The sequence below is a fragment of the Cygnus olor genome, chromosome 1, assembly GCF_009769625.2.
Source record: "Cygnus olor isolate bCygOlo1 chromosome 1, bCygOlo1.pri.v2, whole genome shotgun sequence".
Taxonomy (NCBI): domain Eukaryota; kingdom Metazoa; phylum Chordata; class Aves; order Anseriformes; family Anatidae; genus Cygnus; species Cygnus olor.
In genome coordinates, this window is record NC_049169.1 from 118,489,723 (window position 1) to 118,546,346 (window position 56,624).

The 56,624-nt window shown below is 44.8% G+C and overlaps 2 protein-coding genes and 2 long non-coding RNA genes across 8 annotated transcripts; 2 read left to right on the top strand and 2 right to left on the bottom strand.

The window, feature by feature from the left end:
- Positions 1-200: 200 nt before the first annotated feature.
- DDX3X (DEAD-box helicase 3 X-linked) lies at positions 201-19,789 on the bottom strand. Of its 3 annotated transcripts, none has more exons than XM_040545547.1 (17): positions 19,751-19,789; positions 15,378-15,435; positions 14,256-14,306; positions 9,536-9,659; positions 8,197-8,337; positions 8,012-8,111; positions 7,330-7,465; positions 6,825-6,910; positions 6,107-6,205; positions 5,871-6,031; positions 5,541-5,685; positions 5,305-5,449; positions 4,804-4,985; positions 4,595-4,712; positions 3,829-3,985; positions 3,079-3,206; positions 201-2,721 (listed from the first exon to the last, which is right to left on the bottom strand). In XM_040545547.1, the coding sequence occupies exons 1-17, from the start codon at positions 19,772-19,774 to the stop codon at positions 2,639-2,641; spliced, it is 1,938 nt and encodes a 645-aa protein (XP_040401481.1). In that variant the 5' UTR covers positions 19,775-19,789; the 3' UTR covers positions 201-2,638. The 3 variants fall into 3 exon arrangements, with proteins under 3 accessions (XP_040401481.1, XP_040401480.1, XP_040401479.1); XM_040545546.1 differs by lacking the exon at positions 19,751-19,789 and adding an exon at positions 17,858-18,341; XM_040545545.1 differs by lacking the exon at positions 19,751-19,789 and adding an exon at positions 17,360-17,494.
- A 107-nt stretch (positions 19,790-19,896) lies between these two features.
- LOC121064193 lies at positions 19,897-30,742 on the top strand. Of its 3 annotated transcripts, XR_005816399.1 has the most exons (4): positions 19,897-22,049; positions 25,367-25,490; positions 28,990-29,074; positions 29,738-30,742. It is a non-coding gene; the product is annotated as an uncharacterized LOC121064193 (long non-coding RNA). The 3 variants fall into 3 exon arrangements; XR_005816398.1 differs by lacking the exon at positions 19,897-22,049 and having other exon boundaries at positions 25,292-25,490; XR_005816397.1 differs by lacking the exons at positions 19,897-22,049; positions 25,367-25,490 and adding an exon at positions 25,899-26,564.
- Positions 30,743-30,863: 121 nt separating this feature from the next.
- LOC121064194 lies at positions 30,864-31,716 on the bottom strand. The gene is made up of 2 exons (XR_005816400.1): positions 31,551-31,716; positions 30,864-31,070 (listed from the first exon to the last, which is right to left on the bottom strand). It is a non-coding gene; the product is annotated as an uncharacterized LOC121064194 (long non-coding RNA).
- Positions 31,717-45,175: 13,459 nt separating this feature from the next.
- On the top strand, positions 45,176-49,014 carry RPL8 (ribosomal protein L8). Its single transcript, XM_040530512.1, has 6 exons — positions 45,176-45,223; positions 45,495-45,638; positions 46,536-46,677; positions 47,103-47,321; positions 48,434-48,549; positions 48,815-49,014. Exons 2-6 carry the CDS (start codon positions 45,501-45,503, stop codon positions 48,971-48,973), a joined length of 774 nt encoding a protein of 257 aa, XP_040386446.1. The 5' UTR covers positions 45,176-45,223; positions 45,495-45,500; the 3' UTR covers positions 48,974-49,014.
- The last annotated feature ends 7,610 nt before the right edge of the window (positions 49,015-56,624 follow it).

A 56,624-nucleotide genomic window follows, 5' to 3' on the forward strand; every position in this document is an offset into this window, starting at 1 on the left:
TGTGCAAGTGTCCTACATGGTGGGTGGAAGCTGATCTCTGCTTGCTACAGCTGTAACCTAGGTTTAGCTGCCATTTTCTAAGCACACACTGATGTGTACCACACTATGTTCACCTGCTTCCAGAGTTGCCTGCAAATGAGATTACTCAGGCTACAGATCTCATAAACCAGAAGAGTGACGCTTCACAAATGAGTAGACTGTGCAGTTCAACTTTTTTATTTTAATAAAATCAAGAATATGCACAGCACATGCAGTGCTAGCATCTAAACTAATACAATAAGCAATTCTAAACCTACAGTGACTTGAAATTCAATTTTCACATTCAGCAAGTTTAAATCCATTCTTGCATATTGTTTTGAATCCTTGTATCTGAACTGAAAATATTGCTGGCTGATAAAACTTGCTAAAATGCACAAGTCACTGATTATGCCAATACAACAAAGATAACCACATGTTTGAGGATTGCAATGTGCCAGACATTCACTGAAAAAAACACACAACTAAACAAAACTCACGCAACAAACATCTGAGAATCTGGACACTTCACATCAGTGTTTAGAAGTGTTTCATTAATATCTTAAGACAAGTGTATCAAAACCTTGGCATGTTTAATTTTAAGTTGCCAATTTTTGTTTTACTATCAGAAAGTTATGGCTACACTGCCAATGCCGGGTCTGCTTAATTTGACTTAAGAGTTTAATATGACTTAAACATTAAAAGCTCACACTACCCCGAAATATATAATTTCACGCATACGGTGACATTCAACATTCAAGTGCCAGTGTTTTTGTACTGTCTTTTGGTCAAGTTTCTTTAAACTTTCAAAGAATCACTTTTAGGCTTACAAAAATAAATATTTGTCAAAAATGTTCAATAAATATTACACAAAACTAGCAGCAAAAAGTATCTAGAAATCTGTCGTGTGCAAATAGTTTTCTTCCCAGCTATCATTCCCATGGTCCCAAATAAGTTTTAGAATCTATTTCCTTCTCCTTAAACAAGCTGCGTTCAATCTCCAAGAGACAAAATAAGATTGGAAGTTAAGGACACGCACACAAGACATATATAAAATTCTCTGAATGTGCAATAAAAGAAGTATTTTGTAAAAAGTTATGGGCAAAATGTACAAGGGCCTAAACCTAGACTTGAAATAGCACCATAACAAATGACCTCAATACTGTCAAGTGCACCTACTTAATAAAAGTTTTAGAACAAGGCACAATACACTTGAAAAAATCTATTGCACTTTAGGAGATTTTTGCCATTTTCCTATGCCACTGTAGATTAGAGTTGTTAACTGCTCTGGCCACAAAGTCAGCACAGAAATTCCAAGTGGCAGAGGCATTTTTCTGGTGGACAATACTTATCTTTGGCCAGATTTAGCATAAACAGACTATAAATACAATGGAAACCTATGCAACTAAAACTGACTAAAACTGCACTTTAATAGCAGAATTGAAACCTTGTGCAGTTTATGTACATTTCCAACCTCTGTGATCTCAGGTTTGTTTGTTACTCTTCTGGAGCCATTTTACAAAGTCTACAGTAAGCCAGTTTAACATCTCCACGCAGCTTGAACAGAGTAATGTGAATCTGCATTAAAATAAAGCCTGCTGCATAATTCTTCCTGTTCATACCCTCTTGACCAAAAAACATCAACACTAGCATGCGTTATTAGACCAAAAATTCAGTCAGGCCCTTAAGGAGGACCAATCACTGCCATGGTCAGCCATTCTACCATTTCAATTTCATATGGCAGGCATTTTAAAAAGTCTAAGTAGATGAATTCTCCTAAAAACTATTTCAAGTTATCAGACCTTTAAACGTTCCCTGTAATATTCTGCCCACATTTGGCTAGCTCACATTAATGATCTGCCTAAATATTGAAAAAGGAATTGCTGTATTTACTTGCATTAACTTCAAAAACAGTGCTTTTAATGTATGCATGTATCCATACATCATCTCATCATGACTGGAATGGCTTTATTAAAGGCTATCAGGTTCTAAGTACCTATCCAGGATAGAGTGAGCAAATCAGAACTTTAACTTAGTACAGTTTTGCCACATTAGAAACTAATTGCATTGATATGCTTCAAGATGTTTTATTTTTCAAATCTGCAGATACCAAAAGCCCTAATGCAGGCTACCGCATAAGTTTTTCTTTGTAATATTATGGATGAATCAGTGATTCCTGTTTAAGTTGTATCACACCTGTGTGCCAAGGTTTGATTTTAGCCCAAGTTCAGTAATTTTTATTTTGTCAAAACAATTGATATCTTGAGCATTACTGAGCCAACAGGACATCAAAATAAAAGTTGTCTAAAGTTAAAGGCACAGTACATTAACAAACAAATGATCCTCAGTCACAAAATTATAAATGCAGTTTCTGGGTGGGGATGGGTGGGAGGGGAGTTAATCCTGACTACAGCAATAGAGTCTTCAAAACCACCTTCAAGATAGGGCTACTTGTTCCTTTGTTTCCATCTTGTGACCTTGAGCTCCCTTAAAAAAAATTTCAGTGGAGAATCACAGCTGGTAATGTACTGCGAGTTCTTGAAGCTACACAAGGTATAGTCTGGCTAAGTTACATGTGGTTTCCATATTAGCTTGTTTGGTAGGTTATCTGCTGCAAGCAGATTCAGTTGCCCCACCAGTCAACCCCCTGGGAGTTATAGTTGCCTCCATATCCATCACTGTTGTAGAAGCCTCCATAACCACCACCTATGAAAGGCAAGAGAAAGTGATGCTTAATTAACCTGCTGAAGACAACTTGAGCCTTCACAAAAGAAAAAGCCTGGGGCACAAATTAGACATCTATGACCTATAGAAGAAAGCCCACCCAAAAGCGCTGTCAAATGCAAACCAAACCACAGGAAAAAGAGGTCCTATCAAACTAATCAAATACAGGTAAGTTGTGCTAACGGACCCAATAGATACTGAAGCTTTGCATAGCAAGCACCAAGTGACCTAGTATTTACTGCAATTTTTGCTTTATTACACCTCCAGAAGTTTTACTATCAAGCATTTTACATCTGTTTCTATAGCTGCCAGCCATGACTACCCTGTTCTTTTTCTTACCTCCAAATCCTCTGCTGCCACTTCCTCCACTGCGGCTGCTGGTTGATCGACTGCTGCTAAAGCTACTGCTACCAGAACCACTACTTGTTCGATAGTCTCTGGCACCAAATCCTCCGCTGAATCTACTGCTGTATAGTGGAAAAGAAAAAGACACTTGAGTAAAAGTTTGTCATGTTTTAAGCACTGCAGACATTGAGATCAAAGTACAAACATTTCTCCACTTCACATTAAAGCTGGCCAACCACTGCTGAGTTCAGTGCGCTTCTTAGCGAGCATCCCAACACTATCTGGGAAACGGCATTCTGTATAGCTAAGGGAAATTTACTGTTCAAACAAGGTCACGTTGAACTTGACATGTTACACAACATGAGTTACTTTCTCAGGTCCTCATGAGGTTTGATGCAACCTCATCTGTTCCACAGAATTCCTGAGCCTATAATTAGGTCATCTATAATTAGTTCAAGGGATGCACTTATGACCACCTTCTAATAATGTAGAAGAGAAAAACCATCCTAAAAGCATGCTTCTGAAGAAAATACAGCAAAAAAATCCACGAGGTCAAATCACACTAGCTAAATTAAGACAGATATTAAACTGTCACCTTCTGATGATGCACCTGACTTCTATTTATACAGCACTGGCTTGTCTTTCCTCAGACATTAACTGTATTTTTACACTGAAAACAACTCACAGAACTGCCTCTCACAACAGGGGAAGAATATATTTAGCCAGATCAGTTCTGATCATTACCTCTTAGATCGCCCGCGGCTGCCACCCCCTTTGTGATGCTGTTCATAAGCCATGTTTTCCAGCCAAGATGGTACTTCCTGCTTAGCCTCAACGAGAAGATCAAGTAAGTCCTTGGTGATGTTTATATTTCTCTCATTGAAGAATGAGGTGGCAAGACCTATAAGTAAATATTCAGTTTTAACCCCACACAAAGCAGATACACTATAGCACTTAATCCCATTCCATATCCCACTTGTGGCTGTGGCAAGTACATCATGCTCACCATAGTCAAGCTTGAGAACACGAGAATTATCTGAAGAGAAAGCTGTTTACTACCATTACTCCACCCTAGACGCTCGCACAAGCCCTTGCTACCTACTGATGGACGCAGAAGATACCAAGCTTACATGTGGCATCAAAACTTTACTGAACAGCGGAGTCCCTAGCTGAAAGAACCGGATACTTTCCACACTGTATGGACAATGGTTGAAGTCCATCCACATAACGTAGAAGTGTTGCTTGATTTAATAGATACAAGTGACACCAAGATACTACTTACTGACATCACCACTTCGCAAACATTAGATTTCAGTAGCACTTTAATAGCTAAACACCTCCAGACTTCCTATGAAGGAAAGCTGTACCCAGTACTGTACAGTTTACTAGCAATATTGCCAGGTCACAGAAGGCACACAGGCTTTTCTCAAGCACTCTGTAGTTTCAGTGTGCCACTTGGCCAGTAGTACTGCACCTAGCAAGTTAGGTATGAAACCTTGTCTGTACTTACCAAGATTTCCTACGCGGCCTGTACGACCAATACGATGTACATATTCTTCAATGTCACTTGGCAAGTCAAAGTTTATGACATGCTTTACATTTGATATATCTAGTCCTCTTGCTGCTACCTAGTGGTTAAAAAGATCAAATCAAATTGATTAAAAATTCCAGAAGTGGCATAACATGCCTACTGGCTCAAGCTTCAGAGTTTTCACTTACAGCTGTGGCGACAAGAATTGGGCTCTTGCCCGAACGGAACTGATGCAGTGCTTCCTCTCGGTCTCTTTGAGAGCGATCTCCGTGTATACTTGTACAGGCATATCCTTCATGGTAGAGGAAGTCCTCAAGAGCATCTGCTCCCTTTTTAGTTTCCACGAACACCAGAGTCAAGGAATCCTTGCCTAACAATAAAACAACCACAAGTTAGCAAAAGAAAGGCAGTACAAATACTTAGCTTCACTACCTAGAAAAAGGCAATTTCAGTTGTCTGCTCTCATTTGTTCTTTGTTCTAAACCAGTAATATAAAATGAGATCTTCCAGAGAGTTTGCATCTACTTAACTGCCACTCAGTCATCATACAATGAGTGCCTTGCACAAAACAAATGCAAAAAAAGGTAATCTTTTCCTTCCCCTACTCAATGGAAGTTCTCATTACCTGCACTGTCAGATTTGCCTCATCTTAATATTCCAGTATTTGCTTATTTGAAGCCAGTCTTTACCTGTGGCATTTAGCAGGTCAAGCAGAAATGATCGTTTGTCTGACTCTTCCACCCACACTACTTTCTGTGTGATATTCTCAGATGTAGAACCTACTCTGCCAACAGCCAGAAAGATATATTCATCAAGGAAGTCACGAGCAAGCATCTAAAGAAAGGGAAGGAAAAAAATATCAGTATTTTTTCCCCCCTTACAGAGGTGAAATTACAGTCTTAAGATATTTGAACTTGTGAAGTACCTGGATTTCCTTGGGGAAAGTCGCACTGAACATCATGGTATGACGCACCCCTTTCGGCGGCATAGTATCTTGTTCAACGATTCGACGAATTTGAGGTTCGAAACCCATATCAAGCATTCTGTCAGCTTCATCAAGCACTAGGTATCTAAAAAATAAGAGGGTTTTTAAGGTGATTTTTAAGCTGTAACCAAATACGGACATTGGACTACATGTCTCAACTAGGTATTTACAGTTTGAAAGCTAGATATTAAGTGTTATCTTCTCCAGATCTCACTCGGAGAGTTTCCTGTCGGCAACTCATGAGGATATGGACAAAATCTCTTCACTTACTTGCAGAAATCCAGTCCAATCTTTCCCCTCTCCATCATATCAACCAGTCGTCCTGGAGTTGCCACAAGCAAGTGACATCCACGTTCTAAGTCACGTATCTGCTGACCGATGTCTGCACCACCATACACAACACAGGGACGAACTCTGGAACGGTATGCAAACTATAAAAACAGTTAAGTTAGCTCTAGAAAAACTAGATTTTACACTATACTTTAATGATGAGCTCCTAGACATACCTTTCTGGCTTCCTCATAAATCTGTACAGCCAGTTCTCTAGTTGGGGCCAAGACCAGCGAGATTGGATATTGCTTACGGCGTCCATACCTTCCATTCTCCTGAAACAAATTGCAATTAGTACCCCAGCTACAAGTGGAATTACAACACTGCTTTTGTAATAGCTATCTAAGGTTACTGAGCTTCCCTTAACAGGGAATTATGCGTGTCTGAGAGTCAACAGTTTTAGAGCACTGCCTCTCAAGACTCTGCCCTGCTGCAGGGCCCAAGATTAAACTGTTGGTTAATATGTTAACAGCAACACAGCTGCAAAAGCTTGTCCTCTACAACCTGCAGTCATCCATAACTTATGTAAGAGAAATCCTAGCCACAGAACACCAAAAAGCCTGCTTCTTCCTGTCCTGAAGTCACTACAACGTAGACATGTGATGCATGACCAAATAGTTTTCTGCAGCAAGGAAGTGCTCCTAAAGCTTAAGCAACAAAGCATCTTGATGCACATAATTATATGTAGGCAAAAACGTTTACAACTCCTTAGATAGGGAAAAAAGCAACAGGTTGCTCCACAACCCATACTTTGCAAAGGAGAACACTGAAAGTGAGAAACTTGCTTTATGTAACCAAAATGATTATAGCCCAGCTGCTGTATTCAATAGCAGACAACAGCGTATGACAAAAATATACTGGTCTTAGCTTCTCCAGGATTACTAAAATACTTGCCTTCATAGCTCTCAAAGCATCACCAGGTCCATCTGCATAGATCTGGCTCAATATTGGTAGAAGAAACGCAGCCGTTTTCCCAGACCCTATTAGATACAATTTAGTATTATTAGGGAGTTATTTTCAAAACTACTGCCATATACTGCGCCTAATCCTGCATCATTAACATTCCCAGCAACATCTGCATTAGACGTAGGGATACTGCCCATGCTACTGGAACACACTATTCACCCAGAGGAAGCCATTTACGAGAAGACTCGTTCAACATTGCAACACCCTGAAGTGAATGGGATTTAAGCTATTAACATCTCTCCAAGGATAAAATGTAAAACCAGTCAAGCCACATCTAATGCATTAGCAAGACTAAGCTAATAGTTTCCAATACAACAGGTACATTTTGGACAAGAAGTTTACTACCTTACAGACCAGATCTCTCACCAACAGCTCAAGGAATACAAAAGCTATTGAACCTATTGAGACTGAACATAAGAATTTACAAACTTACCTGTCTGAGCACAGGCCATCAAGTCTCTCTTTTCTTTAATAATAGGTATTGCATGTTTCTGGACTGGAGTAGGACGGGTGTAACGTGTAAGCTCAATGTTTCCCATAATAATTTCTCCCATGTCAACATCGCTGAACTGTAAGATATTTTCAAAGATTTAAGGAGGGGATCCTTCCCTGAATGAAGAGGTCATTCCATCCACAGTCTTTCATAAAGTAGCTTCTGTTTGTATTTCTTACTACAGAACTTAAGGTCACAAATACTCAGGAGTTAGTTACAAGACATAAGATATCTACTTAGTGCCGTTATCATGTAAGTAACTCTTAAAAAGCCAGCCAAACCTTGAGTACAGGCAACACAAGCCTATATGCTTAAGACATGACAGTGTCCATGCTTTAGCAATTGCTGCAACACCCTATCACCTCCAAGCACTTCTACTTCTTTACACAGTTGCTGTTTAAAGGCACATCACAGTTAAATGAACTACAAGCGTTAACCAAACAAGCTTATACAACTTCTCCTTTGTCTTGTTCATTATACCTAATCTGAATTTCTGAAAAGAGACCTTAGCTGTAGAGAGTCAAGACAAGGTTTCTCTTGCTTCCTGAACTTAAGGCAGTATGACATGTTTCATGTTCAGAACAGTGCAGATTAAGTACATCAAATTAAACAAAGCACTTACACTTTCAATATGTGGAGGACAGTTGCTGCCTGTTGCTTCAACAGGAATGTCATCATACTTCTCAAAGTTAATGCCAGTATTGCTTCCTGAAAAGAGCTCCCTAAAAGCAGAAGAGATGGTGTTTTACTTATTAGATAAATCAACCAGCCCCCCATCATATGGATTTACACCATTCCAGTACTTACTGTTCCAAGCGTTCACTTGGGGGAAGAGGCTTTGACCAGTCATCTTCATCGGATTTGTCAGACCAGCGGCTATTTCCACCACGGTCAAATCTACCAAAGCCACTCCTATCATAGTCGCTGCCTCTTCCACGCTCTTCATATCTAAGTATAGCAAGAGTATTATTAGACCACTGTTCCTGGACACCAGGATTTTTATCACATGCAATGAAAGTCAGAGCTACTGTAATCTAGTGGAGTATGGTCTGTATATTAGATACATGACCATAGAACAATTTGAGTGATCAGGTGATCTGTACTCATACATTGACCTGGGAACTGAAATGAGGACTATGTATCAATATCTGACTAGGTCACATCCATTCTGTTTTGGACAGGGAAGTTTGCTCCTATTATAGTTTAGGAGTTGGGTTTTAGCTTAACACACTGAAACATGTATCAAAATAAACCAGGGCTTGAGGGTTGTTTTGTTGTTTTTCTTTTTTTAAGTTTAAAATTAAAGTAGTCATCTGCCTATAAAGCTACAATTGAAGTTTCTCAGTCTTTTTTTTGCAGGGAGCCTCTTGTAAGATATTGTTTGGTACCACCCACCTTCTCTGTGCCTCACATTACATTTGCCTCCCAAGTCCAGACAAAACCCTGAAGTGCTTGAATTTGTTCTTCTACTCCCCCACCACAATACATGATCAAACTAAATCCCTCAATTACAAGTCACATTACCGATTTTATGAAGAGGGAGCTCACCTGTATTACTAGCTTGGAAAGAAGGTGAAAAACATCCTTACCTCAACTGTTTAGTTTTTGGTCTGGTAAATCATGTTTGAGAAAAGTCTGGATACTAGCATCAGCCTTACTAGTCGATAAAGGTCACTCTCACCACACTTGTGCATACAACGCATGATGTGTGTAAGACTGATCAAATAAGGCAGAGAACCTGCAAGAGTCTCACCCAGTTTTATTAACTACACTTTCAACATGGAAAAAAAATATTGAAATAAAAATCAGTTCTGATGTATCTTGTGCTCCCAACATCTCTTAAATTGTTTCCTGATAGTATCCACCCATGTAGCCCTTTTTGGTGAAATGGAAAGTCAGCAAGTCATTACAGCTGCAGTAAGTAGCTGGTGGTAAGCTATAGGGCACATCTTCCGACACATGCAAGCTCACCCTCCTTGAATTCCTGTAGCTTTAAACACGGTTCTCGCATCTCTCTCCCCCTCCCAGGTTCCTTGTACCTTATCCTAGAACCACACTTAAAACTGCTTTTTCCAGCAAGATCACAGGTGTACTACTAGAACAGAGACAGACTTAGAATGCAAAGCCCATACAAATAGGCACTTGCCTTCCTCCTCTTGATCCATTTCCACGGTCAAAGAAGCTTGATTTTGCTCCACGATCAGACCGTACGCCAAAGCTGCTGTATGCATCCTTGTCTCTGCTGGAACTCCAGCCACCACTATCAAAACCTAGTGGGGAAAAACATATTTTAACTATACATTACACAGTCCAGGCTTTTACAAGAACTAAGTCCAGCCAGTAAGTCTTCACTGAACTTTTTATCTTATATGATTAAAAAAGGAAGACATACAAGTAGAAGACTCAGGCACTAAACATTACTCATTGCCAATACTGATTTAGCCAAATTGCTAATATGGCTGGGGGATTGATTCTGAATTGTGTAAGGCCTCACACACTTTCTTGTTCTAATTATTTCATGTTTCTATTTACATTAAATAGGTGCAAACTGAACCCATTATATTCATGGCTGCATTCTGATAGCAATAACTGAAGTAACACAGAACCAGGACCTCAAGTGTATCAGAAAAAAATAAGATAATTCCAAGCATTCAGAACCCTAGCTCTACATGTTCTCTGCAACTTCAATACAAATGAAGAGACTAATGGAACTGTAGAACATTGAGAAGTGTTTTGGCACTAGACCAAGGACCTCACTTACAAAATTTGATCCCCAGTTCAACCCTCACAAATTTAAAAGTAAGACCTAAAGTCTCAACTGTGGGATGCAGAGAGAATAAGTGAAGTTTAATGTAGTTATCACTCTTATCAGTGAGCATGCTTTTTCGCAAGCTCTGCAAAAACAAAGCCAATGAAGATTTTTGTGCCAGACAAAACGAAAGCAACTAACATAAAATTATTCCAAAGAGAGTCCACCCTTAAGGACTAGAAAAACTTCATATTTAGAGGCAGAAGATAAGGAATAAAATAATCATTCATTAATGCAAGCTTTAGCATGAGTTACTTCCAAAACATACTAAAAATCTGGGAGTGTACCTTCCTGCTGAGCAACCTTAACAGTAGTGCTACTGACAGAGTGATCTTAAGAAAGATCTAGATGTTTTTTGTTAGTGCCTGGATCCAGAAAATTGGGCTGACTCCGCACTACACTATACAAAGACCTTCCAAGTCTGAAGTTTCAGAAAGGAGTCCATTTTATACTCCCAATAGCATACCAAGTAGGTTTATTTATTTACCTTCCCAGTGTTCTGAATCTGCAGCAGTGTAAGCTGGTAACTCACCGTAGTTTTCCTTAAGCTCGCACAGCAATGTCTAGACCCAAGTTGTGAACACACACATGTACCATTCTTAACAGTTAGGGACACGTATTTCACTTCCAGACTGTTGTGCATAGTTTGATTTTTATCAAAGATGTGCACAGATTCCATTCAGTACGTATTTCTCCCCAAGAGGTAATTTTGGAGTTCAGTAAGTTAATGAACTCCTAATCAATTCTTGTAGTTCTTGCACCTATGAGAAGTGGTAGTTGCCACGCTATTCAATCAGCATTTTAGGTCACATTTATAATGCTCTAACGCCAATCACTGTCAGCTTACTTGAAAAGCTGCCACACGCAGAAGCAATAGATTGTTTTAATAAAGAAAAAGTAACTCTTAACATTTACTCCTTGATCTTTATAGATCAGGTCAGACTAAATATCCAAGAGCAGCTTCCAGAAGTGCAATGAGAAAGCAGTACGACAAGGCACTTTAGTATTACCAAGTGAAGCTCAGGGAAGTAAAAACACTTCAGAGCAGGCAGCCTTGCATACTGAGCTCCATCTACTGTAGCTTGGACTACTTAACGGCTATTTTGCTTTTCACCAGTTTAAATGAATTTTTTTAATGCATTCTTATTTCCTGCGGTTGTGTTGTCCTGCTCCCAGGTACAAAACTGACGTTATTAGTATTATGATAGAGGCAGATATCTAGGTGTATGGAAAAAGCTTAAGCTTACCTAACAGATCATGAAAGCACTGTAAGGTTTTTTAAACAGAAATATTCAGGATGTTTTAAGTAAGTATTCTAGACCCTTTAGCCTGCTTCCTCAGCCAACACCTATGTAATCATGAGGATACTAACTTTTCAGGTAGAACAGAGAACAAACAGATATTTTTAAATAATTAAGTCCACTGCCTTAAGTAATTTCTTACTTAGCCACAAGTCCATTGTGCAACTTTAATAGTGTCTCTGCATTACTAAGCCATCATCAGCTACAGAGGAAATTGAGAACCCCAAGCTAGAAACTACACACTAGTTGTTTCCAGAGTATGTCTAAGGAAACAACACACAGCAGAAACTAACTATTTATTTTCAAGTCTCCTTTACCATTTGAATGCAGCAATGCTTAACTAACACTTTCATGGAAGTCAAGGAGGACCTTGTTTGTGAGAAACCTGCTGGATTACTGAAATACAATTCTGTCATGTAGTTTCATTTTTAGATCCATAAATTGTATCAGGTGACTAGGCTTGTAACACTGCTTCAAGAGCTCCATTACAGAACCACTACTATCCAAAGTCTATTTTGCTGGTTGCTTTCTAACATATACACCTTGAACAATCTGTTCTCAAGGGTTTCAAGGTACAGCCACTATACAGAACAGCCAGCAAAAAGGTACTGACTATTTAGTTGTAAACAACGTATACAACTGTTACATACTTTACATCATCCTAGAAAATAGCTCCATTTCACATCGCCATGCTGATACACACTTTGCTGCAAGTTGAATCCTTGAATCCAGGGTGCATCCCTGAACTGGATGGCTTTCTCCACATAGCTATCATGAACTTTTATCACAGGGAGTCAGGAGGAATCCAGTGATAAAGTCTTCAAAAAGGTTTCAAGCAAGTTGAAACACCAAGTGTGCCAACCAACAGAAGCTGACAGCCTACAACCAACTAAATTTGGCACACGGCCTGTTCAAACAAATTACGTAACTTGTTTGCCTTTTTGCATGGTGATATTTAAGCACCTAACATCAGTTATTGAAAGAATGTCGTGAATGAAGAATCTGGAGTGACATCATGAATAGATCCTAGTATTATCTCCAAGTTGATCAAGTACAAAAGGCAACATTCACCCCTCTTGTTTCAAAGGAACACCTCAAACACCTACCTAACTTCCACTTTAAAGGTAAACCACACCACCCACTGAGCAGAATTCAAGTATCAAGTGAGGCAAGATGGCCTCCAGTACAGAAGTAGGCTTTCTGGAGGGCAGCCTCTAATATGGACATTTAAACCATCTCTCAGAAAACTTTTCAGCTGGAAGCTGTTCAACACTTCCAAGTCCCCAGAAAAAAAAACAAGGACATTTTAATGTTTCTTCTGTTCTATGCAAAGCTAAATTTGAGTGACATTCCCATATATACAGGGCACAAAACTCAATGTAAGGTTAAAATACCATTGTATCCAATGTGGCCAAATGTTGGCTTGTAACTTGTACCAAACTCCAATTTTTGATTCTTATTTCCTGCACTGCTTTAAGAAACCAGCATGTTCCTTCTGGGTTTATCTAGCAGATTTCCTGTTAGACTTTTCACTTTTGATGTTAAAATTACTGGGAACTTCAGGAGCACACAGCTGCCAAACAGTTCTTGCACTTTCCCCAGTAGATTCAGCTCTCAGGTTGCTCGGCATCATTTGTGGCTTTAGGCCACATCTTTGTTAAATATAAAGAAAACAGCTCAGAAGCATGTGAAGACAAAAGGCTGAGCTGTTTCTTCAAGTAGCATAAAACTGGAGTGGAACATTTGTTTTAGTCATTAAGTAGCTCCAGAAGAAAAACAAAACTTTAGGTGTACGTAGGAGGAGAGTATTGAAATACATGCTAATGGAAATAAGAGTCCTCTTGCACTATCTGAAACAGAATCCTTCAAAGTCCAGAGCATTGCTTTAGAAGCATGAGATAAAAGTCATGCCATACTATGAAGTTTTAATTCCTTACCACTACGCTACAGCTTGAAGCTTTAGTTTCTCCATGCTAGCAGTTCAGTAATTGTTAGATGAAACATTTCCCTTTTATCTACACAACGCATTGTCATCATGTCTAGTAACTATTTCTGAAAGGTTGCAGATGTTGCAGTAAAATTCATCATTTACTTCACTGAAGCGTTCCACAGAACATTTTTTAATCTTTTGTTCTAGAGAAAGTGCACGTTATATATAGGTTATTTTTCTCAGTACAACCCCTCTGTGCAAGTGTACAACCATGCGTTTGTGTTTCAGGCTACAGCATCAAATCTTGCCTTCTGCAATTACTCTTTTAGATTGTCTAGCTTCTGATAGCTTGTATGGAGAAGGCAACATCTGTAACTGTTCTGGTTGAGGTGCTCCCCAGCTGAGGATCAAGTCTGCATAAAACATCCATTTATAAAGTGAAACTCTGCTAGTTCCTACACTTTCCACATTGCAGTCACTCTCAGAAAAACAGATACTCCCAAAATCTGTTCAAACTGATACACAAGATCACATAGCTAGACAAATTAAGGAGACTTCATCGTGCTTTACTCAGTTAATTGCTTAGTGAGATATGGAAGACGCTTCGCCAATCAGATACTGAATTCAAGCTTAAAACGTAACCTGGAAAAGAAACCAACAACGGCATGCTAAAACAGATGAGTTTGCAATGCTTTGTGTAGAACAGTTAAGCAGTCTGCATAGTCACTTTTAACAGTAGTGTCCAAGCCTTCAACAGACTGCTCATGGCAGTTCAGAAGCAGGCAAAGAACCAGTTAAACGCATTGCCACCGTTTCTGATACATACCCTGTTTTGAAGCTTCCCTGTTCCGTAAGTGAGGAGGAATGTATCTGCCTTCTAGAGGACAAAAGAAAGACAGCATTACAAAATTGTGGCGCTGGCACCTTATAGACATCAGCCTCTGCAACAACAATGCCTTTTGCATAGAACAGTAATGTCTGCCCCACAAATTTTAAGGCCTTTAACATCATCTTTGAACAAGAATCCATTAACACTTAACACATCTCACAGAGGACCGGAGCAGTGAACACAAAGTTCTTGCATTCATTTGCTTAGCTGCCCTCTAAAAAAAGACATTCGTGTGTGCTATTTCTTTGACCAAGTCACACACGCCTTTTATGGATGTTACAGTATCTGTGATGAAAGCCTGTCTTCCTGGAACTGATTAAGACTTAATCTGGTGCCAGGTTATTTGAGCAGCTTAAGATTTTCACTATGTCATTCCAATACTGGCACTCACAGTATTACTACCAGTATTTTTCCTTCCCTTTGAACGTAATCATCCCGATCAGTTCAGCTTAGATCTAACCAGAAGCCACATGTAATTGCCTCTGAATAGCATTCTTCAGTTACAATCCAGAAGCATCTGTCTGCTAAGCAGCACACAAAGCAGAATGTACCAGGCACAAGCTGAACGGGAGCTCCTGGAAGATCCCCTCTTCTAACATACCTCAGCCTGGCATGTCAGAACACAGTTGATACTCAGTGAATCAAGATTAATACAGTTAGATACTAGGACTACTACAGTTAACTATTAAAATTTTCCCTTCAAACATTCCCACTTCAGCTGGATGTTATAAGAGAGGTCATCACATTACTACTACAAACACTGGCCTCAGTTGTTTGACCAGAGGCCACAGAAAGCCTGAGAAACCAGATTCTCTCAAGTTGGCACAATAATTAAGTAAAAGCACTACCAGAACATTCAATTTACACAATCACTGCAAATTAAGTGTGCCTACCTCAAGTATGTAATTTTAAAGCAGACGCGTCTCTAGCAATTGCCTTATATTTTCCTGTAAGCCTGTGAATGTTGGCTTCAGAAATTACTTTCGCTGCTACAAAAGCCTGACTTGTTTTTAGAAACTGCCTAGGTGATTGCGAACTTGAGAACTTGTATGTACTTACTGCTTGTAGAGCTTCCTTCGCTCTGAGAGTCTGAGGAATTCAAGTCTAGACCAGAAAACTGGAAAGAATAAGATAGCTAAGTAAGTATCAACATGTTGCATCATGCATTTATACTCAGATAAAAAAAAGCTCTGCTGATCAAGGGCAAGCAAAACTCTGACAAGTTACTGCTGCAGAGGAATTGCTTTATGTCTACTGCATCTCCTGTAAAGACAAAGAACCAAGACTGTAGTCTTTTGATACCACATTAGCAGTAAAACCAAAGGCTACACCTTCAGCTGTCTTCATAGCAAGGCCAAAAGACTCCTGCATCTGCCAAATCAAGGACTGCTGACTTTTGCTTAATGCACTGTATTTAGGCTAAGCACCAACCTAAAATGGTCTTTCATCCCATTAAAATGCATCCTGAGATCAATTAAACAGTTTTTTGAAACATACAGACTGCAGCTCAGGTGCTCCACCTAATTGGTATTACTTCATTGGCATAGACTCAACCATCTTTTTTAGACTGCATTAACACCTGGAGATCAGCACCTTCATTTTAGAGGCAGCTACCGTTCCCAAAACATCAGATGACCACTTCCCACAACCACCCTGGCAAATACTGTTTTTGGTTTGCTTTTCTTAAGTTTTGTGTGCAACCTTCAGTTTACTGAAAGGTATCTCAAGTCATGGCCTGGTATGTAACCCAAACGTTTTCAATCAAGCATAATACAGGCTCATTTAAGCAGAAGGCTGTAGGCAACTCACAAAACTTGGGTATGGACTAGTGCAGTTGTTTACCAACATGGCACGATGAGAAACCGACTTGGATAAAAACATGTTTATATGCAACTAAATTTTATGCAAGGCCAATTGCAGGCAGCATCTCCCAACATGACCTGAATGAATCCAAACCAAAGATCCCAATGCATTATTCCTTCAAGATGTCTGAAAAATCCTGATAGGTAGGGGACTTGCATCACCCTCTTTAAAGATAGGAGTTAAAACCCAGCCTGTTCAGTTCATCCGAGCATCAAAAAAGAGATTTAAAAAAAAAAAACGCGTTTGGACAGTAAACAGAAGCAGACGTTAGGCACCGTGGACAAGCGTCTCTCCCCGGGCAGAGAACAGAAATGCCGCCCGGGTCTCCCCCTCCCCCCCGCAGGCCTACAGCGGCCGCCCAGCGCTCCTCTCGGAGATGGCGCCTCGGCTCAGCCCGGCGCGGCCGCCATCTCAGTGCGGCGGTGCAGCCGGCACTGCGGGCTGGGATTTGGGCGCAGCAGGGAGCAGCCGCAGCCGCCCAGCTAATCCTGCGGCCGGCACCCGTCACGTGCCGCCGGGGGAGGGGGGTGATATACACGGGGGGGGGGGGGGGGGGGGGGATACACGGCACCGGCTCCCTGACCTACTTCGCCCAAGGCTGCGGGGCAGCGGCTGCACGAAGCCTGCGGGCCGCCGCTCCCCCACGAATTAATAAAAAAACAAAATAAGATTAGATAACAGCCCCCCCACATTGGAGCTCTTAGCTCCGCCCCGCGATGGGGGGGGGGGGGGGGGGAGAAGAGAAGGGGGATTAAAAAAAAAGGGGGGGGGGGGGGGGGGGGGGGGACGAGGGAACAACAACACCGAGGGGCCGGGACCTGCTCCGAGCCCAGCTGCGTCACCGGGTCCCGCCGGCCCGGCCGGGGGGGGGGGATCGGATCGGGCACGGCGAGGCGGCCGCCGAGCCCCGCTGACGCAGCGCGAACAAAGGCGGCCGCCAGCGCCCCCGCCCCTCGGCCGGGGGAGGGGGGCTGCCGACACAAAGCGGCGGCGCCCGCCCCCCGCCCCGCTCGTCAGGCGCACAATGGCCGCCATTTATCGGGCCTTTCTCCCTGCCCCCCTCCCCCGGCCTCCCTCCTCCTCCTCCTCCTCCTCCTCCTCCTCCTCCCCCCCCCACCCCTTAAACTCCCGGCCGCTCCCCGCCGCCGCCGCCAGGGGTCCCGGCGCCCAGCGTTTACCATCGTCGCTTCCCCCGCCACACAAAAGCCGGGCCCGGAGCGTGGCCAGGAGGAAGAGGCCGCAGGGGGCAACGCGTGGAGCCCGGCGGGGCCGCACCGAGGTGCCCCTTTTTCACCCATCCTCCTCCCCCCCCCCCCCCCTCAAGCCCCCAGCTCCCCGGGGCGGCCCCCCCGGCAGGACGGAGGGGAGGCGCGGCACGCCGGTAACTGCGCAACAACCGAATGCGCCACAAACCCGCCCCGGTGCGGGGGGGGAGAGGCGACGAGGCTGGGCCTACCGGGAACTAAACCAACAAAAATAAAAAGTAATTTAAAAAAAATAAAAAGGGAAGGGGATGGGAAAAAAATCACGACGCAAGCACCGCGGATCGAGAAGCGAGGCGAGCCCCGGGCCTCACACACGCACCCAGCACCCCCCCCCCCCCCAATAGGCCGCGGTCCGGTTAACGGAGCGCCCTGCCCCCCCGCCCGTCACGTTCCGGGCCCCGTGTCCCCCACCTGCTGGTCTAGACTGAGGGCATTTTCGACCGCCACATGACTCATAACGAGAGATCGTCTCGGGGTGCCCCGCTCCGCCTCGAGAAACACAGATCCGCCGGGCCGGGAGCTTGCTGCCGCTCGCGCACACGCCCGCCACGAAACGCTTTCCTGACTGAACCCCCCCCGCCGCGGGCCCGGCCCTTATATAGTCCCCGCCCGCCCGCCGCCGCGCGCTGACGTCAACGCGCACGCTGCGCTTCTCCCCCCCTCCGCCTGGCTTTCGCGAGTGAAACCGACCGCGGTGCGCCGGCGGGCGGTGGGGGAAAGGGGAGGGGGGGGAAGTATCGCGAGATTTGCGTCCCACCCTCCCCACACACACCACCACCGCTCAGGCTTCGATGGAGGGCGCTCCGGAAGTATCGCGAGACTTAAGGTGCCGGGCCCGCGCGGCCTCCCCAGGCGAGCACCGCGAGGTTTCCTGCCGGCGGCCCGCTCTCTCTCCTCCCCAGCCTGGCGACCCCGAGTGCTCGCGAGATTACAGCGCGCCCCCCCCACACACACTCCCCAGCCCCCTGGCTTTGTTCGGCGCTCTCGCGAGAGCAGCCCGCCGGCCCCACGCCGCGATGCCTCTAGAAGGAGCAGGAGGCCAGGTCACGTGGGCGGCCCGGCGGGTGCCCGCCGCCATCTTGTGCGCCTCAGCCGGCGCTGTGGCGCAGCTCCTAATGGAGGCGCAGCGGGCGCGTAGCGCGCGCCCCGACCGCTGTGTGGGGAGGAGAAAGGCCCCAGTAGTGGCACGCTGAGGGCTTTTTTCGGTTATAGCGTTACCTAGACCCGGAGCCGGGGCATCAGTCGGCGGGGGAAGGGCTTCTTCACCCAGCCTCGTGTCCCTCTGGTATTAAGCTTCCACACGGTGCTCTTGCAGCCCGTGCGGGGCACGGCAGGAAGCTGAGCGCCTTTGTAGGCCCCATTGTGCATGCTTCGTGGGGGGTCCTGTCACAGCTCAGCTGCCCTCAACACAAGTCAGGAACACATTCACTTGTGCCTCCAGGGCTACATACAGCTCTGGTACGTATCTGTCCACTGGCACATAACTGAGCCACTTGCCCCAGTATGCTGGGGTTGGCAGTCAACAATAGTTAACTACAAATCTCATCTTTTTTCCCCCCCAAAGCCTTGTTTAGCCATCAAATCCACTGAGATGCCAAAGGTCCCCTGTGACCAGGTAGTGACTGTTTTATCAAGCTATTCCATTGCAGATGCAAAAGGCCCCACCTTGAACTCATCAAGACTCATGTCTACTGAGAGTCTGTAAAACTAGAAATAAGCATCAAGATACTTTTCACTCTTGAAAAAAAAAAAATACCCCTATTCCCATTCCACTGCATCACAGCCTAGTGACACAGAAAATACTAGAGCTGTTGCCTTGCGTTTGGGTCAGTAAAAGTACCAACAAACACATTGACAGGATCAAGATACTTAGAGGCTATTAGGTCATCAGGAAAAGGAAATGAGCTTTGTTTGTTCTTGATGCACACATAGTAATTATTCCTCCATTTCTTTCCTCCTTGGGTTTCTACCTCTTTCAACAAGAGCTTATAAGGAAGACACATACTCCAGAAGCATGGCTAAATTCACTATGAAATTTAAAAGCAAGACAAAACGTTTCCACAACACTTACACATAATATATGTTCATATTTCTTTACTTAGTTTTTCCTGAATACACAGTTCTTCTAAATAGCTGCCCTTAAGATTGGAGCTCTAGAATCAAAGGCCTTCCATTCCAAAAATTAAATCCTACAAAATTTAAACACCAACAAACAACTCCTTAAAGAAGCATGCACACACATTATGGAAAAGGGGAAGACAAATACTGTACAAGACAAGTTCCATCTTTAAACAAATCATTTACCATTCTTCTGCTTAGGTCTTCCATAATGCTTCCTTAGCTAGCTACAACTCTTGAGTTAAAGGGTTATAGCTGCACTTCCTCCCCAGGTGCACCTATTTATATCATTTAAATGCTTGCAGGTGTGGTCACCAAGGTTACCTGAGATCAGTTAGAAGGAAAAAAAAAATCTATATTGTAAACAAAGCTGCTGTTGGACTTAGGCCCAAATTTGTTTGTTGGTTTGTTTGGTTGTTTAAAAGCAAATTTCAAATAAAACTTTTAATTCCTTTTGTTCTTATAGCTTTATGGACAATTCTAAAGTCTCAACAATCCTGCAATGTCTACATCCCTACAATGTTTGCAAAGCTTTTGTAAACAATAGCACTGTTTGATATAATTCATATACCCTAGAAAACGGCATTAATCCTGTGTCACTGTGCAAGTTTTAGAAGTATCATGGTAATTCAATTCCCGGGCCTGAGGTCAGGAAAGCAGGTGCGCCCACGTGCTTCTGTCATCCACAAAAAGTGATAGAGCAATGGGTTTGTAGAGGGGCCCGTGTGCATGGGTCACGCTGTGTCGTGCTGAAGGTGTGCCTCAATGTAGTCCACCCAAGGCAGAGCAAATTACAAAGTTGGAGTCCTGTTCTGCAGGCACACAAGTGCTCCTATTGCTTAGGAAAGTCAGTTTTCCCTTTATTTGTCAGTAAATTTTACCATCCCCTTTAGACGGAACTATGTATTCTCAGTTTCACTTTTTATTCTCCTGTAGCTGACTCAGAGACAATTTGTTAGAGGAAGTTGAGCAGCTAACGAGTACCTGAGCCAAGCACTTAGCTAACACTGGAGTCCTCATGAATAGTGTTCTGTGTCTGTTAAACTCAGCAAGTTTTTGATGGTACGTGCAAACAAAAATGCTTAAAACATGACACTACCGGGTGCTTGGACACTCAGTTCTTAAATCCTAGCAGGATTTCCAGATTTTCTGTTCCCCCACCTGCAGACCCTCATCTGGTATCTGCTCTCAAAGGCTGTGCTGTTAGCCTCGGAACAGCTAGAGATGCCACTTTCTGAGGACTGAGGAGATAGTTGCTGTGCACTACAGGAGTATCCCTGGTATCCCTGGTCACCACCAATCAGTTGGGGTTGTAAAGTCAGTACCACTTACGAAACTGTAGCTGCCTTTTAGAATATTCTTCCCCTAAGCTAATGGACACTGACCTTGCACATGAGTTTCTGTATCTGTTTTGAAACTATCAACACGTAGACATTCTCTGCCCTACACCCCCCTTCAGCTTCTCCTACTTCTCAGTCAACCAGAATTATCTGTTGTGCATTGTGTATCATCATGAATGTCTCGTTTTGGTTGTTGTCAGCTAGTCTGGCAGGATGCACAAGGTATTTCACCCATCCTTTTCCTAGTCAAAGACACGTGACGCTCCAGATAGGTGCTATTGATCTGTGTTGACTTCTCTACCACAGCTGTCATCTCCGTGAACGTCCATCCCTCTCCTCACTGGACAGTATAAACATGTTTATCTGTTCCACTGGCCACATTGACATCTGGCCATGCTTCAAGCTTGTTTTGGCTTGCTCTGCTCATGCTATAGCTGTTACATTCATCTTGCCAAGTCTCATCTGATCTCTGTAGGCTCCTCCCTCCCACCCACATGCGTTAAGTGCATGTCCACCATCCCATCCACAGTAGACCACCCCCATTGCCGTTCTCTTATACCATATTTCTTCCCAGTCTTCAGGACTAGCCTTGGCCAGAGACATCCCCAGCCTGAAGCACACAGACACAGACATTCTCAGCAGTGCTCAAGACAAGGGAGAGGGGCTAGCAATGAGAACCCTTAAATAGAGAATAGGCAGAATACTCTGTTTGACTTTGGCTACCTGATCTAGCATCAATTCTGCCGAATTTTTTTTTGCTTCAAAAGGTGTTGAACAACTTTGGCCAGCTAGGGTGACTTTCAAAAGCACGTAGGGCAATAAAAAATGCAAAGCTAATGTTGTCCAGCTACAAATTAATGGAACAACTGAGAAACAGTCCTTAGTCAATGCTGTATCCCTCTCAGTAATATCAGAGATCTGTCTTTAACAGCATAATTTTTGAATGTTGCATCTGATCAGTTCCCAGCTTTCTAGGGACATTTTTAGGCATCAAAGAGCAGAGCCTTACCGATTTGGAGGAGGACCAGGAAAAGAAGAAGCACATGCAACTGTTGATGTGCTGTTAGTGAAGCCTTCGCTACAACGTCTGCATTTCCCTACAGCAGCATGCACAACTTTGGATGAATGGAAAAGTTTTAAATAATGTATGTAAAGGCAATTTTCATGGCAGAATAAAGATTAAAAGCATTTTTAAAACTGGCACCACTCCTCTAACTTCAAAACAAGCCCAGGCCTATTGGATTAGGTGGCCTTCCCTAGTTCCTTTCATTTTGGAGGCTGTTGTTCTTCAGACATTTCTCGCAGCAGCAGTACTGGTGAAGGCGGTTCCCAGCGCTTGCCATTTGTTCCTGCCCTCGAGGTGTCCCTGTGGCTGTCCCACTGTAGCTCTTAGTGATGCTAGGCATTGCAGTGAATGAAGGAGCCGATCTGAACTTAAAATAACTGTCTGTTTGGAGAGCTAGAGGAAAAAAAACTGTCAGCTCTGCTGCCCAGAGAAATGCCTGTGGGACGCTATTTTGCAGTCAATGGCTTTCCTCAGATTAGTGCATATTTCCTGCCATACATGTCTTAACCCAGTGCACAGGGCAAAGCTTGTATGCCTAATCCAAGCGTTTCTTTCACTGGCATTACCCATTTTGTCCCTACCTCACTCTGCACCCCCAGCTCATTTCAGCCTCTCAAATAGACCATCAGGAAGGGGGTTTTACTTTCCACCGGGAGCAGTCCTTCCACTTGGCTGGGGAGGCTACACAGACACCCATGCCAATCCAACATGAGCAGGGGTTACTAGCCCCAGGCAAGTAGCACAGGGACCTGGAGCTCCTGCAGCCAGCGCTGGGGCTAAAGAAGCCTGTGCGGAGCCACAGCCCCGTTCTCCGGGTAGGCAGGGACAGACAGGAGAGTGAAGGATGCTCATCCACATTTTCTCAGGGAAGGAATGCACTGGAGTGCACATTACACAAACCTAGGGGAGTCAGCAGGGAATTTCAGGAACATCTGGGCAGAGTTTTCTGTTGCCTGTAGAACTGCATCTTGTGTTTTAGCCAAAATATGCACAGTTGGTTTTCTGGTTTGAGTCTTTCCTCTCTGTTTTGATACAAAATCTTACTCTAAGGAATAAAAGAAGTTGCTAGAAATAAAAATGGGATCATTAAACTGGACAGGATTTGACAGCATATATACAAAATCCTCCACGTTGTGCTTTGTTTGTTGCTGCCTATGCTGAGTACACCTCAACCCTACTTCTTAGGATGAACATTATGTATTTAATTTACAACCTGATTAAGAGCTCCTCTGTTCTTTTGTTAGCGTATTGCCACCCAAGTCTTGCTGTCTCCCCTTACCTTGTCTCCCTACGCTCCCAGACCAGTAGAGGCTGATAGAATGTACGTAATGGCCTGGGGAAGCCTTGATGAAGAGCAGATTCAGGGTGATCCTCTGAAAAGATGCCTGCAGCATGTTTGAAAACTTCAAAGAGTTTCGCATCTTGTCCTGAAAAACCACAAAAGACTGTTTACAGAAAGCAGAAACTTTATAGAAAGAAGACACAGAATCAGAAAAGTTCTATAAACTATGACCCTACAAAGAGTATTTCACCAGTTCAGGCATGTGCTAGTCCTCATCTGAAGCAGCACTTGATGCTTTCTTTGTTGGAGTACTCTTTTTCTTTTCTTCAATAGTTTAAAGACAAGATCAAGTAGTCACCAGCCCCTGTGGGAACTGGGGAAGTACAAGCGCAGTTTTGTCCTTATTTCCTCCGTTACACTCAGATCAGACATGGGGAAGAATAATCCATGAGTTTCACACAGCTTTTACTCCCATCCCCATGCTGAGTGCTTCCCTAGGGCATTGCTCTGAGAAGAGCTCCTTGCAGCTCAGGCCGACAGCAGATACTTCTTGAGCTGGGGTCAGGGCCCAGGAACTGGTGACCTGAGTGCTACACAAGGCTGCCACTGAAATGGTAGAAGAGGAGAAAAAGAGTATGGGCAAACGGAGTGGAAAGAAGAAAATAAATCGTTAGTTTTAGCTCAGCAGGCTCCTGATGTGTCTGCTGGGTGGTCTGAAGAAGGCTGTGCTCAGCCCAGCCTAGCAGGGATTGCTGCTGCTGGCTAGTAACCAGACCAGAGCCTGATGAAATGTCCAGTGCCTTGCTCGCAGCCTCAGGCCCACGTCCCAGCTAAATGTCCCTGCTGCACCCGTGAATCTCTTACTCTGCCATGCACATCTCATGGCTGTGGAGGATGTGCCCTGGCTATGCTGCACACATGGGCTGAGGCAGATATTTCCTGGCATTTTGAGGAGGCGCCTCGCCACTGCTCTCCCCTCTGGTGTGAACAGGTTTGACTCCTGCTGCCAGGTGTGAACACCTGACAGGCTTTGACCTTTGCAGGTAGTGGTTGTGCAACATGGTGCGGCTGCCAGAAGTGTTCAGGTTAAGCAGTCATGGCCTCAACTATCTCAGGAATGCTCAGGGTTGCTAGTACTCCTTATTAAGTGAGAGCTGCATTTGGAAGTAGTGAATATTTTTGCTGAAAGGCAGCACTAACTATATGCTGTAGATTTAGCCCTGTCGAAACCATCTTGGGGTTTGTTTTTTTGGTGGTGGTGGTGGGTTTTTTGTTGTTTGTTTTTCTGTTGTTTGGGGTCATAGGGATAGAAGGGAGGGTGGTTTCTGACTTAAATGTCAAGGGTTGTTGTCCTGAGTGGAAGAACAAAAGGAAGAAAGATGGAAGTTCTCTGAACATTGAAAAGTTCTGACTTGGGGTCTGTTTTTCACATCCCTGGAATCCTTGCTAGCTTGGATTTTAAAAACCTTAATCACTTCTAGCTTTCTGCATTCAGATCTCTGCATCACCCCCAATGGACTCTACATTATATTACTGCCCTCTCTTATTCCCCAAGTCTGCACGCTGCTTTGCCTTCCCAAATAATGCTTTCCATGTTCCAATTAGATTAAGGGCTTGCCTGCACAGGAAAGCTGCACTACTATTAATTTGCAGTATGCTTTAGAGGAATTATATTAAACCTGGGCAAAAGGCCATGTGGATAACCTGGTATTCCTTTGCAGGAATACAAATACCTTACTTCAGGTTAGATCAGGTCAATCAGGAACAGGAAGAACTTGCAAAGCAATACATTTTGCTACACCAAAACGAAGAGAGTCCAGCAGCTTTTTTCTGTGGATTCTGTCCTCCAAATGGAAAGAAAGGGTAGGGCATGGTCTTGTAATCAGCAGGAGACACAATCTGCTGAACAGAGGTAGAATACTTAAAAACGTAGCTCTATATTTGTATATATGTTTATGTATATATATAATAGTATGGGCTCGCTCAATATATATATAAAAAAAAAAGTCATGAGTATCTGTCTACTGCCCCTCTTTGAATACTCCATGTCCTGGACTTAACTGTAGTGGTCTGCAAGCAGATTGCAAGTTTACAAGTGTGTCTTTCTCATGTAGGCAAGCTCAATGTAACAGAAGATGAAGATAAAAGAATAGAGACTTACAGCAGGAGAAAAAATAATGGAGGAGCATCAGTAAAACTTGGATGCTGTGCATTCTAATTTTGAACTGGTTTGAACTGGTAAGCTAGCAATTATCTAAATCCAAATAGACACCTAGTCAGGATGGCTCCTATATTCAGCAGCATTAATATTATAATTGAAGAAGGCACTAATGCTTCTCTGTATGTTTTCTGTAAACTTCTTTCTCTTCCAATTACAATTTCTAAATACCAAATGCAACTTTCATGTCACGTTAAGTGTCTTCTTTGAAAAACACAGCCCCTCTAGAGGGTCATGACCAAATATTAGGGTGATGGCAGCTCAAAAACGCCGATGGGATGATCGGTGCCCTGAGGGCACCCCAGCCCTGACTGCTTCGGCATCCCCTTGAGGCTCCCCCACCTGCCCAGGCCCAGGCCCCCACATCAGCCCAGGGATGCCAGCCCCTTCCCCAGCGAGGCCACAGCAGGGCCAGGCTCCAGCTCCCCACAGCCCTGCCCCACCATGGGCCCAGCCTCGAGGGCACAGGAGCCAAACCCAATCCTGGTTCGCAAGAGAAGGGGTGAAGAAAGCCCGTCTTCCTAGTTCCTCACTGCTACTGTTGTATACGAGGCCTATCCCTTGGCCAGTGAAGGATTCCCAGCAACTGCAAGGGAATAAAAGTGGTGCAGAGGTTCATAATAGTAATTCAAAAGGTTCAGATCGGTGTGAAGGGAGGAGTGGGAAAGCCCGGGGGTGGAGGCAGCAGGAGGAGCACTCAGGAGGGGAAGGCTGTGTCAATGACACCAGATTAGCAGGTCATCAAGACCCCAGGGCATCTGCTTGGTGTTTCACAAGACGCAGATCTGGAGACAAAGAAAAGCGATTAGTCCTGATGACTCCTGGCGTTGAGGCAGGATGGAATCACTGTCAGCTCTAAAAGGATACAAAAGGACATCCAAACCCTGTGCACGGCCACCGACCTAAGAATTAACCCAGGAGACATGAGGACAACTTGACAGATGGCATCCTTTGTCCTCCATCACAACAGATCCTGGACCTATCATCTGGACACAACTGGATGGATTTTGGGTTGAGTACGCTGGCCTAGTGGCTGGTGGCTGGATGGAGTTCTTGGAGATCACACACTTATGAGCATTAAGCTGTGAATGCGGGTGAGCAAAACCTGTTTTGTTTCAGTTTTTGTTTTAAATAAGATCGCTTTCTCTTCCTTAAGCTCCCTTCCACCCTGGATATTTTCTACATTGTAGGTACAGTGTTGCAACAGTATTTAGAGGAAAATATACAGAGGAAAAAAGAGCATTAAATAGGAGCATTCAGCTGCATAATCTTTATTTCAGTCATCTCTCTAGTGATGGCAGCAGAGAAAAAAATCATATATTTTTTTTTATGTCAGGACAAAACATTTTTTTTTCTAGATGGGTTCTTCAAAGACCACCATATCCCCTTTGCTCACTTTGTCCAGCTGTGCAGCTCACGTAACTAGACTTCTGGCCCCCTCCCTTGTTAGAGGGTTAGCTCAGGCTTCAGTTTGCACGTTGCACCCTTTGCAGTTAACAAATCGTATCAGGCAAAGGCATTTTAAGACACCTAGTCCATCACACTGCTTTAGATATATCCATCTACTCTGGGGGAGAGCTGCAGAAACCAGGAACCCCTGCTTCATGCCAGGACTGCAAAGCTGCATTGCAAGCCGAGGGCTCCCAGCTGGAGCAGTAACCCTCCCACCCCTTCCAGAGGCAGCAGGCTCAGTGCCTGCAGGGGAGCAGGAGCTGCTGCCTCTCTTGTTGGACAACAGCACCTGTTGACTTCCCATCTACACAGCCCTTTGTCTAAAAGATGGCATGGTGGTGCTGTTCAACTCAAAGAAGTGGCTGCATGGGTTGTTGCTGTGTGGCACTTTGCTTTAGACTAACTTAATTCTCCTTCTACTATAAACTCATCACTTTTTAGACTACTCACAGTAAACAGAAAGAGTAGGTTTTTTCCTTCCTCTTTGCAGCTTCTTTTTATATATTTGCACACTGCTATCTTTCCTCTCCTCAGATTTCTTTTCTCGAGATTAAATTGTTCTTCATAGGTCCTCACAGTTCACGTTTTCTGAACTTCTGGCAGAGCAGAAATGACCTGGACCTAGCAGGCATGGAAACTGAGACTTCTGTCTTCACAGATTAGATGCTACAGTGTGGGTGTAGTGAGAGCTCCATACCTAACTCCTGATGTGGAACATCTCTAGAGGCAAGAAGATAAAGTATTGCTGAAACTTACCTAAGTGGTTCAGATTTCCTCTTTAATCAATAGCCTCTAGGCTGTTTCAGCCTACCAGGATTTGTTTGTGCAGATGTGGTAGTGTTTCTGTGATACAGACAAAACATCCCAATAGCAACAAGCAGTGCTAACCAACTCATTTCACACAAATTGCCAGCGTTGTGGGGACAGAGCACTCAGGTAGGGCTCATCTAATCAGCTGTAGATGCCTATAGGGAAGACGGTCCAGCCAAGCTAGTCACCTCACGCCACTCTTAAAGCCCCTTGGGAGAAAAAGGCACTCTGAGGTGATGAATCATCTCATCCTCAGGTAGATATCTAAACCAGATCAGATAAGACATACCTTTAAAGTGCCTATGGGGCAACAGATGTAGAGATAGACACTGTAGACATCTAAAATTAGGTGAGCCGAATCTCACCTATTAAACTGGTGACGCACAGGTCAAAAGCAGCGCTTCCTGTGGGGAATTTTCAGAGCACACCTTTTGCCTTTTTGAATTTACAGCCACCTCAAAAAAGTGAGATGCAGCGACTGTTGAGAGACATAGCAGAGTCTTCCACCAAATGGCTGAATCTTCTTGCTGATTTTCAAAATAATAATAATAAACCCCTTCATTTTTAATAATAATCATTTTTCAGAACAGAAGTAGTTGCTTTTTCACTTATGTTCATGCCAGCATGTGGAGTTGGTAAAGCAATGTTTAGATTAGGAAGCACTGATGTTCACCATGGCTAAAATAATGATATTCTGCGGAGAGGGATTTTTAGGTTGGATTCATCTGATACAGTTGAATTCCAGAGATTTATCTTGCAGAATCTTTTGAAAATGTGTGCTTCAAAATAATCTTTTTTTACTACCATAGAATTGTCTTCATTTTCTTCCCTTCATTTTTATTACTTAGTTATTGGTTTGTAATTAAGAAAAAAAGGTTCTTGTGATACCACAGCACATCTCCTGACCCACTTCAGTGCAAATACATACATAACCACTTGTTTGTTTGTACTTTTACAGGTGTTGGTCCTGTGCAGATACGGAACGTGGTTAAAGTTTCATAATGGAAAATCTGACAGGCAGTTAACTAATCCATGAGTCACATTTCGTAATAGCCTAAAGGTCTCTGATGTTCGACCTTCATTTGATACCCTTGCCATCAGGGAGTTATACATAACCCATCTGAAGAACATTCTGTATATAGATGACTGCATGCTGCCCTTTTATACCTGCAAGAATGAATAGGCATTGCATTTACTGAACCAGGGAAGTCTTCTGCCTGCTTTTCCACCCCTCCCTCTCCCTCTGACTCTTTGCAGGACTGCAGAGGAGCATTGCGGGAAACTCAAATGAGAACAGTGGAAGAGTGCTTAGTTTAAGTCCCCTTCAGGGCCTAGCTGAAAGGTAAGGAGAAGGGTGGGGATTTTGTTTTTGGATTCCATTTATGTTTGTTTTGAAGGAATTCCTTATCAGTACAGCTCCAATAATGAAAGTAGCAGTGCAGCTACCAACACTAAGAGAGCTCGGGTGTTCTTACCTGCGTACGGTTCACTTCTGCTTAAGGCAGGCCAAACAGATACAGAATGAGACATCCTATTGTCAGATCATCCCAAATAGGAATCCAGCCTTTGCTGTCAACTGTGGAGCTGTGCCAGCATTAGCAATGTCAAGGTGTTTATAGGATGACGTAATGTGTAGAGGATCCTTCTGGAGAACCTACCACTTTATTCCCCAGCCAAAGGGTGGAAAAGCAACACATCGCTTTGTAGGGTACCATAAGGTTGTTGCCTTTCAGACCTTCTTAAGTTGCCCAGTAAGGCAGCAAAGGATACTGACATTACTGCTACTTCCAAAGCTAAAATAAGGCAGACACATGACTTCAGTAACCACATGTGAAGTTTACATACTATAAATCATTGTAATAAAGAAACCAAAACAAAATCCTAGTGTGCCATTAAAGCTGGAATATGTTTTCCACAATAAGTGCTTTTAGGTTTGATTTGGCTTCTTTTTCATGGCTGTGGAACAGTAGAGCATCTCAGGAATATTAACTCATTGCCATTGCAGGACAGAAAGTTCTGGTCTTCGTGAATGGACCCAGTAAAAAACACACCAGAAGGTTATCTTATTTTTTCAAACACTCTGGCAACTTCAACTTTTACTGCACTGCCAAATACTAGACAACAAGAGAAGCTGGGAAGACAAATGGAAAAAAGAAGGCAGAGGAAAAGAGCTGCGTCCCAAGCTTTTACTTCGTCTGTCATTTTAAGAAACGGTGCCATTTCCAAACAACTATTTTGTAATTGTGTCTTAAGATCTCAGCAGACACTATGTGTGATGTACACGTAGCTTGTGAGTTGCCTGCTGTGCATGGAGAACTGCACAGTGAGGGTCTGGCACAGTGGGAGGGGGAACACGCCCAGCCTGCCTGTAGGCACCAGCGTGGAGGTTAGTCATCCTGCTGAGTCAACAGGAGACACAAGCACCTCCAAAGGGTGCCTCTGCCTACTTGTCGTCTAAAGTTAGACAGCTAAAGTTATAATGATAGGCTCATAAGCAATGCTCATTTATGCACGAAATTCATCTTGCATGGGTGATCTGGATTACCAGATCAAAATCTTTTCGTCTGGAGTAAACTCTGTGAGGGGCTGGGCAGGGGTCTGCAGCGGCTGTTTTAGGGCTCTCCTTGCTGCCCTTCTCAAACAAATGCAGAAGGTGGGAAAAGGTCAAACGAAAGTCCCAGCAGGATTTGTGTTCACGCAAATCTAGTGGTAGAAACGAGACAGTAGAGTCTGAATTCTGTCAAGGAAGTTGCTAAAAAGAGGCTGGGACAAGGGAAAGGATTGCACAGCGGATGTATTCACCCCTCTGTCAGCAATTCTACCTCTTTGCCCACCTCTGCCTTTCACTTGCATAGAGACTGATTCCTGGCTGGTATTTTAATGGAGTGAATTCCCACTTACCAGAACATAGTAATTGTTCAGGCTTCTTGTTTACACAGGTCTAGATGTACAAGTTTTGTCCTGTCAGTCACAAATTTCTAAGCATCTAGACTCTACTTCAATAAACAGGAAGAGTTAGGTTTTTTTCCATCTTTGCAAATTTGCAAATACCTTTACAAGAAAGTCATCAGCAACAGTTGGATGAACACACAGTTATCCTTGTCAAACTCCAGGCAAAGTGACAGCACAGCTAGAATCAGTAAGAGCCTTTTTTTTTTTTTTTTTCCTGATGTGATACTGACTATGTGACTAGTGTTGAGATAAACCTGGCAGAAGCAATGTAGTCTAAACTCTAGGAGACTGAGGTTTGGAGGGCTTTCCATCCTGTTCCATCATCTCAGGTCACAGCCTTGTAGCATCACTTTTACTGGAAGATTTGAGATTATCATTTAGGGTCCCTGCAAAAAGAAGGGCACAGCTACCCAAAATCTACTGGCAAGATAGGCTTGCTGAAATAAATGTAACATAATAAAATGCACGACAAAGTTGTATGACTCTTGTCTGGTGGCCTGAGGGAATCCATTCCCTGTTTGGCCTGCAGTACCCACTGAACTCAGCGTAACTATCTCCAACAACTTATCCTGGCATAGGATCACAATAGTCATAACAAACTTAGGTTTCTAAGTGCCAAGAAGACAGAGAAACCACAGTGTATAACTGTTCCACAACATGCTGCGCTCTTGTTTTGGCTGAATTTTCATCTTTTTAATTAAAAAAAAAAATCTTTGGAAGAGAATTTTTATTCTGTCTGTCTTTCCTCTTTTTATTAGAGTATTTGCTATAATTAAATGTGAAATGACAGGGACATCATTACCTGACATCGTTCTCTCTTTTTTTGAGCAGTTCTTTGCACTGAGAATTAATAAAATAAAATATACCTTTTCAGCTCTTTGTGTACTTCCCTAGGTTTGTTTTCAGCTTTTGACAGTGCTTTTCAGGATGTCAGCTTCCCTGTTTCTTCCCCATTTCCTGGTCCCCTGAGCTTGTATGGAGCCTCTGATGCTGCAACAAGGCAAGGTAAATCACTGAAAAAAAAAAAAAAAAAGTAAAGTATTGTGACAAAAGGACAGGCATTGCCCCAGGGATTCATAAACCGAAAGATCTTTAAAATTCTTCTGAAAAACAGACTGCTTGTGAGTTGACAGTGTCCTTTTAAGAATAGTTTATATTGAGAGATCCCATGACCAAGTTTTGGCTGAGCACAAGTGCTAATGACTTTTTTGAAATGAAAAACATTTCTAAAGACAAAAATAGCTAGTACTGAAATATCTCACAGTCATTATTTACAATTTCTATGTGATCCCTTGTCTAGATTTATAATGATTACTTGCCGTGCCAGCAGAACTTAAAACTTTGTGGCTTTGTCTTTAATGCTATAATTAAAAACAGGATAATTTTCATGGGTCTAGAATGATTTGTAATTCTTGGGAGAGCTCTGTCTTTTAAGTGGCCTTACCTAAGATACAATCTTCACTGACCTAAGCATGTAGGCACATTTTTTACACTCACTGGGGACCCTGCAGTGACTCCACAGCATTTCCAGAGCTGGGCAGACTACAGACCAAAAACTTATTGTTCCTCTTAAATATGGGATCATTCTGTAGTGTAACCCCTAAAATCTGTTATCTTGCTTGTTCTCTGTATTTTGTTGGAAGGATGGATGTTCCTCATCATGCAACAAAAAGACCAGACTGCTATCACTCATACATTCATCAGGGCAGACCATGCATTTTAGCAATAGTCATTGAGGAGTAATTATAGGGGATAAGTAGAAAGTTAGCTCCTCAAACGGGAATTTCTTCGTACTGGAACACTTTTGATGTATAACGATTTTTGGCATGATTCTTCTAGGGATAGATTTCTGCCATGCAGAAACTTTTAACTTGTCCTTAAAGGTTTTGTTTTGGGAACAGTTCATGTAAGATATTTGACTCTTGAACCTGTTTGTGTCTAGTAGTATTAATAACCTGGGGCAGACAATGTTTATATAGTACTGAGCACCATGACGGCACTTAGTAAATAATGAAATAAATCACAGGTTTTGTTTCTGTTAAATACTATGTTTGCCTTCTGAGCATAGAAATCTTCTGGATCCTGCTCAACAACATCAGTTGGGTGAAACTGGATATTGCGCCAATTTTATCCTAGCTCCTTTAATGTATGGCACCAGTACAGACAGTGCATTGGCTGACAAAGAACTCATAGTCTCCCACTGGGTTTCCATGGCAAGGTTTTGGCAGCTGGGGGCTGCAGGGGTGGCCTCTGCGAGAAGAATCCAAGAGCTGCCCCCATGTCAGACACAGTCGGTTCCAGTCAACTCTGAAAGGGATTTGCAGGAGGCCAGAGCTGATCACACCAGCCAAGGTAGGTGTCTGTGAAAACATATTTAAGAAAGGCTACAAAATACTGTACAGCAGCTGTGAGAGAGAGGAGCGAGAACATATGAGGGAAGCAGCCCTGCAGCCCCCAAGGTGAGTGCAGCAGGAGGGCAGGAGGTGCTCCAGGCAGGCAGCAGCAGTTCCCCTGCGGCCTGTGCAGGGAGAGGCCCCTGGTGGAGCAGGCTGTCCCCCTGCAGCCCATGGGTCCCACACGGAGCAGATCTCCACGCCGCAGCCCCCCTGTGGAGGAGCCCACGTGGAGCAGGTGGATGTGGCCTGGAGGAGGCTGCGGCCCATGGAGAGCCCCCGCAGGAGCAGGCCCCGGGCCGGAGCTGCAGCCCGTGGAGAGGAGCCCCCGCAGGAGCAGGGGGTCTGGGGGGAGCTGCCGCCCACCCGTGGGGGACCCGTGCTGGAGCGGTTTGCTCCTGGGGGATGGATGGACCCCGTGGTACGGAGCCGTGTGGGAGCAGTTCTTGGAGAGCTGCTGCCTGTGGGCAGCCCCCGCAGGCTCAGTTCGGGAAGGACGGCATCCCGTGGGAGGGACCCCGCGTGGAGCAGGGGCAGGGAGTGACCGTGAGGGAGCAGCGGAGACAAAGCGTCAGGGACTGACCGCAGCCCCTGTTGCCCATTCCCCTGTGCCACTTGGGGGGAGGATACAGAAAAGTCAGGAGGGAAGCTAAGCCTGAAAAAAAGGGAGTGGAGGGGAGGTGTTTTTAGTTTTTTAGTTTCTCACTGCCCTACTCTGTTGTTAACTTGAAATAAATTAAATTAACCTTCCCCAAGTTTTCTGTTTTGCCCATGACGGTAATTGGTGAGAAGTCTCCCTGTCCTTATCTCAACCCATGAGCTATTCCATCGCATTTTCTCCCCCATCTTGTTGAGAAGGGGGAGTGAGAGAGCCGCTTGGTGAGAACCTAGCGAGCAGCCAAGATTAACCCACCACAAACACTTTAATAAAAATCCTAAGTCTCTGGAGCCCTCATTAAAAATATCCACAAGAATTCTTAATTTTTATACAAGTACACAGTCAAGGTAGAAACGGAAAGCGGTGAATACATCCAAAGCAACAATTACAGCACAAAGGAACCATTAGGGTCCAATTTCATTGCCCTGTTCCAGACTTCTAGATGTGCTCTGAAAATAGTTACTTTGCCTCCAGTGGAGGGGGTGCCCAAGCATGTGAGAGCCAATATGGAATTAGTGATGTGAAGAAAACCCATCTTAGTTAACTATTTAAAAGTACCAAGCAGAGAGAAATTGGGAGGACAAGTGTTATTGCATTCTACAAAGTTGGCCTTCCAGGCCCACCTGCAGGTGCAGAAGCTGAGGGAGAACATGTGCTGTAGAGAGAAGCCGTGGGATTCCTTTCAGAACAGCCTGAAAGCTTTTCAGGAATCCTAGCGCTTAAAATATGCCTCAGAAAAATCATGCCGCAGTTGAATGTGCCTAGCTTGCACATGTTTTCAATAGAAACATCAAAATTGTTTCAAGATTGAGGCGTGTACATGTTAAACTTTGAGTACAAGCTGAAGAACACATAGAACCATACTAAATTGGTTTCTGGTACAGCCTGACAAAATACTCAATATGCAACCTAATTCCAAGTACTCCCATCAAAAAAACAGTATCCATGCAATCTCCAAATCAAATCAAACCACCAAATCAATCTTAAATTTGTAGGTGAGGTTGCTAAATTCTCAGTCTGATTCAATCCCTTTTCCATCAGGAATTGGCAAAGCTGAGAAATACTTTATGACTGAAGTCAGCATATTTAAATGTTTGTGACATTTGTACTTTTGTGTTTTGAACGTATGAGTGGGGAATAAATGTGTAAACTCAATATGCACTTATTATGGAGTAATAATACTTGTAGGAATCAAAATTTGTAGCATATGTCCAGAACTTCATTACTGCAGATTGAGTTATGCTGAGGAGTCCTGAGCTGTTCCAGAAGACAGGAAAGGACAACATTCAAAACTCCAGAAATCACTGAAAAAGGAGTTAAGGTAATACAAACTGCAAAACCAGACTTAAATATTGAGTTGAAAGCCTCTGCCAACTCTGGAACACAAACTAAAGTCTGCTCTCCCAGAAGCAATAGCGGCCAGGGGGAAATGTGAAAAGATCAAGAAACAGCGGGGTGGAAGACAAGCTAAAAGACCATCAGGATGAGGGGTGAATTTCCCACCTTAGGCATCATCAAATGAAGGCTGCGTGCCCTATGAGCCTCGATAGTTCAACATAAGCTACTAGATTCAGCAGGGAGTTTCTTGGTCAGAGTTATGTAGGAGGCCAAGCTAGACAATCTGGATGGTTTACAATGAGTAGCTTGAGTTTCAGCACTCTGCTGCTTGTTCTGTGACAGAAATTGTAGCAGTATTGAATGGTAAATGGGTGAGTGAGTAGCAGCACGCTGGCAGAGCCCTGGCTGGTGTAAGAAGAGAGGTACACATGTATCTAGATGGTTCAGGCATGCCCAGTGTCAGCCGTGAATTCTGCAGTTTGAGTTAATCAGAGGAGTATGCGAGTTGTCTGCTTGCCATGGGGGTGGGCAGCAGCTAGGCAGCCTGCAAAAATGGTTGTCGTGGGAGCACAGAAACGAGGAGCTGAAGGTACTGTCTCGAAAGAAATCTCTATGGAAAGCATAAAGGGAGATACCATTCTGCATGTCTGGGCTAGTGTGAATTCATCAGGCTCCGTGTTTGAACAGGAGCCAGGTACAGTGTACAAGTAACTCCTGTTTGCTGTGCCTGACCTAAATCCAAGTTTTGCTTTGTCAGGTTTTGTCCAACGTGTGTTCTGTTTCCCTACTGTGTAGTAATGCTGCTGGAGGCTGGGTGTTAGCATTGGAAACCTGATGATTCAGTCACAGAAGTATGAAGGCCATATTGTGGCAACAGGGAGGAAGCGGGGACATATAACCTTACCATGTGTTTTCTGGTGGTCAGAGGTTTCAGTTCAAACTGAAAGAATTCTTATTTGGACAGTTTCAAAGGATTAAATGCAGACCGTCCTCACATTCTAGATGGCAGTCAAGCACCACAAGCAACCTCCTTCTCTGCCAGCAGTGCTTCTGGAGAAGTAATGTCTTGTTTGGTTATTTATAAATAGTCATTTTCCAGGATCGACACCTATCAGAGCCCAGCCGTTCACCTCCACTGCCTCTCATTCTTTGGTAACTGTTCCCCCAGCAAGAGTGCACAGGCAGCACGAGTCCTCCAGCTGCCCTTGATGCCTCTCCTCACCTTCAGACTCAATGGCTTGGGGACCTTAGGGTGGTAAGAGAAGCATCTGCTCTTTGAGCCCCTGCCTTAAACAACCACATTGCCACGAATTAGTAAGTTTCTGATACCAAGGAGTCAGAAACTGTACCAGATAGGAAGACTGCCAGCTCCCTGACGCTCACCTCTGGTTGGGACATGAGAGGAAGTCCCCCTGGTAGAGTACCTGTGTGAACACCAAATCTTGCTCACCGATCGTCACAACAATGTTGAGCTGAGCAAATGCACCCTACCCACAGACAACGCCAAGGCCCTCTCCTCAGCAGAAGGTCAAGTGAGCTTGGCATTGAAGGCAGAGTGTGGTGGTATCATCAGTGAGATATGGGTTGACAACAGGCAGTTGAGATTGTTGTAGGGTCCCAAGCCTGGGAAGTGAGGTTCTTCCAGACAGTGAAGACATTAAGTGTGTTTCCTGTTTCAAAGGTCAATGTTTGAAACCCAAACAAATTATGTAATAAAACAAAAACATTAATGAAATGGAATATATAATACACAAACCAAAAAACGAGGGCACCAACAGGTAGCAGAGAAGGAAAAAAAACCAACACTTTTGATCTAACTGGTGACAAATACATAATGTTGCCAAAAAGTGATGTTTATGCTGCAGCAGTAAACTCTATCCCAAGTTAAGAACTACGTAGAGGAGCCACACTGAACTCAGCACATGCTCCCCTTCATGTTCTTAGCACTAATTCTTGACCCCAGCACAGCCAGCCTGGGAGCACCGTGCCTGGGCCAGCCCCGTGGCTGGTGAGGGCACTGTCCATCCCAGAGCGACCCTGGGCTCCCAGCTCTTCCCACCACGTGGAGCAGCCTCGCTCCTGCTGCTCCCTCAAAAACGTAGACTCTGTTTATGAACACCATTATCCGCAAAGCAGAATTAAAGTTAATTCTATTGCAGGTTGACAGATGCCGAATAATAAGCCAAAAACAAATCTCGAAGGAAGGAAAATAAATGCCTACGGTACCTGGATCAATATCTCAGCGTACAATGCTCCAGGGAGAGAGGCTGTACAAAATCTCTAAATGTTTAACCGCTTGTATGTGTTTCTGTGGAGAGAGAAGTGCCAGATTAGTTTTTCAGTGATTAGTATCATGTCCTTGGCTGCTCAGTATTTTTATCTTAGCAAGCCCAAGATGTATTTTGGTTTAGGCCCCAGAAGTTACCAACTCTAATTGGTGAATTAAAAGAAAAAGAATGGAGTGCATTAAGAACTATGGAGAGATTTTCCAAGATTGTTTATGAACCTATCTTCTTTGCTTGTTGGTTAGCATTAAGCACCTATTAACTCCGTTGCAGGAAGGTGATGGATGATTAAACTGGGTTAAATGGAAGTGATTACGTTGTCTTATCCCTGTCATGGAAAAATTCATCGGGACACAGAAGAGGGAGGAAATTGACACACAGATGCCAGGAAGTTCTGCTGGAAGGTATATGAAATTGTTTTTCTCCCTGCAAAAGAGCTTTATCCCACCCAGGATCCACCTGGATGCCCCAGACTTGCTTTGAATTGAATTGTTTTCACCTTGGAAAGCTGTTGCCCCAGCATTGCACCTGCATGGCCCACTGCAGGTCTACTTGACCTGGATTTTGAAAGCATCCCTGAAGACACTGAGAAGCAAGCATCTCGCCCCTGTCGTGACTGCTAACACAGAAGCAGGGTTTTATTGCAGGGACTGGTGCACAGTTTCCTGCTGGCCAGCAGCCAGGAGCTTGCTTCCTCCAGGTAACAAACATCCCTGAGTGCTCTCTGTGCTGCCACTCCACTTTACGGAGATTTGCAGCAGACACCGTGTGGCAGACCCCTCTGTCATAACTTTAGTCTCTTGTGCCATCAGAGAACCGCCCTGGGGACACGGGGCTGAGACGTCTGTGTGCGAGCATGTGCGTGCGCCTCTGTGCACACAGCTGTGTTTGTTTTATGTTGTATATAGAAGAAAATAAGATTATTTATGTTCTAATCATTATGTGTTCCCTGAGCGAAATGTTTTCTGCTCTGATTTATTGCTCTCTTTAGACCTGCCCTCAAGCATTGTTTTTATGTTTGGAGCTGATCACATTTTTTTTTTTTTCCCATTTGGAAATGGAAATCTTAAATCTAATGGTGTGTTAGATGAAAAAAAAAAAAAAAGTACTTGAAGGAAGGAGGAGTTTCACTTCTCTGTTTTCCTTTTTTTTTTTTTTTCTCTCCCATCTTTCCTTTTACCCTTTCGCCTACTTTATCTCTGAAAATGGAAGGAAAAGCAGTATCTGGAGAAAAGGCAGGAACAATTTTTTTTTCTCATTCTTTCATTAAGAAATTGGAAAAAAATCAAAAGATTTAGCACAGAAAACATCCACCACAAAAAGTACCTGTCATTTCCAGGTTAGCATTGTTGTGCTGTTGATCAACAGCATCCAACCAGCAAATCTGTGTAAAATAAAAATGCATGTGCACTGTATCTGGCATTTATGAGTGACTACAAATATATATATATATATTTACTTCATAGTGCTTTACAATGGTTATGTAGGTGTTTTAGAGCATCTTTTCATTTTTATCTCACAAATATCGAAAATTAAGGTTCTCCCCACCCTTCATTTGCTAGAGGACTTCTCTGAGGACCAAAGAAGTGACATGAATTTTGTAGGCAGAAGATAGAGGAGAATGCAAATCTTTAACAAACTGAGCTTTTCTCCCCTATATTGTTCAGGAGTTTTGGCTCAATCTCAGAAGAGCTTTCACACAGTCTGAATAAAATTTCTTCTAAATTCCTTTCTTTAAATCTTTCCCCTTTACTCCATTTTTAAAATTCTCCTCAGTGGCTCCAGATTCCTTTCTGTTTTGAGGTGTGAAATCTCTGCAGCTCTATTACCTACACAGCAAAAAGAGCATGAACAAGGATTGGGGGGTGGGGTTGAGGGGGAATTAAGATAAATCCATCATACAGCACTATGCCACGAGAAAACAAAAAATTCCAGAACATATATTTTTTCCCCTCTTATGGGTCACATCTATCAAGCAAGAGAAAATCCTGTGCTATTGTATTTGGTTTCTGAGCTGGATGAACAAACTACCCTGGCTGTAGCCTCCAGGGATGTTGTCACCAAACAAATGCTGCCATTAAAGTGTTGGTAGGAGGTCCATTAGGAAATGAAAGGAGAAAAACAATTTGGGGAGGGGGGTGGGGAGGCGGGTAGGAAAAGTAGCTAACATAAATCTGGAAGTATAGCTTGGGTACTCTTAAATTAGAAATCTTTAGGAGGTCTCCCACACATCACTGTAAGATTGCAAGCTTGCTAAAGAATTTTTTGAGCTGTGCAGTGCTCCAGATACGCTTCACATCCTCCAGCTTTTCTATTCGTTTCTTGCTAAGCTTCTCGATGGCTGTAAGCCTCTGTCAATTAACTCCCCAATGTCTCTCTGGGCAGTGCCTCGGTGCTCCTCTGCCTCTCCTTCCAATTCTCTTAGTTCCTCGGTACCGCTTCAGTCCCGTATCTCAGCTGCTCAAGAGGAAAGAAAATTAGCTTAGCGGATTTCTCCTCTTCTCCATCAGCTGCCCCTATTATTTAACCTCATTAAGAAAAAAGCTTACCCAGATGTGAAACTAAAACCAAGGCTGCTGGAGTTCAGGAAGCGTTTGGACAAGGCTCTCAGACATATGGTCTGATTTTTGGGTGGTCCTGTGTGGAGCCAGGAGTTGGACTTGATGATCCTTTTGGGTTCCTTCCAGCTCGGGATATTCTATGAAATACTCGGGATGTTCTGTGAAAAAAATAACCATAAATTATTATTCCCCAATACGTTCAGCGTTAAGACTAGAATTAATCTCGGTTTGAAACTAAAATAATGCAGAAGTCTTGTGGTGCCTGCTGTTCCAGAACAACAAATTCTGAAGATTTCTTATCGTCAGAAATCAGGTGCTTTTCTGTAAAGGCCTCTAGAGGTCACCAGAACCTAATTAATAAGGCAGAGCTAAGCCCAAATGGGAAGCGTAAATAGCTTTGTTCTGATTGAGACTTCGTACCTTTGGGTCTCCCCTCTTGCAAGGAATCCAGCCATCATTAGATTGCGAATAACATCAAATGCCGGCAAAGCCATAACCTCCTGGAGAGGTTTCACTACAGAGAAGCCAGGTCCCTTTTGTGTAAGAAAGCAGAGCCCCCAGCTTGGCATCTCTCATCAGAATCTCACCTGCACGCTTCTGTGACAAAACCTGTCCCGCACAGCTGGAGTCTGGGCTCCCTCGCCTCCCACGGGTGACGCCACACATTTGTAAGCCCAGTAAATGCCTTAAGTGTCACCAAACCGTGAGGGATGCCAGTTCGTTCCCTAGTGCTAATGCACAAAAGCAATGACTCAAAAGAGAGCACTGGCTGTGTGTACATATTAGGTAATTGGTAAAGACTTTTCTATGTATATTTTTACCCTGCGAGTTATGATCTGAAAAGGCAGGAATCCCTGTAAAGAGTAAAGTTGCCTTCCAGGTCACCCAGTGGTATTTCTACAGAGGAGGTTTATAGAGGATCTACAATTTAATTATGATTAAGTGGTTGCCATGAGGCCAGAGACCTCATCTGCTTTGTGTAAGCGCAGAAGGAAAAGCTCAAGTAATTTTCTTGGAGCTCTCTCCAGGGTTTAGGAATGAGGCAGGCTGGGGAGAAGGGAGCCGGGTACAGCTGAAGAGAAATATTTATTACAAGACAGCAAACAGAAGCCGGTCCTTTCAGGAGAAGTTCCTCTGAAAAGAGCAAAGGTATTTGTTTTGGGAGCAGTCACTGGAATGGAGGCCTGTGGTGTCTCTCCAGAGGCATTTTTGTCTCTGAAAAGCCAGAAGAGTTGAATACGGCCAAGTGACCCATACCTCACAGGATCACTACGAGTGGTGTGGAAGGCTACTGGGAGGGGATCCTCACACAGAACTCCTTCGCCGTTCGATGCAGGATACTGCTGGCCCAGGGCAGGGAAGTTTTTCAGGATATGCAGCAGGAAGTGAGGAGGTGCCCATTTAACTGTCTGCAGTCACTTCCACCTTTCTGTCAGTGGTCCTCCCTTTGCCTCAGTGGCAGCAGGTGGTTTGCACCCCTTGTGTCCTGCTCCGGGAGCAGCAGCTGGCAGTAACAGGATTGCCCTGAGCGTGCTCGCCAAGATTAGCACGCATGTTATTTTTGCAGACTGGAACCATGACGCTGCAGCCTGGATGGACTCTGCGTGTCGGTTCCTAATCCCATGCATAGCCCTGCAGAGGTCAGCCAGACCATAAACAGAGGAGTGTGCCCACCTGAAGGAAACCAGGATTATTTTCATCGTGGCATTCCACTCCCAAAGAGGAAATGCTCCTAAGAGTCTTACGGCTATGCTTTATGTTCTTGCCTTTCACTTGAGAGAGATGCGTGGATAGAGTTAGGGGCTTCCCTTCTTCTCAGTTCCCTTTTCCAGGTGGGGTCCTGCAGAACCCTTGCTTCCTCTTCCCCCTCTCCAAACAGCAGTCTCATCAAAATTTCTCTCTAGTTGTCATCTGTAACGAACAGAACACCACCCCTTTTGCTATTTACAGTGAGATTAACCTTTAGCAAATTACCCAGTGAGTGTCACGAAAGGATTAATTAAGACAGCACACCCTTGACTTGTTCCCACCATGCAAACGGTGTGCTGAATTTGCAGCAGCATACCCATGACTCTGCCAAAAACCTTCCACGATGGAGCCCGTTTTTTTTTTTTTTTTTCCATTTTACATTATACTGGCAAATTGGCCAACCACAGGGAGATGCATGAGGAGGGGCTCTGACAGACACAGGCCAGGGGAAGCAGCTGTGGTGACAGATGACCTGGCCTTCCCTGACATGTGTGCTTCACCTCTGCTGCCCTGGTAGCAAGGATGGGAGGCCGTTCCTCAGCCACCTCAACTTGATGTTGTAGCTTAAGCAGCCAAAGAAGGAAGTTGCTGCCAAAATATCAGGCTGTGATGCACAGCAGCCGTGGTCTGGACATGTAGCCTATTTTGCCTAGTGCTGTCAGATTCGATCCAGCTTCCCATACGCATGTCTAGGAGGAATGATGCATGCACACAGAGGCCAAGGCTTCTGGAAAGCCTTGGACCTCTGGCCTTTACATAGCCGAGTTGATCTGTGCAGATGTGCTGGACGTGCCCGGGTTATGTGGACAGCTTTCTGCTTGCTGCCAGGCCTCTGAGAGCTCTCAGGGAAACAAGCAAGTTCCTCAAATTCCAACAGAGAACTCTGGTGGAAAAAGAGGCCTTCTCCAGGGAAATCCAGCATGCTGGCCCGGCCTCTGCTCCTCTTCCCACACAGCTGTAACTCCTGGCAGAGAGGCAGGGCAGACAGTAAAGGCAGTAACATCTTTAGCCAATGCGCCAGAGCTGACGTCCCAAAGCCCAAAATCTCAGGCCTCGAGGCTGCAGCAGGGAACGGTGACAGCACAGCAGCGCTGCTGGTGGACAAAGCCAGGTGGCACCCACATGGGTAGGTGATGTTTCTCCACCCTTTGAGAAGCCCCATGTCTCACGCTGCACTGTCTGGTGTGGGCTTGTCCCGCTGTGCCTCTGCCACTGCCATATCCTCCTCATGCGGCAAAATCTCCAAAGGATGGGTTATGGGGAGACAACATCGGCCCAGGGAACGGGGTTTTGTGAGGAGGAAAACAGCCTCACTTCAAAACACAGCACCTCCACTGCCTCCTTGTCCTAAAAGTTGAGCAGCACAGTAATCATTGGTAGTATCCAGGACTTCTTTTCCTTCAGCACCAAGATTCAAACGGTATCACACATAGTGACCTTGTTGAGACAAACCCTGTTTGGACAGTGTTTTTGATTGCAAATAGGTGTAAACTACTTCCTTGCATTTCTTCAGATCTGTCCGTATTTGAAGTTAATGCAAGTTAAACAAAATATTTAACTTTACTGTGAATTCAGTCCATACTTGGCTGGGTCAGGTAATACAATCCTCTCACTCCTTGATAATCAATGTTTGGTCAAAGATGTCTCTTACAGCAGGAGAAATCAATTACAAAATTACACCGTCACTGATGCAGTTCTGACATCTATTTCTTCCCCGGGATGCCCAAACTCTGTTGAGGCTAGAAAATGGGGGAGGCTTTCAGTTTTGCATCCAGCTGTGCACCCTGAGGAAAACGTGAGCCCATGCAGAAGTGAGGTCCAGATGGGTACCGTTCCCAGCCACCTCCTGGTTTTCTCTGACAGAAAAACACTAAGAGCTGTTTTGAGCGATAGTGGAACTGCAACCCTGGGCATGCAGCATGCTCCGACCCAGAAAAAAAACATGTGGCAACACAGCCTGAGGAGTTGCAGTGATACACACGAGTAGTAACAGTTCAGCATTACCAGGAGGAAGGGCTAAAACTGCATCCCTTGAGATGGTGAGCTCAGAACTCTTCACACTGTCGTGGTATGGACATCTCTAAAAATATTCAGCGTATTCAAAAAGCTGGTGGGGAGGAACAAGGGGCTGTTCTGGTTTCAGACTCGCTGTCCATGTTGCAGCACTGCCTTAGCTGCTAGGTGTCTGACCAAGCCCGTGATATATTTGAAAGATTGCAACTTCCTGGTGATAGCAGTGCAAGACTGCACCATGAATTAAATAATAATAAAATGAATACAGGGTATAGTTGGTGCAGGATAATAAAATTAATGAGTGTACTAAATCATTACACAACCCTGTCTCTTCTTGTGTAATTGATTACTAAGTCCTTAATTAATTTGCTACACAGAATGTGAAAGAGGAGTGACCAATGCAATCTGCTGGATTTGTGGGTATTATTTGGAAATTCAGGTGGTTCCTTAAGGCTTGGACTCGTCAGATTTAGTAGCAAAAGCTAACAACACTACTGCCCCCACATCTAAGGCCAACAGGAACCATAAATCAAAATCTCAAGTTAGTCACACTCTGTGCGTCAATGTAAACCAAAATCAGCAGCAGTTTGTGGTAGTATGTCAAGCTGTAATCTGTCAAACGGGGCTTCGGCTGAGCAGCTGGCACGCTGGCTGTGTGCTGGGGGAATGGCAACCTCCCACAGACAGCAGGCAGACAACGGGCTGTGCTGTCTTCAGCCACCGCGGTTAAATCTGACAGCGATCGTGAGTTGGAGACCTCAGTATTTGGACGTCCTGCCTGTAACCAGGGACGTAACTCACGTTTGTCCTGACGATACTGATGTGGGAAAGCTTTGCTGTCAAGAAATTGGATGCTTAGGTTCAGTTTAAAGTGATTGCTTATGTGGGCCTACACTGCAGATTTGCCATGACCCAATCTCATGCAAAATAGCAGTAAAATGGAGCATCTGTAGTGAAAAGGTGAATTGGGTCAGCAGTGGCGATGTTTTTGGGAAGGAGAAGGGCTTGTGATGCTGAAGACCTAATGGGGTGTTAAAGGAGTTAAGGCACTTTCCATTGCACCTTTCAGGGCATGGCACAAACAGGTTACGAGCACTAAGACAATCGCCTCCGCTTTGCGCTATCTCCCAATTACACCCTAACTAGTATTGGTAAAAATCTGACACAGGCAGCGTGAAGTGGCTGGAGGGTTTTTATTTTAAGTCACTTCCTAGCATGAACAGCACAGTACAGAAATCTTAAATAATAATAATAATAATAATGAAAAATAAAAAATAAAATAAAATAAAATAAAATAAAATAAAATAAAATAAAATAAAATAAAATAAATAAAAAAATCAGCCATCAGCCCCCTCCTGCACACAGCAGGTTCAGCAGCGATGACTCTTGGCCCCTCCCCCCCCAGCCGCAGGCGGGACCGCCCGGTTGCCAGGCAGTGACGTCACCGCCGCGCGCCCGCCCGCTGCCCGCCGCGCGCCGGAAGGGCCTTGGCGCCGCGGTGACGTCAGCGCCTCCTCCTTTCCCAGCGAGGCCGCAGCGCAGGTAGGAGCGCGGCCGCCATCATCCGCCGCCATCCATCGCCGTCCGGCCCCGTCCGGCGCCATCGGGCCCTCGGCCGCCCGCCCCGGCCCTACCCCACGCATCTCCCCGCGCGGGCGGGCCGGGCTGCGCCGCGGATGGCCGCGGGCCGCGCTGCGGCCTAGCCGGGCGTTAATGGCGCCGGGAGGGCCGAGGGGGGATGTGGGGGGGAGGGGCGCTGCCCTGTCCTGCCAGGCGCTAACGGCCGGCACCGTCCCGCCGCCTCTGCCCGCAGGGCGCCATGGGCCGCGTCATCCGAGGCCAGAGGAAGGGCGCCGGGTCCGTGTTCCGCGCCCACGTCAAGCACAGGAAGGGCCCGGCCAAGCTCCGCGCCGTCGACTTCGCCGAGAGGCACGGCTACATCAAGGGCATCGTCAAGGTACGGCCGGGGTGGGGGCTGCCCGCGGGGAGGCGGTGCGCGGCTAAAGGGGTCTGCGGGCAGCGGCGTTGGGTGGCCTGCGGCCCCCCCCAGACCTCACTGTAAGGGATCTGCGGTGTTGTAGGTTGTGCTTAAAGCTGGTCCCTTGTTATACAGCCTTCTGGTGCCTCGTTAAATCTGTTCCTTGAAACATGAAACTACAAATCTGTGGCTGCGTATCAATAGGAAAGTGGATAGCATGCACGGCACGGTTTTCTGTTAGAGCTTTGCTAGCATAGGAATACGAGCATGCCTCTGTGTCACCTAAAGAGTTCTCTGTAATACGTGAAACATGAGAGGGGAGTTGCCCTGATAGCAGGTTGCATCTTAAAAAAAAAAAAAAAAAGCAATTATAAGCACAACCAATTGAAGCAAGGCAGTATTTAGTTTTAGCTTACTTTTAGTAATTTAGTGTACTTAATATCAGCAGTTTAGAAACACTTCTGTGCTAAAAAAGACTTAGAGAAATCACTGCGTTTGTCCAGATTTGTCTCTGCTGACAAATGCTAGCGTTTGGGCAATTCGTGGTGATGTTGGGCAGTTCAGTAGCATCTTGTGGATAGGTCTGATACCTGCAGAACGTCAGGAACAAACCAGTTTGGATCTGGTCGCTTTGAAGCAGCACACCTGGCCGGAGTCATTATTCCGTGATACGGATACTCGAGGTGGTGTTCTCACAAATGTGAATTTCTTTTCAACTTACTCACCCCAGGAGAAATCAAGACTCCTCTGAGAAAGGGGGCTCCTCGTGAGAACTACCTTAATAGTAATCATCTTCAGTCTTTGTAACGCTTTGGTTTCTGCAGAACCGGTGACAAATGCTGTGAGCTGCCCTAAAGCACGTGTCTGTTCCAACAGGACATCATTCATGATCCTGGCCGAGGAGCTCCCCTTGCCAAGATTGCATTCCGTGACCCGTACAGGTTTAAGAAGAGAACCGAGCTGTTCATCGCTGCTGAGGGGATTCATACCGGGCAGTTCGTTTACTGCGGCAAGAAGGGTGAGTTAAGGCTAAAATCGCGTTGCCTGAGAGGTTTCAAGAAGCACGAAGCAGATGTCAAGTGAATACAGAAAGTTCAGGATGCTTAAGTGCAGTTGTGAGCCTTTACAAAGCAATAGTTGCCAGTTGCTTTAACCAAACACTTCATTCGTGGAGACTGATGTCTCCTCACGTAGTTTTTTTCCTTATTACTGCCAGTTCTGTCAGGTGCTTGGATTGTTACGATGCTTACGGGCACGTTTTGCCTGCCTTTGGGTTACGCTGAATGTTGAAACGTGGGTTTGAACTCAGATAATGGGAAGTGCCGCTGCCTGCTGCCGTGGAAGTGTTCATGGCGCAGGGCCCCACGTTAAATAGCGCTGTAGTCTGAGTGCTGCCTGGCAGCCCGAGTGAAGCTGTCGCTGCTCTGTGGTTGCTCCTTGCAGCTCAGCTGAACATCGGCAATGTTCTGCCCGTCGGCACCATGCCGGAGGGCACCATCGTCTGCTGCCTCGAGGAGAAGCCCGGCGACCGTGGAAAGCTGGCCCGCGCTTCCGGCAACTACGCTACCGTTATCTCTCACAACCCCGAAACGAAGAAAACCAGGGTGAAGCTGCCCTCCGGCTCCAAGAAAGTGATTTCTTCTGCAAACAGAGCTGTTGTTGGTAAGCAGTGACAACTAGGAACTTGTCTTTTCCCTGAGCTTACGTACTGCCAAGCAAGCTGTCAAACGGGGCCACCTTCCCCACACTAGCTGCAGGACAGCAAAATTTAGAGGTGTATGTGACTGGACCCAGGGTTATGCACAGATCTGGTCTGTGCACAGGTGCCTAACTTGTGTGCCATGCCTACATTGCTCTTGCTAATGGGAACTTCTGAAATTTGGGGATTCTCTGAGTTAGTAGGAGAACAGAGAAGTAGATGCTGATTGCCATTAAGCTATAACGGAACTTTCAGCCTGTGAAATCTGCAGTTCTCTGGGAAGAAGTTAGGCAGAAAATGGCGTTGATGGCTTCCTGATTCTGATGCACTGACAGCCTGCAGGGGTAGTGCTGAGTGTGCTGAAGCTGCTGTCGGTGCCATCAGTCTGGTGAAACATTCTGCAAAGCCTGACAGCGAATAGAAGTACCGCTGTTAGGAAGCAGAGGTTTTAAGAGGTTCGTTCTGCACTTGACAGACAGCTGAGAGATGGCTGCTGAACTTGGTCAGCAGATGACACCCGATGTAGTCCTGGGCAGGTACAAGGTGAGAAAACCATTAGACTCTGTACTGGTGAGACAGAAGCTAGCGGCGTCCCTGCCTCCATGTAGAAGACATCAAAATGCATCGTCTGTGGTCTGTTACTCCCATAAAATTGACTAAATAAACGCTGAAATAACAGGCTGTTAAACCTCAAAGGACTTGCAAGCCCACTGAGCTCTTCCAGTTCACGCTTTCTTTAGTTGAAAAGCTGTGGTGAGTGTTACCCAAGAAATTAGAGCAATAAAGCTGGAAATGCTTCAGAAAAAGTGTTAAACTCGGTGCTGTGTGTATGGATTGAAACAGGGTAATTAAAGATTGGAGATCACTTAACGTGCAGCTGCTGTTATATATTGATTTTGTCTGGGTTGGCTGGAAAACATTCATTTGAAAATACAGTTGGGGTTATTTGAGGCTGGTCTTCTGAAGCTTATTCTTAGAACTGAATATTATTAGGAATTCAGAGTTGTTCTTAAGCGTTTTCTACCACGTCCTGCTTGTTGTATTCGCACGTTACCATTTCTGTGGTGTATTTCAGGAATCGTTGCTGGTGGAGGTCGTATTGACAAGCCGATCCTAAAGGCTGGCCGTGCCTACCATAAATACAAGGCAAAGAGGAACTGCTGGCCGCGTGTCCGTGGTGTGGCCATGAACGTAAGTCGACTTCAATCAGTTTTCACTTCAGCTTCTTACTGCTTAGGAAGGATTTGTTTGGTGTGGGGAGGAGTTGGGCATACATCTAGAAAGAGAGCCTCACTGCCTGCCCTGTGATTGCACTTGTAATTAGGGTAGTTACCAGCACTCGATAGCTTCTGCATTGTTTCAAAACTGAAGCAGTTAAATTTCCTGTTCAGTTTATTGCTGCTGAATGTCACTTACGTTGTTCGTTATATTCACGACTCGATTTCTCTTTCCACAGCCTGTAGAACATCCCTTCGGTGGCGGTAACCATCAGCACATTGGCAAGCCTTCAACCATCAGGAGAGATGCTCCTGCTGGGCGCAAAGTTGGTCTCATTGCTGCCCGCCGTACGGGTAGGCTGCGTGGAACAAAGACTGTGCAGGAAAAGGAGAACTAAAGACCCACTGTGGAGTTCAAAGAATAAATTTTTAAAACACGGCTTGTGTGAAGTCCAAGTTATCTGTTGTTAAAGTGCTGCTAAAATAGGGGTAATGTGCAACAGGGCAAGGTGTGAGCGGAGGCAAGGTAGTTTTCTCTACACCACCACCTCTATACAGACGTGTGCACACAAAAAACAGGCCACGTATTCTTTCAGCCATTGCTTTCAGTCTGTAAGCTGGTTCTACAGGCTGGAACGGTGCTTTCTGTAGGTGCTCTTGTGCCTGGATGCCTCTGAGGCCTGCACTGTTTATGTTGTCCTGGTTGCTTATGCCTGACAAAACACTACAGGCTCTTCAAGAAATCCCTGCAAAGCTACTGCAGCAAAGGAAAGCAACATTCAGGGATGTGTGTTCCCTGCCTGCCTGCTACCTTGGCATCGCATCCAGGTTACCTGACACTGACTCACTTGCAGGCTTCCTCCAGTCACATCTTCCCCTGTGCCATATCAGCTCCTGGGTAGCTGGAGGTGCTACCAGAACGGAGGGGGATTCCTCCGAGGGCTAGACGTTCCCAAAACGAGGTGGTGATCCTTTGAAAGACCCACGATAGAGGGAATCCAAACACAGTTGCTCCTCAGAGCAAAAGGTTCTTTTCCCCCAGAGGTTCAGGGCACTTCAACTATAATTCCAGTGATCCTGAAATACCAGAGCCAGACCTCGACAAGCGAGTATGGGCTTACATTGACAGACATCTAATAGAAGGCAAAAAAAAGAAATATTTTTAATATCCACCACCAATACCTGGCCACATGACTTGAGAGTGTCAGGTGAGCTTAAAAAAAGGCACAGCCTCACACCTTGAAGAATGACGCTAGAGCATATTTGGGAAAATGGAGAAAGCAAACTTGCAATTGTTTATTTTTATAATCCAACTAACGTCACGGTTTGTGAAAGCTGATTGCTTCATGTTTCTACCATGAGGTCAGAAGCCCTTGCTTATGTAGGCGTTCTGACACGGAGCTAAATTCAACACGCGATCTCCCAAACAAAATCACAAGAAGAAAAGCAGTTACAGTGTTTAGCGGTCAAATGACCAACTGGGCAAGAGCCAAGCTGAGAGATCACGGTGCTTCAAATGCATCAGGAGTTTGCCTGTGAGAGAGCAGGTCGTTAAGGCTGTCGCTGCAACGACCTGCCAGCACCAACCGCCTCACGCGCACCTACAGGACCCTCAGCAGCCACGGCTTCCAGCCACACCCTTGGGTTGAGTCCATTCTCTCTCCAAACAGGAACAATTGCTCTGACCGCACATAACAAAATTGGACTTCAATAGTATTTATAAGCCTCCAACGTGCAGCGACCTTCTTTACTGTTTGCGTCTTACGGGCCCGAGTACGTGCAAACTGCTTTGCATTCCAACTGCTTCGGCGAGACGCCTGCCTGGAAACAAAAGCCGGGGTTGTGAAAAGTCCTCAGGAAGCTGTTTCAAAACTTACTCCGTCAATCGTGCTAAACAGGGAGCTCACGCACATAAACAAGTAATAAAGCAGCACATATTGGGGCAACACATATTTCAAAACCATAGGACAGGAATCCCCAAACTGAACTAGAAGAGCAGATAAAAATCAGAGGTGAAATTTTATGTGAAGTGCGTGTAAAAAAGCTGTGGGAAGCCCGTGTGCACGTGCACACAGGGCACAGTTTAATCACAGTCACAAGTGCCAGGCTGCAGGAAGCCCCCCATCAGCAGTAGAGTGCCGCAGGGATGCTGAAGATAGCGCAGCGGTCACAGAGTCAACCGGGAACCCTCAGCCCCTAGGGCTTTGAGCCAAGCCCCTTGGCATACAACGGAGAGGCACAAACAGAGCAGCTTTTTAGGGACGCAGTAGGTACCTACACGCAGGCCGCCAGAGATGTGACAGGACAAAATATGAAAGCGCAATCTCAGAACTTAATTCTTTCAGAGGGGAAATCACTCCAGAGATTTTCGGTCCGGTAATGTGTAATTTACCTCCCACCAGACCCGGCTGCCCAAGGCCCCATCCAGCCTGGCATTGAACAACTCCAGGGATGGGGCATCCACAGCTTCTCTGGGCAGCCTGTGCCAGTGCCTCACCACCTTTACAGTGAAGAATTTCCTCCTAATGTCTAGTTAAAATCTCCCCTCTTTTAGTTTAAAGCCACCCCCCCAGCCTTGTCCTATCATTGCCTGCCTGAGCAAGAAGTTGCTCTCCATCTTTTTTTATGAGCCCCCTTTAGGTACGGAAAGGCCACTGTAAGGTTTCCCCAGAACCTTCCCTTCTCCAGGCTGAACAGCCCCAGCTCCCTCAGCCTTTTATCATAGGAGAGGTGCTCCAGCCCTCTGATCACCTCTGTAGCCCTCCTCTGGACCTGCTCTAACAGCCCCACACCTTTCTTGTGCTGGGGGCCCCAGACCTGGACACAGCACTCCAAGTGGGGCCTCACAAGGGCAGAGCAGAGGGGGAACCCGTGGCAGGCAGGAGGTGCAGCTGAGCAGGGTAGGGTCTCCTCCTGGATGTACGCTGCAGAAATCTGCAGTTAAGGCATCACTGCACAGAAGAGGAGCTCCTCCGTTCAACCACCACGGCTGGAAAGATCCTCAGTGTAGGCTCATTGCTTTCAAACAACAACAACAAAGTGTAAACATAGAAGCACTGAGTGGGACTCTGACCCCAATTATTTCCAGCCTTGTTTGGTATTAGCTCCGTCATGCATGGCACACAGGTGCCACCCAGATCCAGTGCTGCCAAAGCTGGAGATGCTAATAGAAGAAAGGAATCAGAGAACGGTTTGGGTTGGAAGGGACCTTAAAGATCATCTAGTTCCAACCCCCTGCCACAGGCAGGGACACAGTGAAGCCTCATGCAACCCCATCTACCCTCCTTCCTCTCCCTGTGCTGGCTGGCCACCAGCAGCCAGCAGGGTGATCCCTCCGCCCCAGCTCCAAAGCCCCACTCTGCGCTGAGAAGTTCCTGGCCACAGGCACTAGGAGAGAGAAGCGCTAGCCTGCTGGCGAAAGGGACGACGTCTTTGCTCCTGGCTTTATTGAGGAAGCTTTAATACAAAAACACTTTGGAATGTAAATTAGCAAAATAAACACAAACCTTGTTCAATAGAAAACACACAGCATCCTTGCATTTTCTTGTGCTTCTCCAATCCCCATAACTCACCATATGCTTTTATATTCACACCTAGTAATTATATTTTAAATGTACATTATATTCAGCAGCCTCTTGCTCAAACCAGCTGTTACTATCAGCGTGACGGATTACACATTTGATCAGCTCATTTAGCTTATATCCAGGATACTTACTTTGTGGATGAATGTCTCAATTCCCAGCCCTAACGTAGCACAGAGGACATGAACTACTATACATATAGTCAAACATCAAAAACTACAGCCCTGATTATTAAAATGAAAAAAAAAAAAAAGGTGGAGTGGGGGGGAAAGGGAGGTAACCTCCAGTAATGATCAGCAGGGCTACAAAGACATCTTATTTTGGAAGAAGTCTTGAATTGAAGCAAACACTGTTAAAAGATTTTAAGTGTTCTTGCAAGAATTTCAACGGTTATTTCCAGTATACAGCTTTGCAAAACAACCAAACAAAACAAACAAAAAAAAACTAGCAGTGAAGCACTAAGTCTTTGTTTCGAGGTGCTTCTCATTTCCACCTCCTGAAAGACCAAACAGCATTGTCTCTATATTTTTCTGAGGCTATACAGTGAAACACTAAGCCGTAAGCATCAACAAGTACCACGAACTCTTTCACCACGATGCAACACCTCGTTAATGTTATGACCCCTCTCTGAAGCACCACTTCACCAACACCTCGGCAGACAGCACACAGCTCCAAATCGTGCTGAGACACACACGGCAGGCTCAACCCTCCAGGGCTTTCTATGCCACCATCTCCCCGTGCCACCAGGATGCCTGCAAATTAACCGCCTGCCTTCGATAAACCACAGGGGTCGGTGCGTTTCTGGAGGATCCACAGCACACCAGTGATGGGGAAGGAGGGAATACCAAGGAGAGGCGAGAAAACTGTGCAAGGTAGAAAAAGGTCAGAAAAACCCCATCCAGAGAGTTTTGGGAAAAGAACAGCGTGAAACAAACTTCAGCAACAGAAAGTATAATGCTGACTTTGTGGTGTTAAAATTACTAGGTAAGCGAGTATCAAAAACAAGCGAAATGCTTTGGGCTGTATTTTCAGCTAATGTAAAAACCACAGGAGCCCAAATTTTGGAAGGTTTCAGGGAGCTAGGTGATCAATAAACCATTATATATTTTACAGTTTCTATATAGGTCAAATTAAAAATTGGCTTTTTCTGTCCTGTGGCGTTAATGAATTCTCAGAGAGAAATATGAGAACAGAAAACATTTATGGGAGTCACCACTTTTTGTGCTGCCTGCATCAAAAGCTTTCTTCTCCCAGCTGAGAACAGACCCCCGGTGGTAATGATCTGTTGGCATCCACGCAAAACTCTTGAATTCTTCTTTCTACTGCCATGCCAACGCGCAGGGAATTCACATGCATGTCCACTGCAGTGGGTCGCATCAAAGGAATGGAGAGCTGTGATAAACTTGGGTGGTTTACCTGCTTCCACAGATGTGGTATATATGTGTATATATATATATATTTTTTAATTTAATATTAATACTACAAATTCTCAACCATTTGCCATTGGCTTGTATTTTCGGTCATACATCTTCAAAGTGAGTGCCACTAGCAAACAGAGTAGAGCAGAGGTTTCCATCAGCTCTCCATGACACTCACTGCAAGCTCATTTTTTGCGATAGCTCCTGCGGCACGTCAGGGAGCACACCGACAGCACACCAACCACGCCAGCTCCTCAGCAGCCTACCTCAGCTCCTCAGCAGCCGTGAAGACCTGGTAACACCCAGGACTGTTTCCATGCAGCAAAATCCTCCGGTGACTACAGCGACCACATCAGTCTTTCGATGCCACGATAGATTTAAAGGCAACAGAGAACCTGGCTCCTTTGCTGAGTTGAGGAGACCCAATCTTTATTTCCCTGTCTTCATCACAGCGAGTCTCTTCCATCACCAGCTTCATCATATTGTATTTCAATAAATTCAACACAAAACTTCTCATCTAGCCCATTCTTAAGTCCACATTTTATTTACGCTTTGCTGTTGGTACTTCAATCAGATTTATATACATAATCTAAAACCTACATTAAAATAATTTTGACTGCTCTGAAGACCGAGAGGAGACACGATTGAAGTTTTCTTCCACAGCTCTACAGTAAGTCTACATTCCAATAGCAGTTTTTTGGTTCAGATTGCAGAAGTGTTCAGAAAGCCGGTGCCAGGCTCCTCACAGACTGGAAGCGGAAGGGTTACACAGTTCTCTTTCGGTATTTCAGACTTACACACAACCAAGGTAGCAGTTAGTAACAGGTCTTTCTAAACAAGCACTCAGGCCAACGCGTGGAATAGCGGCTGCTTGCCTGAGGAACACCCTCCCTTTCTAGCCACTCAACACATCAAAATAGCTAGAAACTGGTACGCCTCCCTGTAATTGCACCGTTTAAACAATATTGGTTGCAAAGGACCTTATGCTACTTCAGATGGGTAGGGAGGTAGCACGACAGACTGGGTGGAGGTGTTCATGAGTCCCCGTGGTCCACTGGAAAGATGCAAATTCCTGCATTTCAACACGCACATACCTCCCTGCTCCTGGAACCGTGCTTCAAATGGTTTCAGACAACCTCGCTAGCAGGAGGCAGGCACTGCCCCCTGCCTGACGGGGTATTTCTGTGCCTGTACTGGCCTGATACTGAAGGACCTGCTGCCGTGCTGTTAGAGCCCCTTACAGCAGCGTTATCAGCCTGTAGCGGCTTTGCGATAAATGTCAAGAGGTAGAAAGTATTAATAGAAAAAGCTCGTGGAGACTCTCGCTCAGTCCACTACTACTGGTCTTTATTTACTCAAAGGATTCAAGTCGTCTCAGAGTAAGTAATAGAAAAGTAATAGAAAAGGCCTTATATGCTACTTACCATCTTCTTGTGGGTAAAGGACCTAGAAACTAATTTTACAGCCTGGTGAATCCCGTGGCCCACAGGAGTTCGCGCCAGGAGGGCTCAGCCTCTGCTGCTTCCAGTGGAGTGAGAGCAGGCAAAGCACACCCAGCACTTCCAGTTCCCGAGGGATTCGAAATAGCATGACCGCCCTCCCTCCCGTGAAAAGATTGTGTTTCTGCTCTTCCACCTGCTCTCAGTCACTCGGCAGGAAGGTTAGATGCAATATGATAGTCATAAACTCTGTCTCGTTTTGAGGACTTGGTCCTGATGTTTCTCAGCTTTTGAATTTACTTCCAGAAGACTCAGAGGACTCTAAAGCACTTACCACATATTTAAATACAGTCAAGCATACTAAGAAGTGTCCAAGTTTTCAATCAGCCTTCTTTTTACAGATTCTAGCTAGACCTACCTAACATTTCCATCTACCCGTAGAAACCAACTGTTTAACGACAGAAAATGAAGCAGAACAAAACAAACAAAAAACCCCCAACAACAGTAAGCTACGAGCTATTTGAATTCAAGATGACCATCAGTAGCATGAAACTATTATATCCCAGATAAGTTTTGAAGAGATTTAAGAGATGACAAAGCCCACCTGGCTCTCTGACTGCTACTGCACTGCGAGAGGCTCTGATTCGGGGAGCCAGGCAGCCTGGCGAACATTGTTCTTCTGTAGCAACTATTAGTAGATGGTGGTAGAAATAGAAGTAAAAAACATCATAGTGAGGAAGGGGATTTGATTCTAAGAAAACAGAAAAGTATTAACTGGGAAGTGACCCTGGAAACCCAGAATGAGAAACTTGTTAAGAAAGAGCTGTAAGAAATTATGGACAGGAATTTGGAAGCGATGGACGAGAACTGAGCAGCACTTTAATGAATAAAGCTACAAAAAAGGCCAACACCTTTAAAAGCTGCATCCACAGAGGTATCGTTACAGAAGAGGACCCTAACTGCTCTTAATGGCTCAGGTGAAACCACACTTGTAAAGCACTCATTCGGTCTTGGTGTTTTTATAAAAACAAACAGCACATCGTAACAAAGAAAACAGAAATGAGGTTTAAAGGATTGGCTTATATGGGGCTAGGGGGGGACAGACATTTGAAGACTTTGCTCCGATGAGGACTAAAGGGGGGTGTAACTGCACACGCATCAGGAAGCTGCAAACTCTGCAGGTGACAGCTGGGGGCTACATAAACAAAGTTATTGGAATAGCAAGTGGTAAGTTAATAAAAAATGACATTCTCAGACATTAAAAATCGTATACAGATAAGGAGTGAACGATCTTATCTTCCTGCACTGAATATTTATCCATGGTTAGATTTTGGATGAATTCTTTTTTTTTTTAGATCTTGTTTTCATTATTCACGGCTACCTCATTAGTAATACTACAAGACATTTACACATTATTTCAACCATTTAAGAATGATGCTTGTCATTTTAGAGTTGTGCTGATGCAATTAAGACTATATCAAATTAATCAAAGGAAACAGCCTGTAAGTCAGTTTCATTCTCAAAAAGCGGCTTTAAGGAATTCGAAGGCTAAAAAATACAGAGTTGGGTATCTAAAATCTAACAAAAAGTTAGCCCTTACTGAGGGGAGTG

Coding starts and splice junctions, on each gene's coding strand:
- RPL8 (XM_040530512.1), top strand. CDS start 45,501: ATGGGCCGCGTCATCCGAGGCCAGAGGAAGGGCGCCGGGTCCGTGTTC. Junction 45,639..46,535: donor ACATCAAGGGCATCGTCAAG/GTACGGCCGGGG, acceptor CTGTTCCAACAG/GACATCATTCATGATCCTGG. Junction 48,550..48,814: donor TCCGTGGTGTGGCCATGAAC/GTAAGTCGACTT, acceptor CTCTTTCCACAG/CCTGTAGAACATCCCTTCGG.
- DDX3X (XM_040545545.1), bottom strand. CDS start 17,479: ATGGGTGAAAAAGGGGCACCTCGGTGCGGCCCCGCCGGGCTCCACGCG. Junction 7,466..8,011: donor GTCCTCCACATATTGAAAGT/GTAAGTGCTTTG, acceptor AATATCTTACAG/TTCAGCGATGTTGACATGGG. Junction 3,207..3,828: donor AGCCGCGGGCGATCTAAGAG/GTAATGATCAGA, acceptor TCCACTATACAG/CAGTAGATTCAGCGGAGGAT.